Source organism: Lemur catta, chromosome 12 (genome assembly GCF_020740605.2).
Source record: "Lemur catta isolate mLemCat1 chromosome 12, mLemCat1.pri, whole genome shotgun sequence".
Classification (NCBI taxonomy): Eukaryota; Metazoa; Chordata; class Mammalia; order Primates; family Lemuridae; genus Lemur; species Lemur catta.
Window position 1 is genome coordinate 98,625,767 of NC_059139.1, and position 68,508 is coordinate 98,694,274.

Genomic DNA, 68,508 nt, shown 5'->3' on the forward strand with positions numbered 1-68,508 from the left:
GTTAGCATCAACACTAGGATAGTGTTAGGGTTAGGGTTAGGGTTAGCATCAGCCCTAGGATAGTGTTAGGTTTAGGGTTAGCCTCAGCCCTAGGATAGTGTTAGGATTAGGGTTAGGGTTAGCATCAGCCCTAGGATAGTGTTAGGGTTAGGGTTAACATAAACCCTAGGATAGTGTTAGGGTTAGGGTTAGGGTTATCATCAGGCCTAGGATAGCGTTAGGGTTAGGGTTAGGGTTAGCATCAGTTCAAGGATAGTGTTAGGGTTAGCGTTAGGGTTAGCATCAGCCCTAGGATAGTGTTAGGGTTAGGGTTAGCATCAGCCCTAGGATAGTGTTAGGGTTAGGGTTAGGGTTATCATCAGGCCTAGGATAATGTTAGGGTTAGGGTTAGCATCAGCTCTAGGATAGTGTTAGGGATAGGGTTAGGGTTAGCATCAGCCGTAGGATAGTGTTAAGGTTAGGGTTAGGGTTATCATCAGGCCTAGGATAGTGTGAGGGCTAGGGTTAGCATCAGACTTAGGATAGTGTTAGGGTTAGGGTTAGGGTTAGCATCAGCCCTAGGATAGTGTTAGGGTTAGGGTTAGCATCAGCCCTAGGAGAGTGTTAGCGTTACGGATAGGTTTAGCATCAGGCCTAGGATAGTGTTAGGGTTAGGGTTAGCATCAGCCCTAGGATAGTGTTAGTGTTAGGGTTAGCATCAGGCCTAGGTTAGTGTTAGGGTTAGGGTTAGCATCAGCCCTAGGAGAGTGTTAGGGTTAGGGTTAGGGTTAGCATCAGCCCTAGGATAGTGTTAGGGTTAGGGTTAACATCAGCCCTAGGATAGTGTTAGGGTTAGGGTTAGGGTTAGCATCAGCCCTAGGATAGTGTTAGGTTTAGGGTTAGCATCAGACCTAGGATAGTGTTAGGGTTAGGGTTAGGGTTAGCATCAGCCCTAGGATAGTGTAAGTGTTAGAGTTAGGGTTAGCATCAGGCCTAGGATAGTGTTAGGGTTAGGGTTAGCATCAGCCCTAGGATAGTGTTAGGGTTAGGGTTAGGGTTAGCATCAGCCCTAGGATAGTATTAGGGCTAGGGTTAGCATCAGCCCTAGGATAGTGTTAGGGTTAGGGTAAGCACCAGGCCCAGGATAGTGTTAGTGTTAGGGTTAGCATCAGCCTTAGGATAGTGTTAGGGTTAGGGTTAGGGTTAGCATCAGCCGTAGGATAGTATTTGGGTTAGGGTTAGCCTCAGCCCTAAGATAGTGTTAGAGTTAGGGTTAGGGTTAGCATCAGCCCTAGGATAGTGTTAGTGTTAGGGTTAGCATAAGCACTAGGATAGTGTTAGGGTTAGGGTTAGGGTTAGCATCCGCCCTAGGATAATGTTAGGGTTAGGGATAGGATTAGCATCAGCCCTAGGATAGTGTTAGGGTTAGGGTTAACATAAACCCTAGGATAGTGTTAGGGTTAGGGTTAGGGTTATCATCAGGCCTAGGATAGTGTTAGGGTTAGGGTTAGGGTTAGCATAAGTTCAAGGATATTGTTAGGCTTAGCGTTAGGGTTAGCATCAGCCCTAGGATAGTGTTAGGGTTAGGGTTAGGGTTAGCATCAGCCCTAGGATAGTGTTAGGTTTAGGGTTAGCATCAGCCCTAGGATAGTGTTAGGGTTAGTTGTAGGGTTATCATCAGGCTGAGGATAGTGTTATGGTTAGGGTTAGCATCAGCTCTAGGATAGTGTTAGGGTTAGAGTTAGGGTTAGCATCAGCCCTAGGATAGTGTTAAGGTTAGCGTTGGGGTTATCATCAGGCCTAGGATAGTGTGAGGGCTAGGGTTAGCATCAGACTTAGGATAGTGTTAGGGTTAGGGTTAGGTTAGCATCAACCCTAGGATAGTGTTAGTGTTAGGTTTAGCATCAGCCCTAGAATAGTGTTAGGGTTAGGGTTATGGTTAGCATCAGCCCTAGGATAGTGTTAGTGTTAGGGTTAGCATCAGCCCTAGGATAGTGTTAGTGTTAGGGTTAGCATCAGCCCTAGGATAGTGTTAGGGTTAGGGTTAGGGTTAGCATCAGCCCTAGGATAGTGTTAGGGTTAGGGTTAGCATCAACCCTAGGATAGTGTTAGGGTTAGTGTTAGGGTTAGTATCAGCCCTAGGATAGTGTTAGGGTTAGCGTTAGGGTTAGCATCAGCCCTAGGATAGTGTTAAGGTTAGGGTTAGGGTTATCATCAGGCCCAGGATTGTGTGAGGGCTAGGGTTAGCATCAGCCCTACGATAGTGTTAGGGTTAGCGTTAGGGTTAGCACCAGGCCCAGGATAGTGTTAGTGTTAGGGTTAGCATCAGCCTTAGGATAGTGTTAGGGTTAGGGTTAGGGTTAGCATTAGCCGTAGGATAGTGTTTTGGTTAGCGTTAGTCTCAGCCCTAAGATAGTGTTAGAGTTAGGGTTAGGGTTAGCATCAGCCCTAGAATAGTGTTAGGGTTAGGGTTAGGGTTATCATCAGCCCTAGGATAGTGTTAGTGTTAGAGTTAGCATCAGCCCTAGGATAGTGTTAGGGTTAGGGTTAGGGTTAGCATCCGCCCTAGAATAGTGTTAGGGTTAGGGTTAACATAAAACCTAGGATAGTGTTAGGGTTAGGGTTAGGGTTATCATCAGGCGTAGGATATTGTTAGGGTTAGGGTTAGGGTTAGCATCAGTTCAAGGATAGTGTTAGGCTTAGCGTTAGGGTTAGCATCAGCCCTAGGATAGTGTTAGGGTTAGGGTTATGGTTAGCATCAGCCCTAGGATAGTGTTAGGGTTAGGGTTAGCATCAGCCCTAGGATAGTGTTAGGGTTAGGGTTAGGGTTATCATCAGGCCTAGGATAGTGTTAGGGTTAGGGTTAGCATCAGCTCTAGGATAGTGTTAGATTCAGGGTTAGGGTTAGCATCAGCCCTAGGATAGTGTTAAGGTTAGGGTTAGGGTTATCATCAGGCCTAGGATAGTGTGAGGGCTAGGGTTAGCATCAGACTTAGGATAGTGTTAGGGTTAGGGTTAGGGTTAGCATCAGCCCTAGGATAGTGTTAGGGTTAGGGTTAGCATCAGCCCTAGGATAGTGTTAGGGTTAGGGTTAGGGTTAGCATCAGCCCTAGGATAGTGTTAGGGTTAGGGTTAACATCAGCCCTAGGATAGTGTTAGGGTTAGGGTTAGGGTTAGCATCAGCCCTAGGATAGTGTTAGGGTTAGGGTTAGCATCAACCCTAGGATAGTGTTAGTGTTAGGGTTAGGGTTAGCATCAGCCCTAGGATAGTGTTAGGGTTAGGGTTAGCCTCAGCCCTAGGAGAGTGTTAGGGTTAGGGATAGGGTTAGCATCAGGCCTAGGATAGTGTTAGGGTTAGGGTTAGGGTTAGCATCAGGCCTAGGATAGTGTTAGTGTTAGGGTTAGCATCAGCCCTAGGAGAGTGTTAGGGTTAGGGATAGGGTTAGCATCAGGCCTAGGATAGTGTTAGTGTTAGGGTTAGGGTTAGCATCAGCCCTAGGATAGTGTTAGGGTTAGGGTTAGCCTCAGCCCTAGGAGAGTGTTAGGGTTAGGGATAGGGTTAGCATCAGGCCTAGGATAGTGTTAGGGTTAGGGTTAGGGTTAGCATCACCCCTAGGATAGTATTAGGTTTAGGGTTAGCATCAGCCCTAGGATAGTGTTAGGGTTAGGGTTAGGGTTAGCATCAGCCCTAGAATAGTGTTAGTGTTAGGGTTAGCATCAGCCTTAGGATAGTGTTAGGGTTAGGGTTAGGCTTAGCATCAGCCGTAGGATAGTGTTTGGGTTAGGGTTAGCCTCAGCCCAAAGATAGTGTTAGAGTTAGGGTTAGGGTTAGCATCAGCCCTAGGATAGTGTTAGTGTTAGGGTTAGGGTTAGCATCAGCCCTAGGATAGTGTTAGTGTTAGGGTTAGCATCAGCCCTAGGATAGTGTTAGGGTTAGGGTTAGGGTTAGCATCAGCCCTAGGATAGTGTTAGTGTTAGGGTTAACATAAACCCTAGGATAGTGTTAGGGTTAGGGTTAGGGTTATCATCAGGCCTAGGATAGCGTTAGGGTTAGGGTTATGGTTAGCATCAGTTCAAGGATAGTGTTAGGGTTAGCGTTAGGGTTAGCATCAGCCCTAGGGTAGTGTTAGGGTTAGGGTTAGCATCAGCCCTAGGATAGTGTTAGGGTTAGGGTTAGGGTTATCATCAGGCCTAGGTTAGTGTGAGGGCTAGGGTTAGCATCAGACTTAGGATAGTGTTAGGGTTAGGGTTAGGGTTAGCATCAGCCCTAGGATAGTGTTAGGGTTAGGGTTAGCATCAGCCCTAGGAGAGTGTTAGGGTTAGGGATAGGTTTAGCATCAGGCCTAGGATAGTGTTAGGGTTAGGGTTAGCATCAGCCCTAGGATAGTGTTAGGGTTCGGGTTAGCATCAGGTCTAGGTTAGTGTTAGGGTTAGGGTTAGCATCAGCCCTAGGAGAGTGTTAGGGTTAGGGTTAGGGTTAGCATCAGCCCTAGGATAGTGTTAGGGTTAGGGTTAACATCAGCCCTAGGATAGTGTTAGGGTTAGGTTTAGGGTTAGCATCAGCCCTAGGATAGTGTTAGGTTTAGGGTTAGCATCAGACCTAGGATAGTGTTAGGGTTAGGGTTAGGGTTAGCATCAGCCCTACGATAGTGTAAGTGTTAGGATTAGGGTTAGCATCAGGCCTAGGATAGTGTTAGGGTTAGGGTTAGCATCAGCCCTAGGATAGTGTTAGGGTTAGGGTTAGGGTTAGCATCAGCCCTAGGATAGTGTTAGGGTTAGTGTTAGGGTTAGCATCAGCCCTAGGATAGTATTAGGGTTAGGGTTAGCATCAGCCCTAGGATAGTGTTAGGGTTAGGGTTAGGGTTAGCACCAGGCCCAGGATAGTGTTAGTGTTAGGGTTAGCATCAGCCTTAGGATAGTGTTAGGGTTAGGGTTAGGGTTAGCATCAGCCGTAGGATAGTGTTTGGGTTAGGGTTAGCCTCAGCCCTAAGATAGTGTTAGAGTTAGGGTTAGGGTTAGCATCAGCCCTAGGATAGTGTTAGGTTTAGGGTTAGGGTTAGCATCAGCCCTAGGATAGTGTTAGTGTTAGGGTTAGCATAAGCCCTAGGATAGTGTTAGTGTTAGGGTTAGGGTTAGCATCCGCCCTAGGATAGTGTTAGGGTTAGGGATAGGATTAGCATCAGCCCTAGGATAGTGTTAGGGTTAGGGTAAACAAAAACCCTAGGATAGTGTTAGGGTTAGGGTTAGGGTTATCATCAGGCCTAGGATAGTGTTAGGGTTAGGGTTAGGGTTAGCATCAGTTCAAGGATAGTGTTAGGCTTAGCGTTAGGGTTAGCATCAGCCCAGGGATAGTGTTAGGGTTTGGGTTAGGGTTAGCATCAGCCCTAGGATAGTGTTAGGTTTAGGGTTAGTATCAGCCCTAGGATAGTGTTAGGGTTAGGTTTAGGGTTATCATCAGCCTAGGATAGTGTTAGGGTTAGGGTTAGCATCAGCTCTAGGATAGTGTTAGGGTTAGGGTTAGGGTTAGCATCAGCCCTAGGATAGTGTTAAGGTTAGGGTTAGGGTTATCATCAGGCCTAGGATAGTGTGAGGGCTAGGGTTAGCATCACACTTAGGATAGTGTTAGGGTTAGGGTTAGGTTAGCATCAACCCTAGGATAGTGTTAGTGTTAGGTTTAGCATCAGCCCTAGGATAGTGTTAGGGTTAGGGTTATGGTTAGCATCAGCCCTAGGATAGTGTTAGTGTTAGGGTTAGCATCAGCCCTAGGATAGTGTTAGGGTTAGGGTTAGGGTTAGCATCAGCCCTAGGATAGTGTTAGGGTTAGGGTTAGCATCAACCCTAGGATAGTGTTAGGGTTAGGGTTAGGGTTAGCATCAGCCCTAGGATAGTGTTAGGTTTAGGGTTAGCCTCAGCCCTAGGAGAGTGTTAGGGTTAGGGATAGGGTTAGCATCAGGCCTAGGATAGTGTTAGGGTTAGGGTTAGCATCAGCGCTAGGACAGTGTTAGTGTTAGGGTTAGCATCAGCCCTAGGATAGTGTTAGGGTTAGGGTTAGGGTTAGCATCAGCCCTGGGATAGTGTTAAGGTTAGGGTTAGGGTTATCATCAGGGCCAGGATAGTGTGAGGGCTAGGGTTAGCATCAGCCCTACGATAGTGTTAGGGTTAGCGTTAGGGTTAGCACCAGGCCCAGGATAGTGTTAGTGTTAGGGTTAGCATCAGCCTTAGGATAGTGTTAGGGTTAGGGTTAGGGTTAGCATCAGCCCTAGGATAGTGTTAGGGTTAGTGTTAGGGTTAGCATCAGCCCTAGGATAGTATTAGGGTTAGGGTTAGCATCAGCCCTAGGATAGTGTTAGGGTTAGGGTTAGGGTTAGCACCAGGCCCAGGATAGTGTTAGTGTTAGGGTTAGCATCAGCCTTAGGATAGTGTTAGGGTTAGGGTTAGGGTTAGCATCAGCCGTAGGATAGTGTTTGGGTTAGGGTTAGCCTCAGCCCTAAGATAGTGTTAGAGTTAGGGTTAGGGTTAGCATCAGCCCTAGGATAGTGTTAGGGTTAGGGTTACGGTTAGCATCAGCCCTAGGATAGTGTTAGTGTTAGGGTTAGCATAAGCCCTAGGATAGTGTTAGTGTTAGGGTTATGGTTAGCATCCGCCCTAGGATAGTGTTAGGGTTAGGGATAGGATTAGCATCAGCCCTAGGATAGTGTTAGGGTTAGGGTAAACAAAAACCCTAGGATAGTGTTAGGGTTAGGGTTAGGGTTATCATCAGGCCTAGGATAGTGTTAGGGTTAGGGTTAGGGTTAGCATCAGTTCAAGGATAGTGTTAGGCTTAGCGTTAGGGTTAGCATCAGCCCTAGGATAGTGTTAGGGTTTGGGTTAGGGTTAGCATCAGCCCTAGGATAGTGTTAGGTTTAGGGTTAGTATCAGCCCTAGGATAGTGTTAGGGTTAGGGTTAGGGTTATCATCAGGCCTAGGATAGTGTTAGGGTTAGGGTTAGCATCAGCTCTAGGATAGTGTTAGATTCAGGGTTAGGGTTAGCATCAGCCCTAGGATAGTGTTAAGGTTAGGGTTAGGGTTATCATCAGGCCTAGGATAGTGTGAGGGCTAGGGTTAGCATCAGACTTAGGATAGTGTTAGGGTTAGGGTTAGGGTTAGCATCAGCCCTAGGATAGTGTTAGGGTTAGGGTTAGCATCAGCCCTAGGATAGTGTTAGGGTTAGGGTTAGGGTTAGCATCAGCCCTAGGATAGTGTTAGGGTTAGGGTTAACATCAGCCCTAGGATAGTGTTAGGGTTAGGGTTAGGGTTAGCATCAGCCCTAGGATAGTGTTAGGGTTAGGGTTAGCATCAACCCTAGGATAGTGTTAGTGTTAGGGTTAGGGTTAGCATCAGCCCTAGGATAGTGTTAGGGTTAGGGTTAGCCTCAGCCCTAGGAGAGTGTTAGGGTTAGGGATAGGGTTAGCATCAGGCCTAGGATAGTGTTAGGGTTAGGGTTAGGGTTAGCATCAGGCCTAGGATAGTGTTAGTGTTAGGGTTAGCATCAGCCCTAGGAGAGTGTTAGGGTTAGGGATAGGGTTAGCATCAGGCCTAGGATAGTGTTAGTGTTAGGGTTAGGGTTAGCATCAGCCCTAGGATAGTGTTAGGGTTAGGGTTAGCCTCAGCCCTAGGAGAGTGTTAGGGTTAGGGAAAGGGTTAGCATCAGGCCTAGGATAGTGTTAGGGTTAGGGTTAGGGTTAGCATCACCCCTAGGATAGTATTAGGTTTAGGGTTAGCATCAGCCCTAGGATAGTGTTAGGGTTAGGGTTAGGGTTAGCATCAGCCCTAGAATAGTGTTAGTGTTAGGGTTAGCATCAGCCTTAGGATAGTGTTAGGGTTAGGGTTAGGCTTAGCATCAGCCGTAGGATAGTGTTTGGGTTAGGGTTAGCCTCAGCCCAAAGATAGTGTTAGAGTTAGGGTTAGGGTTAGCATCAGCCCTAGGATAGTGTTAGTGTTAGGGTTAGGGTTAGCATCAGCCCTAGGATAGTGTTAGTGTTAGGGTTAGCATCAGCCCTAGGATAGTGTTAGGGTTAGGGTTAGGGTTAGCATCAGCCCTAGGATAGTGTTAGTGTTAGGGTTAACATAAACCCTAGGATAGTGTTAGGGTTAGGGTTAGGGTTATCATCAGGCCTAGGATAGCGTTAGGGTTAGGGTTATGGTTAGCATCAGTTCAAGGATAGTGTTAGGGTTAGCGTTAGGGTTAGCATCAGCCCTAGGGTAGTGTTAGGGTTAGGGTTAGCATCAGCCCTAGGATAGTGTTAGGGTTAGGGTTAGGGTTATCATCAGGCCTAGGTTAGTGTGAGGGCTAGGGTTAGCATCAGACTTAGGATAGTGTTAGGGTTAGGGTTAGGGTTAGCATCAGCCCTAGGATAGTGTTAGGGTTAGGGTTAGCATCAGCCCTAGGAGAGTGTTAGGGTTAGGGATAGGTTTAGCATCAGGCCTAGGATAGTGTTAGGGTTAGGGTTAGCATCAGCCCTAGGATAGTGTTAGGGTTCGGGTTAGCATCAGGTCTAGGTTAGTGTTAGGGTTAGGGTTAGCATCAGCCCTAGGAGAGTGTTAGGGTTAGGGTTAGGGTTAGCATCAGCCCTAGGATAGTGTTAGGGTTAGGGTTAACATCAGCCCTAGGATAGTGTTAGGGTTAGGTTTAGGGTTAGCATCAGCCCTAGGATAGTGTTAGGTTTAGGGTTAGCATCAGACCTAGGATAGTGTTAGGGTTAGGGTTAGGGTTAGCATCAGCCCTACGATAGTGTAAGTGTTAGGATTAGGGTTAGCATCAGGCCTAGGATAGTGTTAGGGTTAGGGTTAGCATCAGCCCTAGGATAGTGTTAGGGTTAGGGTTAGGGTTAGCATCAGCCCTAGGATAGTGTTAGGGTTAGTGTTAGGGTTAGCATCAGCCCTAGGATAGTATTAGGGTTAGAGTTAGCATCAGCCCTAGGATAGTGTTAGGGTTAGGGTTAGGGTTAGCACCAGGCCCAGGATAGTGTTAGTGTTAGGGTTAGCATCAGCCTTAGGATAGTGTTAGGGTTAGGGTTAGGGTTAGCATCAGCCGTAGGATAGTGTTTGGGTTAGGGTTAGCCTCAGCCCTAAGATAGTGTTAGAGTTAGGGTTAGGGTTAGCATCAGCCCTAGGATAGTGTTAGGGTTAGGGTTAGGGTTAGCATCAGCCCTAGGATAGTGTTAGTGTTAGGGTTAGCATAAGCCCTAGGATAGTGTTAGTGTTAGGGTTAGGGTTAGCATCCGCCCTAGGATAGTGTTAGGGTTAGGGATAGGATTAGCATCAGCCCTAGGATAGTGTTAGGGTTAGGGTAAACAAAAACCCTAGGATAGTGTTAGGGTTAGGGTTAGGGTTATCATCAGGCCTAGGATAGTGTTAGGGTTAGGGTTAGGGTTAGCATCAGTTCAAGGATAGTGTTAGGCTTAGCGTTAGGGTTAGCATCAGCCCAGGGATAGTGTTAGGGTTTGGGTTAGGGTTAGCATCAGCCCTAGGATAGTGTTAGGTTTAGGGTTAGTATCAGCCCTAGGATAGTGTTAGGGTTAGGTTTAGGGTTATCATCAGCCTAGGATAGTGTTAGGGTTAGGGTTAGCATCAGCTCTAGGATAGTGTTAGGGTTAGGGTTAGGGTTAGCATCAGCCCTAGGATAGTGTTAAGGTTAGGGTTAGGGTTATCATCAGGCCTAGGATAGTGTGAGGGCTAGGGTTAGCATCACACTTAGGATAGTGTTAGGGTTAGGGTTAGGTTAGCATCAACCCTAGGATAGTGTTAGTGTTAGGTTTAGCATCAGCCCTAGGATAGTGTTAGGGTTAGGGTTATGGTTAGCATCAGCCCTAGGATAGTGTTAGTGTTAGGGTTAGCATCAGCCCTAGGATAGTGTTAGGGTTAGGGTTAGGGTTAGCATCAGCCCTAGGATAGTGTTAGGGTTAGGGTTAGCATCAACCCTAGGATAGTGTTAGGGTTAGGGTTAGGGTTAGCATCAGCCCTAGGATAGTGTTAGGTTTAGGGTTAGCCTCAGCCCTAGGAGAGTGTTAGGGTTAGGGATAGGGTTAGCATCAGGCCTAGGATAGTGTTAGGGTTAGGGTTAGCATCAGCGCTAGGACAGTGTTAGTGTTAGGGTTAGCATCAGCCCTAGGATAGTGTTAGGGTTAGGGTTAGGGTTAGCATCAGCCCTGGGATAGTGTTAAGGTTAGGGTTAGGGTTATCATCAGGGCCAGGATAGTGTGAGGGCTAGGGTTAGCATCAGCCCTACGATAGTGTTAGGGTTAGCGTTAGGGTTAGCACCAGGCCCAGGATAGTGTTAGTGTTAGGGTTAGCATCAGCCTTAGGATAGTGTTAGGGTTAGGGTTAGGGTTAGCATCAGCCCTAGGATAGTGTTAGGGTTAGTGTTAGGGTTAGCATCAGCCCTAGGATAGTATTAGGGTTAGGGTTAGCATCAGCCCTAGGATAGTGTTAGGGTTAGGGTTAGGGTTAGCACCAGGCCCAGGATAGTGTTAGTGTTAGGGTTAGCATCAGCCTTAGGATAGTGTTAGGGTTAGGGTTAGGGTTAGCATCAGCCGTAGGATAGTGTTTGGGTTAGGGTTAGCCTCAGCCCTAAGATAGTGTTAGAGTTAGGGTTAGGGTTAGCATCAGCCCTAGGATAGTGTTAGGGTTAGGGTTACGGTTAGCATCAGCCCTAGGATAGTGTTAGTGTTAGGGTTAGCATAAGCCCTAGGATAGTGTTAGTGTTAGGGTTATGGTTAGCATCCGCCCTAGGATAGTGTTAGGGTTAGGGATAGGATTAGCATCAGCCCTAGGATAGTGTTAGGGTTAGGGTAAACAAAAACCCTAGGATAGTGTTAGGGTTAGGGTTAGGGTTATCATCAGGCCTAGGATAGTGTTAGGGTTAGGGTTAGGGTTAGCATCAGTTCAAGGATAGTGTTAGGCTTAGCGTTAGGGTTAGCATCAGCCCTAGGATAGTGTTAGGGTTTGGGTTAGGGTTAGCATCAGCCCTAGGATAGTGTTAGGTTTAGGGTTAGTATCAGCCCTAGGATAGTGTTAGGGTTAGGTTTAGGGTTATCATCAGGCCTAGGATAGTGTTAGGGTTAGGGTTAGCATCAGCTCTAGGATAGTGTTAGGGTTAGGGTTAGGGTTAGCATCAGCCCTAGGATAGTGTTAAGGTTAGGGTTAGGGTTATCCTCAGGCCTAGGATAGTGTGAGGGCTAGGGTTAGCATCAGACTTAGGATAGTGTTAGGGTTAGGGTTAGGTTAGCATCAACCCTAGGATAGTGTTAGTGTTAGGTTTAGCATCAGCCCTAGGATAGTGTTAGGGTTAGGGTTATGGTTAGCATCAGCCCTAGGATAGTGTTAGTGTTAGGGTTAGCATCAGCCCTAGGATAGTGTTAGGGTTAGGGTTAGGGTTAGCATCAGCCCTAGGATAGTGTTAGGGTTAGGGTTAGCATCAACCCTAGGATAGTGTTAGGGTTAGGGTTAGGGTTAGCATCAGCCCTAGGATAGTGTTAGGTTTAGGGTTAGCCTCAGCCCTAGGAGAGTGTTAGGGTTAGGGATAGGGTTAGCATCAGGCCTAGGATAGTGTTAGGGTTAGGGTTAGCATCAGCCCTAGGAGAGTGTTAGTGTTAGGGTTAGCATCAGCCATAGGATAGTGTTAGGGTTAGGGTTAGGGTTAGCATCAGCCCTATGATAGTGTTAAGGTTAGGGTTAGCGTTATCATCAGGGCCAGGATAGTGTGAGGGATAGGGTTAGCATCAGCCCTACGATAGTGTTAGGGTTAGCGTTAGGGTTAGCAGCAGGCCCAGGATAGTGTTAGTGTTAGGGTTAGCATCAGCCTTAGGATAGTGTTAGGGTTAGGGTTAGGGTTAGCATCAACCGTAGGATAGTGTTTTGGTTAGCGTTAGCCTCAGCCCTAAGATAGTGTTAGAGTTAGGGTTAGGGTTAGCATCAGCCATAGGATAGTGTTAGTGTTAGGGTTAGCATCAGCCCTAGGATAGTGTTAGGGTTAGGGTTAGGGTTAGCATCCGCCCTAGGATAGTGTTAGGGTTAGGGTTAGGGTTAGCATCAGCCCTAGGAGAGTGTTAGGGTTAGGGTTAGGGTTAGCATCAGCCCTAGAATAGTGTTAGGGTTAGGGTTAACATCAGCCCTAGGATAGTGTTAGGGTTAGGGTTAGGGTTAGCATCAGCCCTAGGATAGTGTTAGGTTTAGGGTTAGCATCAGACCTAGGATAGTGTTAGGGTTAGGGTTAGGGTTAGCATCAGCCCTAGGATAGTGTAAGTGTTAGGGTTAAGGTTAGCATCAGGCCTAGGATAGTGTTAGGGTTAGGGTTATCATCAGCCCTAGGATAGTGTTAGGGTTAGGGTTAGGGTTAGCATCAGCCCTAGGATAGTGTTAGGGTTAGGGTTAGGGTTAGCATCAGCCCTAGGATAGTATTAGGGTTAGGGTTAGCATCAGCCCTAGGATAGTGTTAGGGTTAGGGTTAGGGTTAGCACCAGGCCCAGGATAGTGTTAATGTTAGGGTTAGCATCAGCCTTAGGATAGTGTTAGGGTTAGGGTTAGGGTTAGCATCCGCCCTAGGATAGTGTTAGGGTTAGGGATAGGATTAGCATCAGCCCTAGGATAGTGTTAGGGTTAGGGTTAACATAAACCCTAGGATAGTGTTAGGGTTAGGGTTAGGGTTATCATCAGGCGTAGGATAGTGTTAGGGTTAGGGTTAGGGTTAGCATCAGTTCAAGGATAGTGTTAGGCTTAGCGTTAGGGTTAGCATCAGCCCTAGGAAAGTGTTAGGGTTAGGGTTAGGGTTAGCATCAGCCCTAGGATAGTGTTAGGTTTAGGGTTAGCATCAGCCCTAGGATAGTGTTAAGGTTAGGGTTAGGGTTATCATCAGGCCTAGGATAGTGTGAGGGCTAGGGTTAGCATCAGACTTAGGATAGTGTTAGGGTTAGGGTTAGGTTAGCATCAACCCTAGGATAGTGTTAGTGTTAGGTTTAGCATCAGCCCTAGATTAGTGTTAGGGTTAGGGTTATGGTTAGCATCAGCCCTAGGATAGTGTTAGTGTTAGGGTTAGCATCAGCCCTAGGATAGTGTTAGGGTTAGGGTTAGGGTTAGCATCAGCCCTAGGATAGTGTTAGGGTTAGGGTTAGCATCAACCCTAGGATAGTTTTAGGGTTAGGGTTAGGGTTAGCATCAGCCCTAGGATAGTGTTAGGGTTAGGGTTAGCCTCAGCCCTAGGAGAGTGTTAGGGTTAGGGATAGGGTTAGCATCAGGCCTAGGATAGTGTTAGGGTTAGGGTTAGGGTTAGCATCAGCCCTATAATAGTGTTAGGGTTAGGGTTAGCATCAGGCCTAGGATAGTGTTAGGGTTAGGTTTAGGGTTAGCATCAGCCCTAGGAGAGTGTTAGGGTTAGGGTTAGGGTTACCATCAGGCCTAGGATAGTGTTAGGGTTAGGGTTAGCATCAGCTCTAGGATAGTGTTAGATATAGGGTTAGGGTTAGCATCAGCCCTAGGATAGTGTTAAGGTTAGGGTTAGGGTTATCATCAGGCCTAGGATAGTGTGAGGGCTAGGGTTAGCATCAGACTTAGGATAGTGTTAGGGTTAGGGTTAGGGTTAGCATCAGCCCTAGGATAGTGTTAGGGTTAGGGTTAGCATCAGCCCTAGGATAGTGTTAGGGTTAGGGTTAGGGTTAGCATCAGCCCTAGGATAGTGTTAGGGTTAGGGTTAACATCAGCCCTAGGATAGTGTTAGGGTTAGGGTTAGGGTTAGCATCACCCCTAGGATAGTGTTAGGGTTAGGGTTAGGGTTAGCATCACCCCAAGGATAGTGTTAGGGTTAGGGTTAGCCTCAGCCCTAGGAGAGTGTTAGGGTTAGGGATAGGGTTAGCATCAGGCCTAGGATAGTGTTAGGGTTAGGGTTAGGGTTAGCATCAGGCCTAGGATAGTGTTAGGGTTAGGGTTAGCATCAGCCCTAGGATAGTGTTAGGGTTAGGTTTAGGGTTAGCATCAGCCCTAGGAGAGTGTTAGGGTTAGGGTTAGGGTTAGCATCAGCCCTAGGATAGTATTAGGGTTAGGGTTATCATCAGCCCTAGGATAGTGTTAGGGTTAGGGTTAGGGTTAGCATCAGGCCTAGGATAGTGTTAGGGTTAGGGTTAGCATCAGCCTTAGGATAGTGTTAGGGTTAGGGATAGGGTTAGCATCAGCCCTAGGATAGTGTTAGGGTTAGGGTTAGGGTTAGCATCACCCCTAGGATAGTGTTAGGGTTAGGGTTAGCATCAGCCCTAGGATAGTGTTAGGGTTATGGTTAGGGTTAGCATCAGCCCTAGGATAGTGTTAGTGTTAGGGTTAGCATCAGCCTTAGGATAGTGTTAGGGTTATGGTTAGGCTTAGCATCAGCCGTAGGATAGTGTTTGGGTTAGGGTTAGCCTCAGCCCAAAGATAGTGTTAGAGTTAGGGTTAGGGTTAGCATCAGCCCTAGGATAGTGTTAGTGTTAGGGTTAGGGTTAGCATCAGCCCTAGGATAGTGTTAATGTTAGGGTTAGCATCAGCCCTAGGATAGTGTTATGGTTAGGGTTAGGGTTAGCATCAGCCCTAGGATAGTGTTAGTGTTAGGGTTAACATAAACCCTAGGATAGTGTTAGGGTTAGGGTTAGGGTTATCATCAGGCCTAGGATAGCGTTAGGGTTAGGGTTATGGTTAGCATCAGTTCAAGGATAGTGTTAGGGTTAGCGTTAGGGTTAGCATCAGCCCTAGGGTAGTGTTAGGGTTAGGGTTAGCATCAGCCCTAGGACAGTGTTAGGGTTAGGGTTAGGGTTATCATCAGGCCTAGGATAGTGTTAGGGTTAGGGTTAGCATCAGCTCTAGGATAGTGTTAGGAATAGGGTTAGGGTTAGCATCAGCCGTAGGATAGTGTTAAGGTTAGGGTTAGGGTTATCATCAGGCCTAGGATAGTGTGAGGGCTAGGGTTAGCATCAGACTTAGGATAGTGTTAGGGTTAGGGTTAGGGTTAGCATCAGCCCTAGGATAGTGTTAGGGTTAGGGTTAGCATCAGCCCTAGGAGAGTGTTAGGGTTAGGGATAGGTTTAGCATCAGGCCTAGGATAGTGTTAGGGTTAGGGTTAGCATCAGCCCTAGGATAGTGTTAGGGTTAGGGTTAGCATCAGGTCTAGGTTAGTGTTAGGGTTAGGGTTAGCATCAGCCCTAGGAGAGTGTTAGGGTTAGGGTTAGGGTTAGCATCAGCCCTAGGATAGTGTTAGGGTTAGGGTTAACATCAGCCCTAGGATAGTGTTAGGGTTAGGTTTAGGGTTAGCATCAGCCCTAGGATAGTGTTAGGTTTAGGGTTAGCATCAGACCTAGGATAGTGTTAGGGTTAGGGTTAGGGTTAGCATCAGCCCTAGGATAGTGTTAGGGTTAGGGTTAGGGTTAGCATCAGCCCTAGGATAGTGTTAGGGTTAGGGTTAGGGTTAGCATCAGCCCTAGGATAGTATTAGGGTTAGGGTTAGCATCAGCCCTAGGATAGTATTAGGGTTAGGGTTAGCATCAGCCCTAGGATAGTGTTAGGGTTAGGGTTAGGGTTAGCACCAGGCCCAGGATAGTGTTAGTGTTAGGGTTAGCATCAGCCTTAGGATAGTGTTAGGGTTAGGGTTAGGGTTAGCATCAGCCGTAGGATAGTGTTTGGGTTAGGGTTAGCCTCAGCCCTAAGATAGTGTTAGAGTTAGGGTTAGGGTTAGCATCAGCCCTAGGATAGTGTTAGGGTTAGGGTTAGGGTTAGCATCAGCCCTAGGATAGTGTTAGTGTTAGGGTTAGCATAAGACCTAGGATAGTGTTAGGGTTAGGGTTAGGGTTAGCATCCGCCCTAGGATAGTGTTAGGGTTAGGGATAGGATTAGCATCAGCCCTAGGATAGTGTTAGGGTTAGGGTAAACAAAAACCCTAGGATAGTGTTAGGGTTAGGGTTAGGGTTATCATCAGGCCTAGGATAGTGTTAGGGTTAGGGTTAGGGTTAGCATCAGTACAAGGATAGTGTTAGGCTTAGCGTTAGGGTTAGCATCAGCCCTAGGATAGTGTTAGGGTTTGGGTTAGGGTTAGCATCAGCCCTAGGATAGTGTTAGGTTTAGGGTTAGTATCAGCCCTAGGATAGTGTTAGGGTTAGGTTTAGGGTTATCATCAGGCCTAGGATAGTGTTAGGGTTAGGGTTAGCATCAGCTCTAGGATAGTGTTAGGGTTAGGGTTAGGGTTAGCATCAGCCCTAGGATAGTGTTAAGGTTAGGGTTAGGGTTATCATCAGGCCTAGGATAGTGTGAGGGCTAGGGTTAGCATCAGACTTAGGATAGTGTTAGGGTTAGGGTTAGGTTAGCATCAACCCTAGGATAGTGTTAGTGTTAGGTTTAGCATTAGCCCTAGGATAGTGTTAGGGTTAGGGTTAGGGTTAGCATCAGCCCTAGGATAGTGTTAGGGTTAGGGTTAGCATCAACCCTAGGATAGTGTTAGGGTTAGGGTTAGGGTTAGCATCAGCCCTAGGATAGTGTTAGGTTTAGGGTTAGCCTCAGCCCTAGGAGAGTGTTAGGGTTAGGGATCGGGTTAGCATCAGGCCTAGGATAGTGTTAGGGTTAGGGTTAGCATCAGCCCTAGGAGAGTGTTAGTGTTAGGGTTAGCATCAGCCCTAGGATAGTGTTAGGGTTAGGGTTAGGGTTAGCATCAGGCCTAGGATAGTGTTAAGGTTAGGGTTAGGGTTATCATCAGGGCCAGGATAGTGTGAGGGCTAGGGTTAGCATCAGCCCTACGATAGTGTTAGGGTTAGCGTTAGGGTTAGCACCAGGCCCAGGATAGTGTTAGTGTTAGGGTTAGCATCAGCCTTAGGATAGTGTTAGGGTTAGGGTTAGGGTTAGCATCAGCCGTAGGATAGTGTTTTGGTTAGCGTTAGCCTCAGCCCTAAGATAGTGTTAGAGTTAGGGTTAGGGTTAGCATCAGCCCTAGGATAGTGTTAGGGTTAGGGTTAGGGTTAGCATCAGCCCTAGGATAGTGTTAGTGTTAGGGTTAGCATCAGCCCTAGGATAGTGTTAGGGTTAGGGTTAGGGTTAGCATCCGCCCTAGGATAGTGTTAGGGTTAGGGTTAGGGTTAGCATCAGCCCTAGGAGAGTGTTAGGGTTAGGGTTAGGGTTAGCATCAGCCCTAGGATAGTGTTAGGGTTAGGGTTAGGGTTAGCATCAGCCCTAGGATAGTGTAAGTGTTAGGGTTAGGGTTAGCATCAGGCCTAGGATAGTGTTAGGGTTAGGGTTAGCATCAGCCCTAGGATAGTGTTAGGGTTAGGGTTAGGGTTAGCATCAGCCCTAGGATAGTGTTAGGGTTAGGGTTAGGGTTAGCATCAGCCCTAGGATAGTATTAGGGTTAGGGTTAGCATCAGCCCTAGGATAGTGTTAGGGTTAGGGTTAGGGTTAGCACCAGGCCCAGGATAGTGTTAGTGTTAGGGTTAGCATCAGCCTTAGGATAGTGTTAGGGTTAGGGTTAGGGTTAGCATCAGCCGTAGGATAGTGTTAGGGTTAGGTTTAGGGTTAGCATCAGCCCTAGGAGAGTGTTAGGGTTAGGGTTAGGGTTAGCATCAGCCCTAGGATAGTATTAGGGTTAGGGTTATCATCAGCCCTAGGATAGTGTTAGGGTTAGGGTTAGGGTTAGCATCAGGCCTAGGATAGTGTTAGGGTTAGGGTTAGCATCAGCCTTAGGATAGTGTTAGGGTTAGGGATAGGGTTAGCATCAGCCCTAGGATAGTGTTAGGGTTAGGGTTAGGGTTAGCATCACCCCTAGGATAGTGTTAGGGTTAGGGTTAGCATCAGCCCTAGGATAGTGTTAGGGTTATGGTTAGGCTTAGCATCAGCCGTAGGATAGTGTTTGGGTTAGGGTTAGCCTCAGCCCAAAGATAGTGTTAGAGTTAGGGTTAGGGTTAGCATCAGCCCTAGGATAGTGTTAGTGTTAGGGTTAGGGTTAGCATCAGCCCTAGGATAGTGTTAATGTTAGGGTTAGCATCAGCCCTAGGATAGTGTTATGGTTAGGGTTAGGGTTAGCATCAGCCCTAGGATAGTGTTAGTGTTAGGGTTAACATAAACCCTAGGATAGTGTTAGGGTTAGGGTTAGGGTTATCATCAGGCCTAGGATAGCGTTAGGGTTAGGGTTATGGTTAGCATCAGTTCAAGGATAGTGTTAGGGTTAGCGTTAGGGTTAGCATCAGCCCTAGGGTAGTGTTAGGGTTAGGGTTAGCATCAGCCCTAGGACAGTGTTAGGGTTAGGGTTAGGGTTATCATCAGGCCTAGGATAGTGTTAGGGTTAGGGTTAGCATCAGCTCTAGGATAGTGTTAGGAATAGGGTTAGGGTTAGCATCAGCCGTAGGATAGTGTTAAGGTTAGGGTTAGGGTTATCATCAGGCCTAGGATAGTGTGAGGGCTAGGGTTAGCATCAGACTTAGGATAGTGTTAGGGTTAGGGTTAGGGTTAGCATCAGCCCTAGGATAGTGTTAGGGTTAGGGTTAGCATCAGCCCTAGGAGAGTGTTAGGGTTAGGGATAGGTTTAGCATCAGGCCTAGGATAGTGTTAGGGTTAGGGTTAGCATCAGCCCTAGGATAGTGTTAGGGTTAGGGTTAGCATCAGGTCTAGGTTAGTGTTAGGGTTAGGGTTAGCATCAGCCCTAGGAGAGTGTTAGGGTTAGGGTTAGGGTTAGCATCAGCCCTAGGATAGTGTTAGGGTTAGGGTTAACATCAGCCCTAGGATAGTGTTAGGGTTAGGTTTAGGGTTAGCATCAGCCCTAGGATAGTGTTAGGTTTAGGGTTAGCATCAGACCTAGGATAGTGTTAGGGTTAGGGTTAGGGTTAGCATCAGCCCTAGGATAGTGTTAGGGTTAGGGTTAGGGTTAGCATCAGCCCTAGGATAGTGTTAGGGTTAGGGTTAGGGTTAGCATCAGCCCTAGGATAGTATTAGGGTTAGGGTTAGCATCAGCCCTAGGATAGTATTAGGGTTAGGGTTAGCATCAGCCCTAGGATAGTGTTAGGGTTAGGGTTAGGGTTAGCACCAGGCCCAGGATAGTGTTAGTGTTAGGGTTAGCATCAGCCTTAGGATAGTGTTAGGGTTAGGGTTAGGGTTAGCATCAGCCGTAGGATAGTGTTTGGGTTAGGGTTAGCCTCAGCCCTAAGATAGTGTTAGAGTTAGGGTTAGGGTTAGCATCAGCCCTAGGATAGTGTTAGGGTTAGGGTTAGGGTTAGCATCAGCCCTAGGATAGTGTTAGTGTTAGGGTTAGCATAAGACCTAGGATAGTGTTAGGGTTAGGGTTAGGGTTAGCATCCGCCCTAGGATAGTGTTAGGGTTAGGGATAGGATTAGCATCAGCCCTAGGATAGTGTTAGGGTTAGGGTAAACAAAAACCCTAGGATAGTGTTAGGGTTAGGGTTAGGGTTATCATCAGGCCTAGGATAGTGTTAGGGTTAGGGTTAGGGTTAGCATCAGTACAAGGATAGTGTTAGGCTTAGCGTTAGGGTTAGCATCAGCCCTAGGATAGTGTTAGGGTTTGGGTTAGGGTTAGCATCAGCCCTAGGATAGTGTTAGGTTTAGGGTTAGTATCAGCCCTAGGATAGTGTTAGGGTTAGGTTTAGGGTTATCATCAGGCCTAGGATAGTGTTAGGGTTAGGGTTAGCATCAGCTCTAGGATAGTGTTAGGGTTAGGGTTAGGGTTAGCATCAGCCCTAGGATAGTGTTAAGGTTAGGGTTAGGGTTATCATCAGGCCTAGGATAGTGTGAGGGCTAGGGTTAGCATCAGACTTAGGATAGTGTTAGGGTTAGGGTTAGGTTAGCATCAACCCTAGGATAGTGTTAGTGTTAGGTTTAGCATTAGCCCTAGGATAGTGTTAGGGTTAGGGTTAGGGTTAGCATCAGCCCTAGGATAGTGTTAGGGTTAGGGTTAGCATCAACCCTAGGATAGTGTTAGGGTTAGGGTTAGGGTTAGCATCAGCCCTAGGATAGTGTTAGGTTTAGGGTTAGCCTCAGCCCTAGGAGAGTGTTAGGGTTAGGGATCGGGTTAGCATCAGGCCTAGGATAGTGTTAGGGTTAGGGTTAGCATCAGCCCTAGGAGAGTGTTAGTGTTAGGGTTAGCATCAGCCCTACGATAGTGTTAGGGTTAGGGTTAGGGTTAGCATCAGGCCTAGGATAGTGTTAAGGTTAGGGTTAGGGTTATCATCAGGGCCAGGATAGTGTGAGGGCTAGGGTTAGCATCAGCCCTACGATAGTGTTAGGGTTAGCGTTAGGGTTAGCACCAGGCCCAGGATAGTGTTAGTGTTAGGGTTAGCATCAGCCTTAGGATAGTGTTAGGGTTAGGGTTAGGGTTAGCATCAGCCGTAGGATAGTGTTTTGGTTAGCGTTAGCCTCAGCCCTAAGATAGTGTTAGAGTTAGGGTTAGGGTTAGCATCAGCCCTAGGATAGTGTTAGGGTTAGGGTTAGGGTTAGCATCAGCCCTAGGATAGTGTTAGTGTTAGGGTTAGCATCAGCCCTAGGATAGTGTTAGGGTTAGGGTTAGGGTTAGCATCCGCCCTAGGATAGTGTTAGGGTTAGGGTTAGGGTTAGCATCAGCCCTAGGAGAGTGTTAGGGTTAGGGTTAGGGTTAGCATCAGCCCTAGGATAGTGTTAGGGTTAGGGTTAGGGTTAGCATCAGCCCTAGGATAGTGTAAGTGTTAGGGTTAGGGTTAGCATCAGGCCTAGGATAGTGTTAGGGTTAGGGTTAGCATCAGCCCTAGGATAGTGTTAGGGTTAGGGTTAGGGTTAGCATCAGCCCTAGGATAGTGTTAGGGTTAGGGTTAGGGTTAGCATCAGCCCTAGGATAGTATTAGGGTTAGGGTTAGCATCAGCCCTAGGATAGTGTTAGGGTTAGGGTTAGGGTTAGCACCAGGCCCAGGATAGTGTTAGTGTTAGGGTTAGCATCAGCCTTAGGATAGTGTTAGGGTTAGGGTTAGGGTTAGCATCAGCCGTAGGATAGTGTTTGGGTTAGGGTTAGCCTCAGCCCTAAGATAGTGTTAGAGTTAGGGTTAGGGTTAGCATCAGCCCTAGGATAGTGTTAGGGTTAGGGTTAGGGTTAGCATCAGCCCTAGGATAGTGTTAGTGTTAGGGTTAGCATAAGCCCTAGGATAGTGTTAGGGTTAGGGTTAGGGTTAGCATCCGCCCTAGGATAGTGTTAGGGTTAGGGTTAGGGTTAGGGTTAGCATCAGCCCTAGGAGAGTGTTAGGGTTAGGGTTAGGGTTAGCATCAGCCCTAGGATAGTGTTAGGGTTAGGGTTAACATCAGCCCTAGGATAGTGTTAGGGTTAGGGTTAGGGTTAGCATCAGCCCTAGGATAGTGTTAGGTTTAGGGTTAGCATCAGACCTAGGATAGTGTTAGGGTTAGGGTTAGGGTTAGCATCAGCCCTAGGATAGTGTAAGTGTTAGGGTTAGGGTTAGCATCAGGCCTAGGATAGTGTTAGGGTTAGCGTTAGCATCAGCCCTAGGATAGTGTTAGGGTTAGGGTTAGGGTTATCATCAGGCGTAGGATAGTGTTAGGGTTAGGGTTAGGGTTAGCATCAGTTCAAGGATAGTGTTAGGCTTAGCGTTAGGGTTAGCATCAGCCCTAGGAAAGTGTTAGGGTTAGGGTTAGGGTTAGCATCAGCCCTAGGATAGTGTTAGGGTTAGGGTTAGCATCAGCCCTAGGAGAGTGTTAGTGTTAGGGTTAGCATCAGCCCTAGGATAGTGTTAGGGTTAAGGTTAGGGTTAGCATCAGCCCTAGGATAGTGTTAAGGTTAGGGTTAGGGTTATCATCAGGGCCAGGATAGTGTGAGGGCTAGGGTTAGCATCAGCCCTACGATAGTGTTAGGGTTAGCGTTAGGGTTAGCACCAGGCCCAGGATAGTGTTAGTGGTAGGGTTAGCATCAGCCTTAGGATAGTGTTAGGGTTAGGGTTAGGGTTAGCAACAGCCGTAGGATAGTGTTTTGGTTAGCGTTAGCCTCAGCCCTAAGATAGTGTTAGAGTTAGGGTTAGGGTTAGCATCAGCCCTAGGATAGTGTTAGGGTTAGGGTTAGGGTTAGCATCAGCCCTAGGATAGTGTTAGTGTTAGGGTTAGCATCAGCCCTAGGATAGTGTTAGGGTTAGGGTTAGGGTTAGCATCCGCCCTAGGATAGTGTTAGGGTTAGGGTTAGGGTTAGCATCAGCCCTAGGAGAGTGTTAGGGTTAGGGTTAGGGTTAGCATCAGCCCTAGCATAGTGTTAGGGTTAGGGTTAACATCAGCCCTAGGATAGTGTTAGGGTTAGGGTTAGGGTTAGCATCAGCCCTAGGATAGTGTTAGGTTTAGAGTTAGCATCAGACCTAGAATAGTGTTAGGGTTAGGGTTAGGGTTAGCATCAGCCCTAGGATAGTGTAAGTGTTAGGGTTAGGGTTAGCATCAGGCCTAGGATAGTGTTAGGGTTAGGGTTAGCATCAGCCCTAGGATAGTGTTAGGGTTAGGGTTAGGGTTAGCATCAGCCCTAGGATAGTGTTAGGGTTAGGGTTAGGGTTAGCATCAGCCCTAGGATAGTATTAGGGTTAGGGTTAGCATCAGCCCTAGGATAGTGTTAGGGTTAGGGTGAGGGTTAGCACCAGGCCCAGGATAGTGTTAGTGTTAGGGTTAGCATCAGCCTTAGGATAGTGTTAGGGTTAGGGTTAGGGTTAGCATCAGCCGTAGGATAGTGTTTGGGTTAGGGTTAGCCTCAGCCCTAAGATAGTGTTAGAGTTAGGGTTAGGGTTAGCATCAGCCCTAGGATAGTGTTAGGGTTAGGGTTAGGGTTAGCATCAGCCCTAGGATAGTGTTAGTGTTAGGGTTAGCATAAGCCCTAGGATAGTGTTAGGGTTAGGGTTAGGGTTAGCATACGCCCTAGGATAGTGTTAGGGTTAGGGATAGGATTAGCATCAGCCCTAGGATAGTGTTAGGGTTAGGGTTAACATAAACCCTAGGATAGTGTTAGGGTTAGGGTTAGGGTTATCATGAGGCGTAGGATAGTGTTAGGGTTAGGGTTAGGGTTAGCATCAGTTCAAGGATAGTGTTAGGCTTAGCGTTAGGGTCAGCATCAGCCCTAGGAAAGTGTTAGGGTTAGGGTTAGGGTTAGCATCAGCCCTAGGATAGTGTTAGGTTTAGGGTTAGCGTCAGCCCTAGGATAGTGTTAAGCTTAGGGTTAGGGTTATCATCAGGCCTAGGATAGTGTGAGGGCTAGGGTTAGCATCAGACTTTGGATAGTGTTAGGGTTAGGGTTAGGTTAGCATCAACCCTAGGATAGTGTTAGTGTTAGGTTTAGCATCAGCCCTAGGATAGTGTTAGGGTTAGGGTTATGGTTAGCATCAGCCCTAGCATAGTGTTAGTGTTAGGGTTAGCATCAGCCCTAGGATAGTGTTAGGGTTAGGGTTAGGGTTAGCATCAGCCCTAGGATAGTGTTAGGGTTAGGGTTAGCATCAACCCTAGGATAGTGTTAGGGTTAGGGTTAGGGTTAGCATCAGCCCTAGGATAGTGTTAGGTTTAGGGTTAGCCTCAGCCCTAGGATAGTGTTAGGGTTAGGGTTAGGGTTAGCATCAGCCCTAGGATAGTGTTAGGTTTAGGGTTATCATCAGACATAGGATAGTGTTAAGGTTAGGGTTAGGGTTATCATCAGGCCTAGGATAGTGTGAGGGCTAGGGTTAGCATCAGACTTAGGATAGTGATAGGGTTAGTGTTAGGGTAAGCATCAGCCCTAGGATAGTGTTAGGGTTAGGGTTAGCATCAGCCCTAGGAGAGTGTTAGGGTTACGGATAGGTTTAGCATCAGGCCAGGGATAGTGTTAGGGTTAGGGTTAGCATCAGCCCTAGGATAGTGTTAGGGTTAGGGTTAGCATCAGGCCTAGGTTAGTGTTAGGGTTAGGGTTAGCATCAGCCCTAGGAGAGTGTTAGGCTTAGGGTTAGGGTTAGCATCAGCCCTAGGATAGTGTTAGGGTTAGGGTTAACATCAGCCCTAGGATAGTGTTAGGGTTAGGGTTAGGGTTAGCATCAGCCCTAGGATAGTGTTAGGTTTAGGGTTAGCATCAGACCTAGGATAGTGTTAGGGTTAGGGTTAGGGTTAGCATCAGCCCTAGGATAGTGTAAGTGTTAGGGTTAGGGTTAGCATCAGGCCTAGGATAGTGTTAGGGTTACGGTTAGCATCAGCCCTAGGATAGTGTTAGGGTTAGGGTTAGGGTTAGCATCAGCCCTAGGATAGTGTTAGGGTTAGGGTTAGGGTTAGCATCAGCCCTAGGATAGTATTAGGGTTAGGGTTAGCATCAGCCCTAGGATAGTGTTAGGGTTAGGGTTAGCACCAGGCCCAGGATAGTGTTAGTGTTAGGGTTAGCATCAGCCTTAGGATAGTGTTAGGGTTAGTGTTAGGGTTAGCATCAGCCGTAGGATAGTGTTTGGGTTAGGGTTAGCCTCAGCCCTAAGATAGTGTTAGAGTTAGGGTTAGGGTTAGCATCAGCCCTAGGATAGTGTTAGGGTTAGGGTTAGGGTTAGCATCAGCCCTAGGATAGTGTTAGTGTTAGGGTTAGCATAAGCCCTAGGATAGTGTTAGGGTTAGGGTTAGGGTTAGCATCCGCCCTAGGATAGTGTTAGGGTTAGGGATAGGATTAGCATCAGCCCTAGGATAGTGTTAGGGTTAGGGTTAACATAAACCATAGGATAGTGTTAGGGTTAGGGTTAGGGTTATCATCAGGCCTAGGATAGTGTTAGGGTTAGGGTTAGGGTTAGCATCAGTTCAAGGATAGTGTTAGGCTTAGCGTTAGGGTTAGCATCAGCCCTAGGATAGTGTTAGGGTTAGGGTTAGGGTTAGCATCAGCCCTAGGATAGTGTTAGGTTTAGGGTTAGCATCAGCCCTAGGATAGTGTTAGGGTTAGGTTTAGGGTTATCATCAGGCCTAGGATAGTGTTAGGGTTAGGGTTAGCATCAGCTCTAGGATAGTGTTAGGGTTAGGGTTAGGGTTAGCATCAGCCCTAGGATAGTGTTAAGGTTAGGGTTAGGGTTATCATCAGGCCTAGGATAGTGTGAGGGCTAGGGTTAGCATCAGACTTAGGATAGTGTTAGGGTTAGGGTTAGGTTAGCATCAAACCTAGGATAGTGTTAGTGTTAGGTTTAGCATCAGCCCTAGGATAGTGTTAGGGTTAGGGTTATGGTTAGCATCAGCCCTAGGATAGTGTTAGTGTTAGGGTTAGCATCAGCCCTAGGATAGTGTTAGGGTTAGGGTTAGGGTTAGCATCAGCCCTAGGATAGTGTTAGGGTTAGGGTTAGCATCAACCCTAGGATAGTGTTAGGGTTAGGGTTAGGGTTAGCATCAGCCCTAGGATAGTGTTAGGTTTAGGGTTAGCCTCAGCCCTAGGAGAGTGTTAGGGTTAGGGATAGGGTTAACATCAGGCCTAGGATAGTGTTAGGGTTAGGATTATGGTTAGCATCAGCTTTAGGATAGTGTTAGGGTTAGGGTTAGCATCAGGCCTAGGATAGTGTTAGGGTTAGGGTTAGCATCAGCCCTAGGAGAGTGTTAGTGTTAGGGTTAGCATCAGCCCTAGGATAGTGTTAGGGTTAGGGTTAGGGTTAGCATCAGCCCTAGGATAGTGTTAAGGTTAGGGTTAGGGTTATCATCAGGCCCAGGATAGTGTGAGGGCTAGGGTTAGCATCAGCCCTACGATAGTGTTAGGGTTAGCGTTAGGGTTATCACCAGGCCCAGGATAGTGTTAGTGTTAGGGTTAGCATCAGCCTTAGGATAGTGTTAGGGTTAGGGTTAGGATTAGCATCAGCCGTAGGATAGTGGTTTGGTTAGCGTTAGCCTCAGCCCTAAGATAGTGTTAAAGTTAGGGTTAGGGTTAGCATCAGCCCTAGGATAGTGTTAGGGTTAGGGTTAGGGTTAGCATCAGCCCTAGGATAGTGTTAGTGTTAGGGTTAGCATCAGCCCTAGGATAGTGTTAGGGTTAGGGTTAGGGTTAGCATCCGCCCTAGGATAGTGTTAGGGTTAGGGTTAACATAAACCCTAGGATAGTGTTAGGGTTAGGGTTAGGGTTATCATCAGGCGTAGGATAGTGTTAAGGTTAGGGTTAGGGTTAGCATCAGTTCAAGGATAGTGTTAGGCTTAGCGTTAGGGTTAGCATCAGCCCTAGGATAGTGTTAGGGTTAGGGTTATGGTTAGCATCAGCCCTAGGATAGTGTTAGGGTTAGAGTTAGCATCAGCCCTAGGATAGTGTTAGGGTTAGGGTTAGCATCAGGCCTAGGTTAGTGTTAGGGTTAGGGTTAGCATCAGCCCTAGGAGAGTGTTAGGCTTAGGGTTAGGGTTAGCATCAGCCCTAGGATAGTGTTAGGGTTAGGGTTAACATCAGCCCTAGGATAGTGTTAGGGTTAGGGTTAGGGTTAGCATCAGCCCTAGGATAGTGTTAGGTTTAGGGTTAGCATCAGACCTAGGATAGTGTTAGGGTTAGGGTTAGGGTTAGCATCAGCCCTAGGATAGTGTAAGTGTTAGGGTTAGGGTTAGCATCAGGCCTAGGATAGTGTTAGGGTTACGGTTAGCATCAGCCCTAGGATAGTGTTAGGGTTAGGGTTAGGGTTAGCATCAGCCCTAGGATAGTGTTAGGGTTAGGGTTAGGGTTAGCATCAGCCCTAGGATAGTATTAGGGTTAGGGTTAGCATCAGCCCTAGGATAGTGTTAGGGTTAGGGTTAGCACCAGGCCCAGGATAGTGTTAGTGTTAGGGTTAGCATCAGCCTTAGGATAGTGTTAGGGTTAGTGTTAGGGTTAGCATCAGCCGTAGGATAGTGTTTGGGTTAGGGTTAGCCTCAGCCCTAAGATAGTGTTAGAGTTAGGGTTAGGGTTAGCATCAGCCCTAGGATAGTGTTAGGGTTAGGGTTAGGGTTAGCATCAGCCCTAGGATACTGTTAGTGTTAGGGTTAGCATAAGCCCTAGGATAGTGTTAGGGTTAGGATTAGGGTTAGCATCCGCCCTAGGATAGTGTTAGGGTTAGGGATAGGATTAGCATCAGCCCTAGGATAGTGTTAGGGTTAGGGTTAACATAAACCATAGGATAGTGTTAGGGTTAGGGTTAGGGTTATCATCAGGCCTAGGATAGTGTTAGGGTTAGGGTTAGGGTTAGCATCAGTTCAAGGATAGTGTTAGGCTTAGCGTTAGGGTTAGCATCAGCCCTAGGATAGTGTTAGGGTTAGGGTTAGGGTTAGCATCAGCCCTAGGATAGTGTTAGGTTTAGGGTTAGCATCAGCCCTAGGATAGTGTTAGGGTTAGGTTTAGGATTATCATCAGGCCTAGGATAGTGTTAGGGTTAGGGTTAGCATCAGCTCTAGGATAGTGTTAGGGTTAGGGTTAGGGTTAGCATCAGCCCTAGGATAGTGTTAAGGTTAGGGTTAGGGTTATCATCAGGCCTAGGATAGTGTGAGGGCTAGGGTTAGCATCAGACTTAGGATAGTGTTAGGGTTAGGGTTAGGTTAGCATCAAACCTAGGATAGTGTTAGTGTTAGGTTTAGCATCAGCCCTAGGATAGTGTTAGGGTTAGGGTTATGGTTAGCATCAGCCCTAGGATAGTGTTAGTGTTAGGGTTAGCATCAGCCCTAGGATAGTGTTAGGGTTAGGGTTAGGGTTAGCATCAGCCCTAGGATAGTGTTAGGGTTAGGGTTAGCATCAACCCTAGGATAGTGTTAGGGTTAGGGTTAGGGTTAGCATCAGCCCTAGGATAGTGTTAGGTTTAGGGTTAGCCTCAGCCCTAGGAGAGTGTTAGGGTTAGGGATAGGGTTAACATCAGGCCTAGGATAGTGTTAGGGTTAGGATTATGGTTAGCATCAGCTTTAGGATAGTGTTAGGGTTAGGGTTAGCATCAGGCCTAGGATAGTGTTAGGGTTAGGGTTAGCATCAGCCCTAGGAGAGTGTTAGTGTTAGGGTTAGCATCAGCCCTAGGATAGTGTTAGGGTTAGGGTTAGGGTTAGCATCAGCCCTAGGATAGTGTTAAGGTTAGGGTTAGGGTTATCATCAGGCCCAGGATAGTGTGAGGGCTAGGGTTAGCATCAGCCCTACGATAGTGTTAGGGTTAGCGTTAGGGTTATCACCAGGCCCAGGATAGTGTTAGTGTTAGGGTTAGCATCAGCCTTAGGATAGTGTTAGGGTTAGGGTTAGGGTTAGCATCAGCCGTAGGATAGTGGTTTGGTTAGCGTTAGCCTCAGCCCTAAGATAGTGTTAAAGTTAGGGTTAGGGTTAGCATCAGCCCTAGGATAGTGTTAGGGTTAGGGTTAGGGTTAGCATCAGCCCTAGGATAGTGTTAGTGTTAGGGTTAGCATCAGCCCTAGGATAGTGTTAGGGTTAGGGTTAGGGTTAGCATCCGCCCTAGGATAGTGTTAGGGTTAGGGTTAACATAAACCCTAGGATAGTGTTAGGGTTAGGGTTAGGGTTATCATCAGGCGTAGGATATTGTTAAGGTTAGGGTAGGGTTAGCATCAGTTCAAGGATAGTGTTAGGCTTAGCGTTAGGGTTAGCATCAGCCCTAGGATAGTGTTAGGGTTAGGGTTATGGTTAGCATCAGCTCTAGGATAGTGTTAGATTTAGGGTTAGGGTTAGCATCAGCCCTACGATAGTGTTAAGGTTAGGGTTAGGGTTACCATCAGGCCTAGGATAGTGTGAGGGCTAGGGTTAGCATCAGACTTAGGATAGTGTTAGGGTTAGGGTTAGGGTTAGCATCAGCCCTAGGATAGTGTTAGGGTTAGGGTTAGCATCAGCCCTAGGATAGTGTTAGGGTTAGGGTTAGGGTTAGCATCAGCCCTAGGATAGTGTTAGGGTTAGGGTTAGCATCAGCCCTAGGATAGTGTTAGGGTTAGGGTTAGGGTTAGCATCAGCCCTAGGATAGTGTTAGGGTTAGGGTTAGCATCAACCCTAGGATAGTGTTAGTGTTAGGGTTAGGGTTAGCATCAGCCCTAGGATAGTGTTAGGGTTAGGGTTAGCCTCAGCCCTGGGAGAGTGTTAGGGTTAGGGATAGGGTTACCATCAGGCCTAGGATAGTGTTAGGGTTAGGGTTAGGGTTAGCATCAGGCCTAGGATAGTGTTAGGGTTAGGGTTAGGGTTAGCATCCGCCCTAGGATAGTGTTAGGGTTAGGGATAGGATTAGCATCAGCCCTAGGATAGTGTTAGGGTTAGGGTTAACATAAACCATAGGATAGTGTTAGGGTTAGGGTTAGGGTTATCATCAGGCCTAGGATAGTGTTAGGGTTAGGGTTAGGGTTAGCATCAGTTCAAGGATAGTGTTAGGCTTAGCGTTAGGGTTAGCATCAGCCCTAGGATAGTGTTAGGGTTAGGGTTAGGGTTAGCATCAGCCCTAGGATAGTGTTAGGTTTAGGGTTAGCATCAGCCCTAGGATAGTGTTAGGGTTAGGTTTAGGGTTATCATCAGGCCTAGGATAGTGTTAGGGTTAGGGTTAGCATCAGCTCTAGGATAGTGTTAGGGTTAGGGTTAGGGTTAGCATCAGCCCTAGGATAGTGTTAAGGTTAGGGTTAGGGTTATCATCAGGCCTAGGATAGTGTGAGGGCTAGGGTTAGCATCAGACTTAGGATAGTGTTAGGGTTAGGGTTAGGTTAGCATCAAACCTAGGATAGTGTTAGTGTTAGGTTTAGCATCAGCCCTAGGATAGTGTTAGGGTTAGGGTTATGGTTAGCATCAGCCCTAGGATAGTGTTAGTGTTAGGGTTAGCATCAGCCCTAGGATAGTGTTAGGGTTAGGGTTAGGGTTAGCATCAGCCCTAGGATAGTGTTAGGGTTAGGGTTAGCATCAACCCTAGGATAGTGTTAGGGTTAGGGTTAGGGTTAGCATCAGCCCTAGGATAGTGTTAGGTTTAGGGTTAGCCGCAGCCCTAGGAGAGTGTTAGGGTTAGGGATAGGGTTAACATCAGGCCTAGGATAGTGTTAGGGTTAGGATTATGGTTAGCATCAGCTTTAGGATAGTGTTAGGGTTAGGGTTAGCATCAGGCCTAGGATAGTGTTAGGGTTAGGGTTAGCATCAGCCCTAGGAGAGTGTTAGTGTTAGGGTTAGCATCAGCCCTAGGATAGTGTTAGGGTTAGGGTTAGGGTTAGCATCAGCCCTAGGATAGTGTTAAGGTTAGAGTTAGGGTTATCATCAGGCCCAGGATAGTGTGAGGGCTAGGGTTAGCATCAGCCCTACGATAGTGTTAGGCTTAGCGTTAGGGTTATCACCAGGCCCAGGATAGTGTTAGTGTTAGGGTTAGCATCAGCCTTAGGATAGTGTTAGGGTTAGGGTTAGGGTTAGCATCAGCCGTAGGATAGTGGTTTGGTTAGCGTTAGCCTCAGCCCTAAGATAGTGTTAGAGTTAGGGTTAGGGTTAGCATCAGCCCTAGGATAGTGTTAGGGTTAGGGTTAGGGTTAGCATCAGCCCTAGGATAGTGTTAGTGTTAGGGTTAGCATCAGCCCTAGGATAGTGTTAGGGTTAGGGTTAGGGTTAGCATCCGACCTAGGATAGTGTTAGGGTTAGGGTTAACATAAACCCTAGGATAGTGTTAGGGTTAGGGTTAGGGTTATCATCAGGCGTAGGATAGTGTTAAGGTTAGGGTTAGGGTTAGCATCAGTTCAAGGATAGTGTTAGGCTTAGCGTTAGGGTTAGCATCAGCCCTAGGATAGTGTTAGGGTTAGGGTTATGGTTAGCATCAGCCCTAGGATAGTGTTAGGGTTAGGGTTAGCATCAGCCCTAGGATAGTGTTAGGGTTAGGGTTAGGGTTACCATCAGGCCTAGGATAGTGTTAGGGTTGGGGTTAGCATCAGCTCTAGGATAGTGTTAGATTTAGGGTTAGGGTTAGCATCAGCCCTAGGATAGTGTTAAGGTTAGGGTTAGGGTTAGCATCAGGCCTAGGATAGTGTGAGGGCTAGGGTTAGCATCAGACTTAGGATAGTGTTAGGGTTAAGGTTAGGGTTAGCATCAGCCCTAGGATAGTGTTAGGGTTAGGGTTAGCATCAGCCCTAGGATAGTGTTAGGGTTAGGGTTAGGGTTAGCATCAGCCCTAGGATAGTGTTAGGGTTAGGGTTAGCATCAGCCCTAGGATAGTGTTAGGGTTAGGGTTAGGGTTAGCATCAGCCCTAGGATAGTGTTAGGGTTAGGGTTAGCATCAACCCTAGGATAGTGTTAGTGTTAGGGTTAGGGTTAGCATCAGCCCTAGGATAGTGTTAGGGTTAGGGTTAGCCTCAGCCCTAGGAGAGTGTTAGGGTTAGGGATAGGGTTACCATCAGGCCTAGGATAGTGTTAGGGTTAGGGTTAGGGTTAGCATCAGGCCTAGGATAGTGTTAGGGTTAGGGTTAGCATCAGCCCTAGGATAGTGTTAGGGTTAGGGTTAGGGTTAGCATCAGTCCTAGGAGAGTGTTAGGGTTAGGGTTAGGGTTAGCATCAGCCCTAGGATAGTGTTAGGGTTAGGGTTAGGGTTAGCATCAGGCCTAGGATAGTGTTAGGGTTAGGGTTAGCATCAGCCTTAGGATAGTGTTAGGGTTAGGGATAGGGTTAGCATCAGCCCTAGGATAGTATTAGGTTTAGGGTTAGCATCAGCCCTAGGATAGTTTTAGGGTTAGGGTTAGGGTTAGCATCACCCCTAGGATAGTATTAGGTTTAGGGTTAGCATCAGCCCTAGGATAGTGTTAAGGTTAGTGTTAGGGTTAGCACCAGGCCTAGGATAGTGTTAGTGTTAGGGTTAGCATCAGCCTTAGGATAGTGTTAGGGTTAGGGTTAGGCTTAGCATCAGCCGTAGGATAGTGTTTGGGTTAGGGTTAGCCTCAGCCCAAAGATAGTGTTAGAGTTAGGGTTAGGGTTAGCATCAGCACTAGGATAGTGTTAGTGTTAGGGTTAGGGTTAGCATCAGCCCTACGATAGTGTTAGTGTTAGGGTTAGCATCAGCCCTAGGATAGTGTTAGGGTTAGGGTTAGGTTTAGCATCAGCCCTAGGATAGTGTTAGGGTTAGGGTTAACATAAACCCTAGGATAGTGTTAGGGTTAGGGTTAGGGTTATCATTAGGCCTAGGATAGCGTTAGGGTTAGGGGTAGGGTTAGCATCAGTTCAAGGATAGTGTTAGGGTTAGCGTTAGGGTTAGCATCAGCCCTAGGATAGTGTTAGGGTTAGGGTTAGCATCAGCCCTAGGATAGTGTTAGGGTTAGGGTTAGGGTTATCATCAGGCCTAGCATAGTGTTAGGGTTAGGGTTAGCATCAGCTCTAGGATAGTGTTAGGAATAGGGTTAGGGTTAGCATCAGCCGTAGGATAGTGTTAAGGTTAGGGTTAGGGTTATCATCAGGCCTAGGATAGTGTGAGGGCTAGGGTTAGCATCAGACTTAGGATAGTGTTAGGGTTAGGGTTAGGGTTAGCATCAGCCCTAGGATAGTGTTAGGGTTAGGGTTAGCATCAGCCCTAGGGGAGTGTTAGGGTTAGGGATAGGTTTAGCATCAGGCCTAGGATAGTGTTAGGGTTAGGGTTAGCATCAGCCCTAGGATAGTGTTAGGGTTAGGGTTAGCATCAGGCCTAGGTTAGTGTTAGGGTTAGGGTTAGCATCAGCCCTAGGAGAGTGTTAGGGTTAGGGTTAGGGTTAGCATCAGCCCTAGGATAGTGTTAGGGTTTGGGTTAACATCAGCCCTAGGATAGTGTTAGGGTTAGGGTTAGGGTTAGCATCAGCCCTAGGATAGTGTTAGGTTTAGGGTTAGCATCAGACCTAGGATAGTGTTAGGGTTAGGGTTAGGGTTAGCATCAGCCCTAGGATAGTGTAAGTGTTAGGGTTAGGGTTAGCATCAGGCCTAGGACAGTGTTAGGGTTAGGGTTAGCATCAGCCCTAGGATAGTGTTAGGGTTAGGGTTAGGGTTAGCATCAGCCCTAGGATAGTGTTAGGGTTAGGGTTAGGGTTAGCATCAGCCCTAGGATAGTATTAGGGTTAGGGTTAGCATCAGCCCTAGGATAGTGTTAGGGTTATGGTTAGGGTTAGCACCAGGCCCAGGATAGTGTTAGTGTTAGGGTTAGCATCAGCCTTAGGATAGTGTTAGGGTTAGGGTTAGGGTTAGCATCAGCCGTAGGATAGTGTTTGGGTTAGGGTTAGCCTCAGCCCTAAGATAGTGTTAGAGTTAGGGTTAGGGTTAGCATCAGCCCTAGGATAGTGTTAGGGTTAGGGTTAGGGTTAGCATCAGCCCTAGGATAGTGTTAGTGTTAGGGTTAGCATAAGCCCTAGGATAGTGTTAGGGTTTGGGTTAGGGTTAGCGTCCGCCCTAGGATAGTGTTAGGGTTAGGGATAGGATTAGCATCAGCCCTAGGATAGTGTTAGGGTTAGGGTTAACATAAACCCTAGGATAGTGTTAGGGTTAGGGTTAGGGTTATCATCAGGCGTAGGATAGTGTTAGGGTTAGGGTTAGGGTTAGCATCAGTTCAAGGATAGTGTTAGGCTTAGCGTTAGGGTTAGCATCAGCTCTAGGATAGTGTTAGGGTTAGGGTTAGGGTTAGCATCAGCCCTAGGATAGTGTTAGGTTTAGGGTTAGCATCAGCCCTAGGATAGTGTTAGGGTTAGGTTTAGGGTTATCATCAGGCCTAGGATAGTGTTAGGGTTAGGGTTAGCATCAGCTCTAGGATAGTGTTAGGGTTAGGGTTAGGGTTAGCATCAGCCCTAGGATAGTGTTAAGGTTAGGGTTAGGGATATCATCAGGCCTAGGATAGTGTGAGGGCTAGGGTTAGCATCAGACTTAGGATAGTGTTAGGGTTAGGGTTAGGTTAGCATCAACCCTAGGATAGTGTTAGTGTTAGGTTTAGCATCAGCCCTAGGATAGTGTTAGCGTTAGGGTTATGGTTAGCATCAGCCCTAGGATAGTGTTAGTGTTAGGGTTAGCATCAGCCCTAGGATAGTGTTAGGGTTAGGGTTAGGGTTATCATCAGGCCTAGGATAGTGTGAGGGCTAGGGTTAGCATCACACTTAGGATAGTGTTAGGGTTAGGGTTAGGGTTAGCATCAGCCCTAGGATAGTGTTAGGGTTAGGGTTAGCATCAGCCCTAGGATAGTGTTAGGGTTAGGGTTAGGGTTAGCATCAGCCCTAGGATAGTGTTAGTGTTAGGGTTAGCATCAGCCCTAGGATAGTGTTAAGGTTAGGGTTAGGGTTAGCATCAGCCCTAGGATAGTGTTAGGGTTAGGGTTAGGGTTAGCATCAGCCCTAGGATAGTGTTAGTGTTAGGGTTAGCATAAGCCCTAGGATAGTGTTAGGGTTAGGGTTAGGGTTAGCATCCGCCCTAGGATAGTGTTAGGGTTAGGGATAGGATTAGCATCAGCCCTAGGATAGTGTTAGGGTTAGGGTTAACATAAACCCTAGGATAGTGTTAGGGTTAGGGTTAGGGTTATCATCAGGCCTAGGATAGTGTTAGGTTTAGGGTTAGGGTTAGCATCAGTTCAAGGATAGTGTTAGGCTTAGCGTTAGGGTTAGCATCAGCCCTAGGATAGTGTTAGGGTTAGGGTTAGGGTTAGCATCAGCCCTAGGATAGTGTTAGGTTTAGGGTTAGCATCAGCCCTAGGATAGTGTTAGGGTTAGGTTTAGGGTTATCATCAGGCCTAGGATAGTGTTAGGGTTAGGGTTAGCATGAGCTCTAGGATAGTGTTAGGGTTAGGGTTAGGGTTAGCATCAGGCCTAGGATAGTGTGAGGGCTAGGGTTAGCATCAGACTTAGGATAGTGTTAGGGTTAGGGTTAGGTTAGCATCAACCCTAGGATAGTGTTAGTGTTAGGTTTAGCATCAACCCTAGGATAGTGTTAGGGTTAGGGTTATGGTTAGCATCAGCCCTAGGATAGTGTTAGTGTTAGGGTTAGCATCAGCCCTAGGATAGTGTTAGGGTTAGGGTTATTGTTAGCATCAGCCCTAGGATAGTGTTAGTGTTAGGGTTAGCATCAACCCTAGGATAGTGTTAGGGTTAGGGTTAGGGTTAGCATCAGCCCTAGGATAGTGTTAGGGTTAGGGTTAGCATCAACCCTAGGATAGTGTTAGGGTTAGGGTTAGGGTTAGCATCAGCCCTAGGATAGTGTTAGGTTTAGGGTTAGCCTCAGCCCTAGGAGAGTGTTAGGGTTAGGGATAGGGTTAGCATCAGGCCTAGGATAGTGTTAGGGTTAGGGTTAGCATCAGCCCTGGGAGAGTGTTAGTGTTAGGGTTAGCATCAGCCCTAGGATAGTGTTAGGGTTAGGGTTAGGTTTAGCATCAGCCCTAGGATAGTGTTAAGGTTAGGGTTAGGGTTATCATCAGGGCCAGGATAGTGTGAGGGCTAGGGTTAGCATCAGCCCTACGATAGTGTTAGGGTTAGCGTTAGGGTTAGCACCAGGCCCAGGATAGTGTTAGTGTTAGGGTTAGCATCAGCCTTAGGATAGTGTTAGGGTTAGGGTTAGGGTTAGCATCAGCCGTAGGATAGTGTTTTGGTTAGCGTTAGCCTCAGCCCTAAGATAGTGTTAGAGTTAGGGTTAGGGTTAGCATCAGCCCTAGGATAGTGTTAGGGTTAGGGTTAGGGTTAGCATCAGACCTAGGATAGTGTTAGTGTTAGGGTTAGCATCAGCCCTAGGATAGTGTTAGGGTTAGGGTTAGGGTTAGCATCCGCCCTAGGATAGTGTTAGGGTTAGGGTTAGGGTTAGCATCAGCCCTAGGAGAGTGTTAGGGTTAGGGTTAGGGTTAGCATCAGCCCTAGGATAGTGTTAGGGTTAGGGTTAACATCAGCCCTAGGATAGTGTTAGGGTTAGGGTTAGGGTTAGCATCAGCCCTAGGATAGTGTAAGTGTTAGGGTTAGGGTTAGCATCAGGCCTAGGATAGTGTTAGGGTTAGGGTTAGCATCAGCCCTAGGATAGTGTTAGGGTTAGGGTTAGGGTTAGCATCAGCCCTAGGATAGTGTTAGGGTTAGGGTTAGGGTTAGCATCAGCCCTAGGATAGTATTAGTGTTAGGGTTAGCATCAGCCCTAGGATAGTGTTAGGGTTAGGGATAGGGTTAGCACCAGGCCCAGGATAGTGTTAGTGTTAGGGTTAGCATCAGCCTTAGGATAGTGTTAGGGTTAGGGTTAGGGTTAGCATCAGCCGTAGGATAGTGTTTGGGTTAGGGTTAGCCTCAGCCCTAAGATAGTGTTAGAGTTAGGGTTAGGGTTAGCATCAGCCCTAGGATAGTGTTAGGGTTAGGGTTAGGGTTAGCATCAGCCCTAGGATAGTGTTAGTGTTAGGGTTAGCATAAGCCCTAGGATAGTGTTAGGGTTAGGGTTAAGGTTAGCATCCGCCCTAGGATAGTGTTAGGGTTAGGGATAGGATTAGCATCAGCCCTAGGATAGTGTTAGGGTTAGGGTTAACATAAACCCTAGGATAGTGTTAGGGTTAGGGTTAGGGTTATCATCAGGCGTAGGATAGTGTTAGGGTTAGGGTTTGGGTTAGCATCAGTTCAAGGATAGTGTTAGGCTTAGCGTTAGGGTTAGCATCAGCCCTAGGAAAGTGTTAGGGTTAGGGTTAGGGTTAGCATCAGCCCTAGGATAGTGTTAGGTTTAGGGTTAGCATCAGCCCTAGGATAGTGTTAAGGTTAGGGTTAGGGTTATCATCAGGCCTAGGATAGTGTGAGGGCTAGGGTTAGCATCAGACTTAGGATAGTGTTAGGCTTAGGGTTAGGTTAGCATCAACCCTAGGATAGTGTTAGTGTTAGGTTTAGCATCAGCCCTAGGATAGTGTTAGGGTTAGGGTTATGGTTAGCATCAGCCCTAGCATAGTGTTAATGTTAGGGTTAGCATCAGCCCTAGGATAGTGTTAGGGTTAGGGTTAGGGTTAGCATCAGCCCTAGGATAGTGTTAGGGTTAGGGTTAGCATCAACCCTAGGATAGTGTTAGGGTTAGGGTTAGGGTTAGCATCAGCCCTAGGATAGTGTTAGGTTTAGGGTTAGCCTCAGCCCTAGGATAGTGATAGGGTAAGGGTTAGGGTTAGCATCAGCCCTAGGATAGTGTTAGGGTTAGGGTTAACATAAACCCTAGGATAGTGTTAGGGTTAGGGTTAGGGTTATCATCAGGCCTAGGATAGCGTTAGGGTTAGGGTTAGGGTTAGCATCAGTTCAAGGATAGTGTTAGGGTTAGCGTTAGGGTTAGCATCAGCCCTAGGATATTGTTAGGGTTAGGGTTAGCATCAGCCCTAGGATAGTGTTAGGGTTAGGGTTAGGGTTATCATCAGGCCTAGGATAGTGTTAGGGTTAGGGTTAGCATCAGCTCTAGGATAGTGTTAGGGATAGGGTTAGGGTTAGCATCAGCCGTAGGATAGTGTTAAGGTTAGGGTTAGGGTTATCATCAGGCCTAGGATAGTGTCAGGGCTAGGGTTAGCATCAGACTTAGGATAGTGATAGGGTTAGGGTTAGGGTTAGCATCAGCCCTAGGATAGTGTTAGGGTTAGGGTTAGCATCAGCCCTAGGAGAGTGTTAGGGTTACGGATAGGTTTAGCATCAGGCCTAGGATAGTGTTAGGGTTAGGGTTAGTATCAGCCCTAGGATAGTGTTAGGGTTAGGGTTAGCATCAGGCCTAGGTTAGTGTTAGGGTTAGGGTTAGCATCAGCCCTAGGAGAGGTTAGGGTTAGGGTTAGGGTTAGCATCAGCCCTAGGATAGTGTTAGGGTTAGGGTTAACATCAGCCCTAGGATAGTGTTAGGGTTAGGGTTAGGGTTAGCATCAGCCCTAGGATAGTGTTAAGTTTAGGGTTAGCATCAGACCTAGGATAGTGTTAGGGTTAGGGTTAGGGTTAGCACCAGCCCTAGGATAGTGTAAGTGTTAGGGTTAGGGTTAGCATCAGGCCTAGGATAGTGTTAGGGTTACGGTTAGCATCAGCCCTAGGATAGTGTTAGGGTTAGGGTTAGGGTTAGCATCAGCCCTAGGATAGTGTTAGGGTTAGGGTTAGGGTTAGCATCAGCCCTAGGATAGTATTAGGGTTAGGGTTAGCATCAGCCCTAGGATAGTGTTAGGGTTAGGGTTAGCACCAGGCCCAGGATAGTGTTAGTGTTAGGGTTAGCATCAGCCTTAGGATAGTGTTAGGGTTAGTGTTATGGTTAGCATCAGCCGTAGGATAGTGTTTGGGTTAGGGTTAGCCTCAGCCCTAAGATAGTGTTAGAGTTAGGGTTAGGGTTAGCATCAGCCCTAGGATAGTGTTAGGGTTAGGGTTAGGGTTAGCATCAGCCCTAGGATAGTGTTAGTGTTAGGGTTAGCATAAGCCCTAGGATAGTGTTAGGGTTAGGGTTAGGGTTAGCATCCGCCCTAGGATAGTGTTAGGGTTAGGGATAGGATTAGCATCAGCCCTAGGATAGTGTTAGGGTTAGGGTTAACATAAACCATAGGATAGTGTTAGGGTTAGGGTTAGGGTTATCATCAGGCCTAGGATAGTGTTAGGGTTAGGGTTAGGGTTAGCATCAGTTCAAGGATAGTGTTAGGCTTAGCGTTAGGGTTAGCATCAACCCTAGGATAGTGTTAGGGTTAGGGTTAGGGTTAGCATCAGCCCTAGGATAGTGTTAGGTTTAGGGTTAGCATCAGCCCTAGGATAGTGTTAGGGTTAGGTTCAGGGTTATCATCAGGCCTAGGATAGTGTTAGGGTTAGGGTTAGCATCAGCTCTAGGATAGTGTTAGGGTTAGGGTTAGGGTTAGCATCAGCCCTAGGATAGTGTTAAGGTTAGGGTTAGGGTTATCATCAGGCCTAGGATAGTGTGAGGGCTAGGGTTAGCATCAGACTTAGGATAGTGTTAGGGTTAGGGTTAGGTTAGCATCAACCCTAGGATAGTGTTAGTGTTAGGTTTAGCATCAGCCCTAGGATAGTGTTAGGGTTAGGGTTATGGTTAGCATCAGCCCTAGGATAGTGTTAGTGTTAGGGTTAGCATCAGCCCTAGGATAGTGTTAGGGTTAGGGTTAGGGTTAGCATCAGCCCTAGGATAGTGTTAGGGTTAGGGTTAGCATCAACCCTAGGATAGTGTTAGGGTTAGGGTTAGGGTTAGCATCAGCCCTAGGATAGTGTTAGGTTTAGGGTTAGCCTCAGCCCTAGGAGAGTGTTAGGGTTAGGGATAGGGTTAGCATCAGGCCTAGGATAGTGTTAGGGTTAGGATTATGGTTAGCATCAGCTTTAGGATAGTGTTAGGGTTAGGGTTAGCATCAGGCCTAGGATAGTGTTAGGGTTAGGGTTAGCATCAGCCCTAGGAGAGTGTTAGTGTTAGGGTTAGCATCAGCCCTAGGATAGTGTTAGGGTTAGGGTTAGGGTTAGCATCAGCCCTAGGATAGTGTTAAGGTTAGGGTTAGGGTTATCATCAGGCCCAGGATAGTGTGAGGGCTAGGGTTAGCATCAGCCCTACGATAATGTTAGGGTTAGCGTTAGGGTTATCACCAGGCCCAGGATAGTGTTAGTGTTAGGGTTAGCATCAGCCTTAGGATAGTGTTAGGGTTAGGGTTAGGGTTAGCATCAGCCGTAGGATAGTGGTTTGGTTAGCGTTAGCCTCAGCCCTAAGATAGTGTTAGAGTTAGGGTTAGGGTTAGCATCAGCCCTAGGATAGTGTTAGGGTTAGGGTTAGGGTTAGCATCAGCCCTAGGATAGTGTTAGTGTTAGGGTTAGCATCAGCCCTAGGATAGTGTTAGGGTTAGGGTTATGGTTAGCATCCGCCCTAGGATAGTGTTAGGGTTAGGGTTAACATAAACCCTAGGATAGTGTTAGGGTTAGGGTTAGGGTTATCATCAGGCGTAGGATAGTGTTAGGGTTAGGGTTAGGGTTAGCATCAGTTCAAGGATAGTGTTAGGGTTAGGGTTAGGGTTAGCATCAGCCCTAGGATAGTGTTAGGGTTAGGGTTAGCATCAGCCCTAGGATAGTGTTAGGGTTAGGGTTAGGGTTACCATCAGGCCTAGGATAGTGTTAGGGTTAGGGTTAGGATCAGCTCTAGGATAGTGTTAGATTTAGGGTTAGGGTTAGCATCAGCCCTAGGATAGTGTTAAGGTTAGGGTTAGGGTTACCATCAGGCCTAGGATAGTGTGAGGGCTAGGGTTAGCATCAGACTTAGGATAGTGTTAGGGTTAGGGTTAGGGTTAGCATCAGCCCTAGGATAGTGTTAGGGTTAGGGTTAGCATCAGCCCTAGGATAGTGTTAGGGTTAGGGTTAGGGTTAGCATCAGCCCTAGGATAGTGTTAGGGTTAGGGTTAGCATCATCCCTAGGATAGTGTTAGGGTTAGGGTTAGGGTTAGCATCAGCCCTAGGATAGTGTTAGGGTTAGGGTTAGCATCAACCCTAGGATAGTGTTAGTGTTAGGGTTAGGGTTAGCATCAGCCCTAGGATAGTGTTAGGGTTAGGGTTAGCCTCAGCCCTAGGAGAGTGTTAGGGTTAGGCATAGGGTTACCATCAGGCCTAGGATAGTGTTAGGGTTAGGGTTAGGGTTAGCATCAGGCCTAGGATAGTATTAGGGTTATGGTTAGCATCAGCCCTAGGATAGTGTTAGGGTTAGGGTTAGGGTTAGCATCAGCCCTAGGATAGTGTTAGGGTTAGGGTTAGCATCAGCCCTAGGATACTGTTAGGGTTAGGGTTAGGGTTAGCATCAGCCCTAGGAGAGTGTTAGGGTTAGGGTTAGGGTTAGCATCAGCCCTAGGATAGTATTAGGGTTATGGTTAGCATCAGCCCTAGGATAGTGTTAGGGTTAGGGTTAGGGTTAGCATCAGGCCTAGGATAGTGTTAGGGTTAGGGTTAGCATCAGCCTTAGGATAGTGTTAGGGTTAGGGATAGGGTTATCATCAGCCCTAGGATAGTGTTAGGGTTAGGGTTAACATAAACCCTAGGATAGTGTTAGGGTTAGGGTTAGGGATATCATTAGGCCTAGGATAGCGTTAGGGTTGGGGTAGGGTTAGCATCAGTTCAAGGATAGTGTTAGGGTTAGCGTTAGGGTTAGCATCAGCCCTAGGATAGTGTTAGGGTTAGGGTTAGCATCAGCCCTAGGATAGTGTTAGGGTTAGGGTTAGGGTTATCATCAGGCCTAGGATAGTGTTAGGGTTAGGGTTAGCATCAGCTCTAGGATAGTGTTAGGAATAGGGTTAGGGTTAGCATCAGCCGTAGATTAGTGTTAAGGTTAGGGTTAGGGTTATCATCAGGCCTAGGATAGTGTGAGGGCTAGGGTTAGCATCAGACTTAGGATAGTGTTAGGGTTAGGGTTAGGGTTAGCATCAGCCCTAGGATAGTGTTAGGGTTAGGGTTAGCATCAGCCCTAGGAGAGTGTTAGGGTTAGGGATAGGTTTAGCATCAGGCCTAGGATAGTGTTAGGGTTAGGGTTAGCATCAGCCCTAGGATAGTGTTAGGGTTAGGGTTAGCATCAGGCCTAGGTTAGTGTTAGGGTTAGGGTTAGCATCAGCCCTAGGAGAGTGTTAGGGTTAGGGTTAGGTTTAGCATCAGCCCTAGGATAGTGTTAGGGTTTGGGTTAACATCAGCCCTAGGATAGTGTTAGGGTTAGGGTTAGGGTTAGCATCAGCCCTAGGATAGTGTTAGGTTTAGGGTTAGCATCAGACCTAGGATAGTGTTAGGGTTAGGGTTAGGGTTAGCATCAGCCCTAGGATAGTGTAAGTGTTAGGGTTAGGGTTAGCATCAGGCCTAGGACAGTGTTAGGGTTAGGGTTAGCATCAGCCCTAGGATAGTGTTAGGGTTAGGGTTAGGGTTAGCATCAGCCCTAGGATAGTGTTAGGGTTAGGGTTAGGGTTAGCATCAGCCCTAGGATAGTATTAGGGTTAGGGTTAGCATCAGCCCTAGGATAGTGTTAGGGTTATGGTTAGGGTTAGCACCAGGCCCAGGATAGTGTTAGTGTTAGGGTTAGCATCAGCCTTAGGATAGTGTTAGGGTTAGGGTTAGGGTTAGCATCAGCCGTAGGATAGTGTTTGGGTTAGGGTTAGCCTCAGCCCTAAGATAGTGTTAGAGTTAGGGTTAGGGTTAGCATCAGCCCTAGGATAGTGTTAGGGTTAGGGTTAGGGTTAGCATCAGCCCTAGGATAGTGTTAGTGTTAGGGTTAGCATAAGCCCTAGGATAGTGTTAGGGTTTGGGTTAGGGTTAGCATCCGCCCTAGGATAGTGTTAGGGTTAGGGATAGGATTAGCATCAGCCCTAGGATAGTGTTAGGGTTAGGGTTAACATAAACCCTAGGATAGTGTTAGGGTTAGGGTTAGGGTTATCATCAGGCGTAGGATAGTGTTAGGGTTAGGGTTAGGGTTAGCATCAGTTCAAGGATAGTGTTAGGCTTAGCGTTAGGGTTAGCATCAGCTCTAGGATAGTGTTAGGGTTAGGGTTAGGGTTAGCATCAGCCCTAGGATAGTGTTAGGTTTAGGGTTAGCATCAGCCCTAGGATAGTGTTAGGGTTAGGTTTAGGGTTATCATCCGGCCTAGGATAGTGTTAGGGTTAGGGTTAGCATCAGCTCTAGGATAGTGTTAGGGTTAGGGTTAGGGTTAGCATCAGCCCTAGGATAGTGTTAAGGTTAGGGTTAGGGATATCATCAGGCCTAGGATAGTGTGAGGGCTAGGGTTAGCATCAGACTTAGGATAGTGTTAGGGTTAGGGTTAGGTTAGCATCAACCCTAGGATAGTGTTAGTGTTAGGTTTAGCATCAGCCCTAGGATAGTGTTAGGGTTAGGGTGATGGTTAGCATCAGCCCTAGGATAGTGTTAGTGTTAGGGTTAGCATCAGCCCTAGGATAGTGTTAGGGTTAGGGTTAGGGTTATCATCAGGTCTAGGATAGTGTGAGGGCTAGGGTTAGCATCACACTTAGGATAGTGTTAGGGTTAGGGTTAGGGTTAGCCTCAGCCCTAGGATAGTGTTAGGGTTAGGGTTAGCATCAGCCCTAGGATAGTGTTATGGTTAGGGTTAGGGTTAGCATCAGCCCTAGGATAGTGTTAGGGTTAGGGTTAGCATCAGCCCTAGGATAGTGTTAAGGTTAGGGTTAGGGTTAGCATCAGCCCTAGGATAGTGTTAGGGTTAGGGTTAGCATCAACCCTAGGATAGTGTTAGTGTTAGGGTGAGGGTTAGCATCAGCCCTAGGATAGTGTTAGGGTTAGGGTTAGCCTCAGCCCTAGGAGAGTGTTAGGGTTAGGGATAGGGTTACCATCAGGCCTAGGATAGTGTTAGGGTTAGGGTTAGGGTTAGCATCAGGCCTAGGATAGTGTTAGGGTTAAGGTTAGCATCAGCCCTAGGATAGTGTTAGGGTTAGGGTTAGGGTTAGCATCAGCCCTAGGAGAGTGTTAGGGTTAGGGTTAGGGTTAGCATCAGCCCTAGGATAGTATTAGGGTTAGGGTTAGCATCAGCCCTAGGATAGTGTTAGGGTTAGTGTTAGGGTTTGCATCAGGCCTAGGATAGTGTTAGTGTTAGGGTTAGCATCAGCCTTAGGATAGTGTTAGGGTTAGGGATAGGGTTAGAATCAGCCCTAGGATAGTGTTAGGGTTAGGGTTAGGGTTAGCATCACCCCTAGGATAGTATTAGGTTTAGGGTTAGCATCAGCCCTAGGATAGTGTTAGGGTTAGGGTTAGGGTTAGCACCAGGCCTAGGATAGTGTTGCTGTTATGGTTAGCATCAGCCTTAGGATAGTGTTAGGGTTAGGGTTAGGCTTAGCATCAGCCGTAGGATAGTGTTTGTGTTAGGGTTAGCCTCAGCCCAAAGATAGTGTTAGAGTTAGGGTTAGGGTTAGCATCAGCCCTAGGATAGTGTTAGTGTTAGGGTTAGGGTTAGCATCAGCCCTAGGATAGTGTTAGTGTTAGGGTTAGCATCAGCCCTAGGATAGTGTTAGGGTTAGGGTTAGGATTAGCATCAGCCCTAGGATAGTGTTAGGGTTAGGGTTAACATAAACCCTAGGATAGTGTTAGGGTTAGGGTTAGGGTTATCATTAGGCCTAGGATTGCGTTAGGGTTAGGGTCAGGGTTAGCATCAGTTCAAGGTTAGTGTTAGGGTTAGCGTTAGGGTTAGCATCAGCCCTAGGATAGTGTTAGGGTTAGGGTTAGCATCAGCCCTAGGATAGTGTTAGGGTTAGGGTTAGGGTTATCATCAGGCCTAGGATAGTGTTAGGGTTAGGGTTAGCATCAGCTCTAGGATAGTGTTAGGAATAGGGTTAGGGTTATCATCAGGCCTAGGATAGTGTTAGGGTTAGGGTTAGCATCAGCTCTAGGATAGTGTTAGGAATAGGGTTAGGGTTAGCATCAGCCGTAGGATAGTGTTAAGGTTAGGGTTAGGGTTATCATCAGGCCTAGGATAGTGTGAGGGCTAGGGTTAGCATCAGACTTAGGATAGTGTTAGGGTTAGGGTTAGCATCAGCCCTAGGATAGTGTTAGGGTTAGGGTTAGCATCAGCCCTAGGAGAGTGTTAGGGTTAGGGATAGGTTTAGCATCAGGCCTAGGATAGTGTTAGGGTTAGGGTTAGCATCAGCCCTAGGATAGTGTTAGGGTTAGGGTTAGCATCAGGCCAAGGTTAGTGTTAGGGTTAGGGTTAGAATCAGCCCTAGGAGAGTGTTAGGGTTAGGGTTAGGGTTAGCATCAGCCCTAGGATAGTGTTAGGGTTAGGGTTAACATCAGCCCTATGATAGTGTTAGGGTTAGGGTTAGGGTTAGCATCAGCCCTAGGATAGTATTAGGGTTAGGGTTAGCATCAGCCCTAGGATAGTGTTAGGGTTAGGGTTAGGGTTAGCACCAGGCCCAGGATAGTGTTAGTGTTAGGGTTAGCATCAGCCTTAGGATAGTGTTAGGGTTAGGGTTAGGGTTAGCATCAGCCGTAGGATAGTGTTTGGGTTAGGGTTAGCCTCAGCCCTAAGATATTGTTAGAGTTAGGGTTAGGGTTAGCATCAGCCCTAGGATAGTGTTAGGGTTAGGGTTAGGGTTAGCATCAGCCCTAGGATAGTGTTAGTGTTAGGGTTAGCATAAGCCCTAGGATAGTGTTAGGGTCAGGGTTAGGGTTAGCATCCGCCCTAGGATAGTGTTAGGGTTAGGGATAGGATTAGCATCAGCCCTAGGATAGTGTTAGGGTTAGGGTTAACATAAACCCTAGGATAGTGTTAGGGTTAGGGTTAGGGTTATCATCAGGCCTAGGATAGTGTTAGGGTTAGGGTTAGGGTTAGCATCAGTTCAAGGATAGTGTTAGGCTTAGCGTTAGGGTTAGCATCAGCCCTAGGATAGTGTTAGGGTTAGGGTTAGGGTTAGCATCAGCCCTAGGATAGTGTTAGGTTTAGGGTTAGCATCAGCCCTAGGATAGTGTTAGGGTTAGGTTTAGGGTTATCATCAGGCCTAGGATAGTGTTAGGGTTAGGGTTAGCATCAGCTCTAGGATAGTGTTAGGGTTAGGGTTAGGGTTAGCATCAGGCCTAGGATAGTGTGAGGGCTAGGGTTAGCATCAGACTTAGGATAGTGTTAGGGTTAGGGTTAGGTTAGCATCAACCCTAGGATAGTGTTAGTGTTAGGTTTAGCATCAGCCCTAGGATAGTGTTAGGGTTAGGGTTATGGTTAGCATCAGCCCTAGGATAGTGTTAGTGTTAGGGTTAGCATCAGCCCTAGGATAGTGTTAGGGTTAGGGTTAGGGTTAGCATCAGCCCTAGGATAGTGTTAGGGTTAGGGTTAGCATCAACCCTAGGATAGTGTTAGGGTTAGGGTTAGGGTTACCATCAGCCCTAGGATAGTGTTAGGTTTAGGGTTAGCCTCAGCCGTAGGAGAGTGTTAGGGTTAGGGATAGGGTTAGCATCAGGCCTAGCATAGTGTTAGGGTTAGGGTTAGCATCAGCCCTAGGAGAGTGTTAGTGTTAGGGTTAGCATCAGCCCTAGGATAGTGTTAGGGTTAGGGTTAGGGTTAGCATCAGCCCTAGGATAGTGTTAAGGTTAGGGTTAGGGTTATCATCAGGCCCAGGATAGTGTGAGGGCTAGGGTTAGCATCAGCCCTACGGTAGTGTTAGGAGTAGCGTTAGTGTTAGCACCAGGCCCAGGATAGTGTTAGTGTTAGGGTTAGCATCAGCCTTAGGATAGTGTTAGGGTTAGGGTTAGGGTTAGCATCAGCCGTAGGATAGTGTTTTGCTTAGCGTTAGCCTCAGCCCTAAGATAGTTTTAGAGTTAGGGTTAGGGTTAGCATCAGCCCTAGGATAGTGTTAGGGTTAGGGTTAGGGTTAGCATCAGCCCTAGGATAGTGTTAGTGTTAGGGTTAGCATCAGCCCTAGGATAGTGTTTTAGGGTTAGGGTTAGCATCCGCCCTAGGATAGTGTTAGGGTTAGGGTTAGGGTTAGCATCAGCCCTAGGACAGTGTTAGGGTTAGGGTTAACATAAACCCTAGGATAGTGTTAGGGTTAGGGTTAGGGTTAGCATCAGCCCTAGGATAGTGTTAGGTTTAGGGTTAGCATCAGCCCTAGGATAGTGTTAGGGTTAGGTTTAGGGTTATCATCAGGCCTAGGATAGTGTTAGGGTTAGGGTTAGCATCAGCTCTAGGATAGTGTTAGGGTTAGGGTTAGGGTTAGCATCAGGCCTAGGATAGTGTGAGGGCTAGGGTTAACATCAGACTTAGTATAGTGTTAGGGTTAGGGTTAGGTTACCATCAACCCTAGGATAGTGTTAGTGTTAGGTTTAGCATCAGCCCTAGGATAGTGTTAGGGTTAGGGTTATGGTTAGCATCAGCCCTAGGATAGTGTTAATGTTAGGGTTAGCATCAGCCCTAGGATAGTGTTAGGGTTAGGGTTAGGGTTAGCATCAGCCCTAGGATAGTGTTAGGGTTAGGGTTAGCATCAACCCTAGGATAGTGTTAGGGGTAGGGTTAGGGTTAGCATCAGCCCTAGGATAGTGTTAGGTTTAGGGTTAGCCTCAGCCGTAGGAGAGTGTTAGGGTTAGGGATAGGGTTAGCATCAGGCCTAGGATAGTGTTAGGGTTAGGGTTAGCATCAGCCCTAGGAGAGTGTTAGTGTTAGGGTTAGCATCAGCCCTAGGATAGTGTTAGGGTTAGGGTTAGTGTTAGCATCAGCCCGAGGATAGTGTTAAGGTTAGGGTTAGGGTTATCATCAGGCCCAGGATAGTGTGAGGGCTAGGGTTAGCATCAGCCCTACGATAGTGTTAGGGTTAGCGTTAAGGTTAGCACCAGGCCCAGGATAGTGTTAGTGTTAGGGTTAGCATCAGCCTTAGGATAGTGTTAGGGTTAGGGTTAGGGTTAGCATCAGCCGTAGGATAGTGTTTTGCTTAGCGTTAGCCTCAGCCCTAAGATAGTGTTAGAGTTAGGGTTAGGGTTAGCATCAGCCCTAGGATAGTGTTAGGGTTAGGGTTAGGGTTAGCATCAGCCCTAGGACCGTGTTAGGGTTAGGGTTAACATAAACCCTAGGATAGTGTTAGGGTTAGGGTTAGGGTTATCATCAGGCGTAGGATAGTGTTAGGGTTAGGGTTAGTGTTAGCATCAGTTCAAGGATAGTGTTAGGCTTAGCGTTAGGGTTAGCATCAGCCCTAGGATAGTGTTAGGGTTAGGGTTATGGTTAGCATCAGCCCAAGGATAGTGTTAGGGTTAGGGTTAGCATCAGCTCTAGGATAGTGTTAGGGTTAGGGTTAGGGTTAGCATCAGCCCTAGGATACTGTTAAGGTTAGGGTTAGGGTTATCATCAGGCCTAGGATAGTGTGAGGGCTAGGGTTAGCATCAGACTTAGGATAGTGTTAGGGTTAGGGTTAGGTTAGCATCAACCCTAGGATAGTGTTAGTGTTAGGTTTAGCATCAGCCCTAGGATAGTGTTAGGGTTAGGGTTATGGTTAGCATCAGCCCTAGCATAGTGTTAGGGTTAGGGTTAGCATCAACCCTAGGATAGTGTTAGGGTTAGGGTTAGGGTTAGCATCAGCCCTAGGATAGTGTTAGGTTTAGGGTTAGCCTCAGCCGTAGGAGAGTGTTAGGGTTAGGGATAGGGTTAGCATCAGGCCTAGGATAGTGTTAGGGTTAGGGTTAGCATCAGCCCTAGGAGAGTGTTAGTGTTAGGGTTAGCATCAGCCCTAGGATAGTGTTAGGGTTAGGGTTAGGGTTAGCATCAGCCCTAGGATAGTGTTAAGGTTAGGGTTAGGGTTATCATCAGGCCCAGGATAGTGTGAGGGCTAGGGTTAGCATCAGCCCTACGATAGTGTTAGGATTAGCGTTAGGGTTAGCACCAGGCCCAGGATAGTGTTAGTGTTAGGGTTAGCATCAGCCTTAGGATAGTGTTAGGGTTAGGGTTAGGGTTAGCATCAGCCGTAGGATAGTGTTTTGCTTAGCGTTAGCCTCAGCCCTAAGATAGTTTTAGAGTTAGGGTTAGGGTTAGCATCAGCCCTAGGATAGTGTTAGGGTTAGGGTTAGGGTTAGCATCAGCCCTAGGATAGTGTTAGTGTTAGGGTTAGCATCAGCCCTAGGATAGTGTTAGGGTTAGGGTTAGGGTTAGCATCCGCCCTAGGATAGTGTTAGGGTTAGGGTTAGGGTTAGCATCAGCCCTAGGACAGTGTTAGGGTTAGGGTTAACATAAACCCTAGGATAGTGTTAGGGTTAGGGTTAGGGTTAGCATCAGCCCTAGGATAGTGTTAGGTTTAGGGTTAGCATCAGCCCTAGGATAGTGTTAGGGTTATGTTTAGGGTTATCATCAGGCCTAGGATAGTGTTAGGGTTAGGGTTAGCATCAGCTCTAGGATAGTGTTAGGGTTAGGGTTAGGGTTAGCATCAGGCCTAGGATAGTGTGAGGGCTAGGGTTAGCATCAGACTTAGGATAGTGTTAGGGTTAGGGTTAGGTTAGCATCAACCCTAGGATAGTGTTAGTGTTAGGTTTAGCATCAGCCCTAGGATAGTGTTAGGGTTAGGGTTATGGTTAGCATCAGCCCTAGGATAGTGTTAGTGTTAGGGTTAGCATCAGCCCTAGGATAGTGTTAGGGTTAGGGTTAGGGTTAGCATCAGCCCTAGGATAGTGTTAGGGTTAGGGATAGCATCAACCCTAGGATAGTGTTAGGGTTAGGGTTAGGGTTAGCATCAGCCCTAGGATAGTGTTAGGTTTAGGGTTAGCCTCAGCCGTAGGAGAGTGTTAGGGTTAGGGATAGGGTTAGCATCAGGCCTAGGATAGTGTTAGGGTTAGGGTTAGCATCAGCCCTAGGAGAGTGTTAGTGTTAGGGTTAGCATCAGCCCTAGGATAGTGTTAGGGTTAGGGTTAGGGTTAGCATCAGCCCGAGGATAGTGTTAGTGTTAGGGTTAGCATCAGCCTTAGGATAGTGTTAGGGTTAGGGTTAGGGTTAGCATCAGCCGTAGGATAGTGTTTTGCTTAGCGTTAGCCTCAGCCCTAAGATAGTGTTAGAGTTAGGGTTAGGGTTAGCATCAGCCCTAGGATAGTGTTAGGGTTAGGGTTAGGGTTAGCATCAGCCCTAGGATAGTGTTAGTGTTAGGGTTAGCATCAGCCCTAGGATAGTGTTAGGGTTAGGGTTAGGGTTAGCATGCGCCCTAGGATAGTGTTAGGGTTAGGGTTAGGGTTAGCATCAGCCCTAGGACAGTGTTAGGGTTAGGGTTAACATAAACCCTAGGATAGTGTTAGGGTTAGGGTTAGGGTTATCATCAGGCGTAGGATAGTGTTAGGGTTAGGGTTAGTGTTAGCATCAGTTCAAGGATAGTGTTAGGCTTAGCGTTAGGGTTAGCATCAGCCCTAGGATAGTGTTAGGGTTAGGGTTATGGTTAGCATCAGCCCTAGGATAGTGTTAGGGTTAGGGTTAGCATCAGCTCTAGGATAGTGTTAGGGTTAGGGTTAGGGTTAGCATCAGCCCTAGGATAGTGTTAAGGTTAGGGTTAGGGTTATCATCAGGCCTAGGATAGTGTGAGGGCTAGGGTTAGCATCAGACTTAGGATAGTGTTAGGGTTAGGGTTAGGTTAGCATCAACCCTAGGATAGTGTTAGTGTTAGGTTTAGCATCAGCCCTAGGATAGTGTTAGGGTTAGGGTTATGGTTAGCATCAGCCCTAGGATAGTGTTAGTGTTAGGGTTAGCATCAGCCCTAGGATAGTGTTAGGGTTAGGGTTAGGGTTAGCATCAGCCCTAGGATAGTGTTAGGTTTAGGGTTAGCCTCAGCCCTAGGAGAGTGTTAGGGTTAGGGATAGGGTTAGCATCAGGCCTAGGATAGTGTTAGGGTTAGGATTATGGTTAGCATCAGCTTTAGGATAGTGTTAGGGTTAGGGTTAGCATCAGGCCTAGGATAGTGTTAGGGTTAGGGTTAGCATCAGCCCTAGGAGAGTGTTAGTGTTAGGGTGAGCATCAGCCCTAGGATAGTGTTAGGGTTAGGGTTAGGGTTAGCATCAGCCCTAGGATAGTGTTAAGGTTAGGGTTAGGGTTATCATCAGGCACAGGATACTGTGAGGGCTAGGGTTAGCATCAGCCCTACGATAGTGTTAGGGTTAGCGTTAGGGTTGGCACCAGGCCCAGGATAGTGTTAGTGTTAGGGTTAGCATCAGCCTTAGGATAGTGTTAGGGTTAGGGTTAGGGTTAGCATCAGCCGTAGGATAGTGTTTTGCTTAGCGTTAGCCTCAGCCCTAAGATAGTGTTAGAGTTAGGGTTAGGGTTAGCATCAGCTCTAGGATAGTGTTAGGGTTAGGGTTAGGGTTAGCATCAGCCCTAGGATAGTGTTAGTGTTAGGGTTAGCATCAGCCCTAGGATAGTGTTAGGGTTAGGGTTAGGGTTAGCATCAGCTTTAGGATAGTGTTAGGGTTAGGGTTAGCATCAGGCCTAGGATAGTGTTAGGGTTAGGGTTAGCATCAGCCCTAGGAGAGTGTTAGTGTTAGGGTGAGCATCAGCCCTAGGATAGTGTTAGGGTTAGGGCTAGGGTTAGCATCAGCCCTACGATAGTGTTAGGGTTAGCGTTAGGGTTGGCACCAGGCCCAGGATAGTGTTAGTGTTGGGGTTAGCATCAGCCTTAGGATAGTGTTAGGGTTAGGGTTAGGGTTAGCATCAGCCGTAGGATAGTGTTTTGGTTAGCGTTAGCCTCAGCCCTAAGATAGTGTTAGAGTTAGGGTTAGGGTTAGCATCAGCCCTAGGATAGTGTTAGGGTTAGGGTTATGGTTAGCATCAGCCCTAGGATAGTGTTAGGGTTAGGGTTAGCATCAGCCCTAGGATAGTGTTAGGGTTAGGGTTAGGGTTACCATCAGGCCTAGGATAGTGTTAGGGTTAGGGTTAGCATCAGCTCTAGGATAGTGTTAGATTTATGGTTAGGGTTAGCATCAGCCCTAGGATAGTGTTAAGGTTAGGGTTAGGGTTATCATCAGGCCTAGGATAGTGTGAGGGCTAGGGTTAGCATCAGACTTAGGATAGTGTTAGGGTTAGGGTTAGGGTTAGAATCAGCCCTAGGATAGTGTTAGGGTTAGGGTTAGCATCAGCCCTAGGATAGTGTTAGGGTTAGGGTTAGGGTTAGCATCAGCCCTAGGATAGTGTTAGGGTTAGGGTTAGCATCAGCCCTAGGATAGTGTTAGGGTTAGGGTTAGGGTTAGCATCAGCCCTAGGATAGTGTTAGGGTTACGGTTAGCATCAACCCTAGGATAGTGTTAGTGTTAGGGTTAGGGTTAGCATCAGCCCTAGGATAGTGTTAGGGTTAGGGTTAGCCTCAGCCCTAGGAGAGTGTTAGGGTTAGTGATAGGGTTAGCATCAGGCCTAGGATAGTGTTAGGGTTAGGGTTAGGGTTAGCATCAGGCCTAGGATAGTGTTAGGGTTAGGGTAAGCATCAGCCCTAGGATAGTGTTAGGGTTAGGGTTAGGGTTAGCATCAGCCCTAGGAGAGTGTTAGGGTTAGGGTTAGGGTTAGCATCAGCCCTAGGATAGTATTAGGGTTAGGGTTAGCATCAGCCCTAGGATAGTGTTAGGGTTAGGGTTAGGGTTAGCATCAGGCCTAGGATAGTGTTAGGGTTAGGGTTAGCATCAGCCTTAGGATAGTGTTAGGGTTAGGGATAGGGTTAGCATCAGCCCTAGGATAGTGTTAGGGTTAGGGTTAGGGTTAGCATCACCCCTAGGATAGTATTAGGTTTAGGGTTAGCATCAGCCCTAGGATAGTGTTAGGGTTAGGGTTAGGGTTAGCACCAGGCCTAGGATAGTGTTAGTGTTAGGGTTAGCATCAGCCTTAGGATAGTGTTAGGGTTAGGGTTAGGCTTAGCATCAGCCGTAGGATAGTGTTTGGGTTAGGGTTAGCCTCAGCCCAAAGATAGTGTTAGAGTTAGGGTTAGGGTTAGCATCAGCCGTAGGATAGTGTTAGTGTTAGGGTTAGGGTTAGCATCAGCCCTAGGATAGTGTTAGTGTTAGGGTTAGCATCAGCCCTAAGATAGTGTTAGGGATAGGGTTAGGGTTAGCATCAGCCCTAGGATAGTGTTAGGGTTAGGGTTAGGGTTATCATCAGGCCTAGGATAGTGTTAGGGTTAGGGTTAGCATCAGCTCTAGGATAGTGTTAGGGATAGGGTTAGGGTTAGCATCAGCCGTAGGATAGTGTTAAGGTTAGGGTTAGGGTTATCATCAGGCCTAGGATAGTGTGAGGGCTAGGGTTAGCATCAGACTTAGGATAGTGTTAGGGTTAGGGTTAGGGTTAGCATCAGCACTAGGATAGTGTTAGGGTTAGAGTTAGCATCAGCCCTAGGAGAGTGTTAGGGTTAGGGATAGGTTTAGCATCAGGCCTCGGATAGTGTTAGGGTTAGGGTTAGCATCAGCCCTAGGATAGTGTTAGGGTTAGGGTTAGCATCAGGCCTAGGTTAGTGTTAGGGTTAGGGTTAGCATCAGCCCTAGGAGAGTGTTAGGGTTAGGGTTAGGGTTAGCATCAGCCCTAGGATAGTGTTAGGGTTAGGGTTAACATCAGCCCTAGGATAGTGTTAGGGTTAGGGTTAGGGTTAGCATCAGCCCTAGGATAGTGTTAGGTTTAGGGTTAGCATCAGACCTAGAATAGTGTTAGGGTTAGGGTTAGGGTTAGCATCAGCCCTAGGATAGTGTAAGTGTTAGGGTTAGGGTTAGCATCAGGCCTAGGATAGTGTTAGGGTTAGGGTTAGCATCAGCCCTAGGATAGTGTTAGGGTTAGGGATAGGGTTAGCTTCAGCCCTAGGATAGTGTTAGGGTTAGGGTTAGGGTTAGCATCAGCCCTAGGATAGTATTAGGGTTAGGGTTAGCATCAGCCCTAGGATAGTGTTAGGGTTAGGGTTAGGGTTAGCACCAGACCCAGGATAGTGTTAGTGTTAGGGTTAGCATCAGCCTTAGGATAGTGTTAGGGTTAGGGTTAGGGTTAGCATCAGCCGTAGGATAGTGTTTGGGTTAGGGTTAGCCTCAGCCCTTAGATAGTGTTAGAGTTAGGGTTAGGGTTAGCATCAGCCCTAGGATAGTGTTATTGTTAGGGTTAGGGTTAGCATCAGCCCTAGGATAGTGTTAGTGTTAGGGTTAGCATAAGCCCTAGGATAGTGTTAGGGTTAGGGTTAGGGATAGCATCCGCCCTAGGATAGTGTTAGGGTTAGGGATAGGATTAGCATCAGCCCTAGGATAGTGTTAGGGTTAGGGTTAACATAAACCCTAGGATAGTGTTAGGGTTAGGGTTAGGGTTATCATCAGGCGTAGGATAGTGTTAGGGTTAGGGTTAGGGTTAGCATCAGTTCAAGGATAGTGTTAGGCTTAGCGTTAGGGTTAGCATCAGCCCTAGGATAGTGTTAGGGTTAGGGTTAGGGTTAGCATCAGCCCTAGGATAGTGTTAGGTTTAGGGTTAGCATCATCCCTAGGATAGTGTTAGGGTTAGGTTTAGGGTTATCATCAGGCCTAGGATAGTGTTAGGGTTAGGGTTAGCATCAGCTCTAGGATAGTGTTAGGGTTAGGGTTAGGGTTAGCATCAGCCCTAGGATAGTGTTAAGGTTAGGGTTAGGGTTATCATCAGGCCTAGAATAGTGTGAGGACTAGGGTTAGCATCAGACTTAGGATAGTGTTAGGGTTAGGGTTAGGTTAGCATCAACCCTAGGATAGTGTTAGTGTTAGGTTTAGCATCACCCTAGGATAGTGTTAGGGTTAGGGTTATGGTTAGCATCAGCCCTAGGATAGTGTTAGTGTTAGGGTTAGCATCAGCCCTAGGATAGTGTTAGAGTTAGGGTTAGGGTTAGCATCAGCCCTAGGATAGTGTTAGGGTTAGGGTTAGCATCAACCCTAGGATAGTGTTAGGGTTAGGGTTAGGGTTAGCATCAGCCCTAGGATAGTGTTAGGTTTAGGGTTAGCCTCAGCCCTAGGAGAGTGTTAGGGTTAGGGATAGGGTTAGCATCAGGCCTAGGATAGTGTTAGGGTTAGGGTTAGCATCAGCCCTAGGAGAGTGTTAGTGTTAGGGTTAGCATCAGCCCTAGGATAGTGTTAGGGTTAGGGTTAGGGTTAGCATCAGCCCTAGGATAGTGTTAAGGTTAGGGTTAGGGTTATCATCAGGCCCAGGATAGTGTGAGGGCTAGGGTTAGCATCAGCCCTACGATAGTGTTAGGGTTAGCGTTAGGGTTAGCACCAGGCCCAGGATAGTGTTAGTGTTAGGGTTAGCATCAGCCTGAGGATAGTGTTAGGGTTAGGGTTAGGGTTAGCATCAGCCGTAGGATAGTGTTTTGGTTAGCGTTAGCCTCAGCCCTAAGATAGTGTTAGAGTTAGGGTTAGGGTTAGCATCAGCCCTAGGATAGTGTTAGGGTTAGGGTTAGGGTTAGCATCAGCCCTAGGATAGTGTTATTGTTAGGGTTAGCATCAGCCCTAGGATAGTGTTAGGGTTAGGGTTAGGGTTAGCATCCCCCCTAGGATAGTGTTAGGGTTAGGGTTAGCATCAGCCCTAGGATAGTGTTAGGGTTAGGGTTAACATAAACCCTAGGATAGTGTTAGGGTTAGGGTTAGGGTTATCATCAGGCGTAGGATAGTGTTAGGGTTAGGGTTAGGGTTAGCATCAGTTCAAGGATAGTGTTAGGCTTAGCCTTAGGGTTAGCATCAGCCCTAGGATAGTGTTAGGGTTAGGGTTATGGTTAGCATCAGCCCTAGGATAGTGTTAGGGTTAGGGTTAGCATCAGCCCAAGGATAGTGTTAGGGTTAAGGTTAGGGTTACCATCAGGCCTAGGATAGTGTTAGGGTTAGGGTTAGCATCAGCTCTAGGATAGTGTTAGAATTAGGGTTAGGGTTAGCATCAGCCCTAGGATAGTGTTAAGGTTAGGGTTAGGGTTATCATCAGGCCTAGGATAGTGTGAGGGCTAGGGTTAGCATCAGACTTAGGATAGTGTTAGGGTTAGGGTTAGGGTTAGCATCAGCCCTAGGATAGTGTTAGGGTTAGGGTTAGCATCAGCCCTAGGATAGTGTTAGGGTTAGGGTTAGGGTTAGCATCAGCCCTAGGATAGTGTTAGGGTTAGGGTTAGCATCAGCCCTAGGATAGTGTTAGGGTTAGGGTTAGGGTTAGCATCAGCCCTAGGATAGTGTTAGGGTTACGGTTAGCATCAACCCTAGGATAGTGTTAGTGTTAGGGTTAGGGTTAGCATCAGCCCTAGGATAGTGTTAGGGTTAGGGTTAGCCTCAGCCCTAGGAGAGTGTTAGGGTTAGGGATAGGGTTAGCATCAGGCCTAGGACAGTGTTAGGGTTAGGGTTAGGGTTAGCATCAGGCCTAGGATAGTGTTAGGGTTAGGGGAAGCATCAGCCCTAGGATAGTGTTAGGGTTAGGGTTAGGGTTAGCATCAGCCCTAGGAGAGTGTTAGGGTTAGGGTTAGGGTTAGCATCAGCCCTAGGATAGTATTAGGGTTAGGGTTAGCATCAGCCCTAGGATAGTGTTAGGGTTCGGGTTAGGGTTAGCATCAGGCCTAGGATAGTGTTAGGGTTAGGGTTAGCATCAGCCTTAGGATAGTGTTAGGGTTAGGGATAGGGTTAGCATCAGCCCTAGGATAGTGTTAGGGTTAGGGTTAGGGTTAGCATCACCCCTAGGATAGTATTAGGTTTAGGGTTAGCATCAGCCCTAGGATAGTGTTAGGGTTAGGGTTAGGGTTAGCACCAGGCCTAGGATAGTGTTAGTGTTAGGGTTAGCATCAGCCTTAGGATAGTGTTAGGGTTAGGGTTAGGCTTAGCATCAGCCGTAGGATAGTGTTTGGGTTAGGGTTAGCCTCAGCCCAAAGATAGTGTTAGAGTTAGGGTTAGGGTTAGCATCAGCCCTAGGATAGTGTTAGTGTTAGGGTTAGGGTTAGCATCAGCCCTAGGATAGTGTTAGTGTTAGGGTTAGCATCAGCCCTAAGATAGTGTTAGGGATAGGGTTAGGGTTAGCATCAGCCCTAGGATAGTGTTAGGGTTAGGGTTAACATAAACCCTAGGATAGTGTTAGGGTTAGGGTTAGGGTTATCATCAGGCCTAGGATAGCGTTAGGGTTAGGGTTAGGGTTAGCATCAGTTCAAGGATAGTGTTAGGGTTAGCGTTAGGGTTAGCATCAGCCCTAGGATAGTGTTAGGGTTATGGTTAGCATCAGCCCTAGGATAGTGTTAGGGTTAGGGTTAGGGTTATCATCAGGCCTAGGATAGTGTTAGGGTTAGGGTTAGCATCAGCTCTAGGATAGTGTTAGGGATAGGGTTAGGGTTAGCATCAGCCGTAGGATAGTGTTAAGGTTAGGGTTAGGGTTATCATCAGGCCTAGGATAGTGTGAGGGCTAGGGTTAGCATCAGACTTAGGATAGTGTTAGGGTTAGGGTTAGGGTTAGCATCAGCACTAGGATAGTGTTAGGGTTAGGGTTAGCATCAGCCCTAGGAGAGTGTTAGGTTTAGGGATAGGTTTAGCATCAGGCCTCGGATAGTGTTAGGGTTAGGGTTAGCATCACCCCTAGGATAGTGTTAGGGTTAGGGTTAGCATCAGGCCTAGGTTAGTGTTAGGGTTAGGGTTAGCATCAGCCCTAGGAGAGTGTTAGGGTTAGGGTTAGGGTTAGCATCAGCCCTAGGATAGTGTTAGGGTTAGGGTTAACATCAGCCCTAGGATAGTGTTAGGGTTAGGGATAGGGTTAGCATCAGCCCTAGGATAGTGTTAGGTTTAGGGTTAGCATCAGACCTAGAATAGTGTTAGGGTTAGGGTTAGGGTTAGCATCAGCCCTAGGATAGTGTAAGTGTTAGGGTTAGGGTTAGCATCAGGCCTAGGATAGTGTTAGGGTTAGGGTTAGCATCAGCCCTAGGATAGTGTTAGGGTTAGGGTTAGGGTTAGCTTCAGCCCTAGGATAGTGTTAGGGTTAGGGTTAGGGTTAGCATCAGCCCTAGGATAGTATTAGGGTTAGGGTTAGCATCAGCCCTAGGATAGTGTTAGGGTTAGGGTTAGGGTTAGCACCAGACCCAGGATAGTGTTAGTGTTAGGGTTAGCATCAGCCTTAGGATAGTGTTAGGGTTAGGGTTAGGGTTAGCATCAGCCCTAGGATAGTGTTAGGGTTAGGGTTAGGGTTAGCATCAGCCCTAGGATAGTGTTAGGGTTAGGGTTAGGGTTAGCATCAGCCCTAGGATAGTATTAGGGTTAGGGTTAGCATCAGCCCTAAGATAGTGTTAGGGTTATGGTTAGGGTTAGCACCAGGCCCAGGATAGTGTTAGTGTTAGGGTTAGCATCAGCCTTAGGATAGTGTTAGGGTTAGGGTTAGGGTTAGCATCAGCCGTAGGATAGTGTTTGGGTTAGGGTTAGCCTCAGCCCTAAGATAGTGTTAGAGTTAGGGTTAGGGTTAGCATCAGCCCTAGGATAGTGTTAGGGTTAGGGTTAGGGTTAGCATCAGCCCTAGGATAGTGTTAGTGTTAGGGTTAGCATAAGCCCTAGGATAGTGTTAGGGTTTGGGTTAGGGTTAGTATCCGCCCTAGGATAGTGTTAGGGTTAGGGATAGGATTAGCATCAGCCCTAGGATAGTGTTAGTGTTAGGGTTAACATAAACCCTAGGATAGTGTTAGGGTTAGGGTTAGGGTTATCATCAGGCGTAGGATAGTGTTAGGGTTAGGGTTAGGGTTAGCATCAGCCCAAGGATAGTGTTAGTGTTAGGGTTAGGGTTAGCATCAGCCCTAGGATAGTGTTAGTGTTAGGGTTAGCATCAGCCCTAAGATAGTGTTAGGGATAGGGTTAGGGTTAGCATCAGCCCTAGGATAGTGTTAGGGTTAGGGTTAACATAAACCCTAGGATAGTGTTAGGGTTAGGGTTAGGGTTATCATCAGGCCTAGGATAGCGTTAGGGTTAGGGTTAGGGTTAGCATCAGTTCAAGGATAGTGTTAGGGTTAGCGTTAGGGTTAGCATCAGCCCTAGGATAGTGTTAGGGTTAGGGTTAGCATCAGCCCTAGGATAGTGTTAGGGTTAGGGTTAGGGTTATCATCAGGCCTAGGATAGTGTTAGGGTTAGGGTTAGCATCAGCTCTAGGATAGTGTTAGGGATAGGGTTAGGGTTAGCATCAGCCGTAGGATAGTGTTAAGGTTAGGGTTAGGGTTATCATCAGGCCTAGGATAGTGTGAGGGCTAGGGTTAGCATCAGACTTAGGATAGTGTTAGGGTTAGGGTTAGGGTTAGCATCAGCACTAGGATAGTGTTAGGGTTAGGGTTAGCATCAGCCCTAGGAGAGTGTTAGGTTTAGGGATAGGTTTAGCATCAGGCCTCGGATAGTGTTAGGGTTAGGGTTAGCATCAGCCCTAGGATAGTGTTAGGGTTAGGGTTAGCATCAGGCCTAGGTTAGTGTTAGGGTTAGGGTTAGCATCAGCCCTAGGAGAGTGTTAGGGTTAGGGTTAGGGTTAGCATCAGCCCTAGGATAGTGTTAGGGTTAGGGTTAACATCAGCCCTAGGATAGTGTTAGGGTTAGGGTTAGGGTTAGCATCAGCCCTAGGATAGTGTTAGGTTTAGGGTTAGCATCAGACCTAGAATAGTGTTAGGGTTAGGGTTAGGGTTAGCATCAGCCCTAGGATAGTGTAAGTGTTAGGGTTAGGGTTAGCATCAGGCCTAGGATAGTGTTAGGGTTAGGGTTAGCATCAGCCCTAGGATAGTGTTAGGGTTAGGGTTAGGGTTAGCTTCAGCCCTAGGATAGTGTTAGGGTTAGGGTTAGGGTTAGCATCAGCCCTAGGATAGTATTAGGGTTAGGGTTAGCATCAGCCCTAGGATAGTGTTAGGGTTAGGGTTAGGGTTAGCACCAGACCCAGGATAGTGTTAGTGTTAGGGTTAGCATCAGCCTTAGGATAGTGTTAGGGTTAGGGTTAGGGTTAGCATCAGCCCTAGGATAGTGTTAGGGTTAGGGTTAGGGTTAGCATCAGCCCTAGGATAGTGTTAGGGTTAGGGTTAGGGTTAGCATCAGCCCTAGGATAGTATTAGGGTTAGGGTTAGCATCAGCCCTAGGATAGTGTTAGGGTTATGGTTAGGGTTAGCACCAGGCCCAGGATAGTGTTAGTGTTAGGGTTAGCATCAGCCTTAGGATAGTGTTAGGGTTAGGGTTAGGGTTAGCATCAGCCGTAGGATAGTGTTTGGGTTAGGGTTAGCCTCAGCCCTAAGATAGTGTTAGAGTTAGGGTTAGGGTTAGCATCAGCCCTAGGATAGTGTTAGGGTTAGGGTTAGGGTTAGCATCAGCCCTAGGATAGTGTTAGTGTTAGGGTTAGCATAAGCCCTAGGATAGTGTTAGGGTTTGGGTTAGGGTTAGCATCCGCCCTAGGATAGTGTTAGGGTTAGGGATAGGATTAGCATCAGCCCTAGGATAGTGTTAGTGTTAGGGTTAACATAAACCCTAGGATAGTGTTAGGGTTAGGGTTAGGGTTATCATCAGGCGTAGGATAGTGTTAGGGTTAGGGTTAGGGTTAGCATCAGTTCAAGGATAGTGTTAGGCTTAGCGTTAGGGTTAGCATCAGCTCTAGGATAGTGTTAGGGTTAGGGTTAGGGTTAGCATCAGCCCTAGGATAGTGTTAGGTTTAGGGTTAGCATCAGCCCTAGGATAGTGTTAGGGTTAGGTTTAGGGTTATCATCAGGCCTAGGATAGTGTTAGGGTTAGGGTTAGCATCAGCTCTAGGATAGTGTTAGGGTTAGGCTTAGGGTTAGCATCAGCCCTAGGATAGTGTTAAGGTTAGGGTTAGGGATATCATCAGGCCTAGGATAGTGTGAGGGCTAGGGTTAGCATCAGACTTAGGATAGTGTTAGGGTTAGGGTTAGGTTAGCATCAACCCTAGGATAGTGTTAGTGTTAGGTTTAGCATCAGCCCTAGGATAGTGTTAGGGTTAGGGTGATGGTTAGCATCAGCCCTAGGATAGTGTTAGTGTTAGGGTTAGCATCAGCCCTAGGATAGTGTTAGGGTTAGGGTTAGGGTTATCATCAGGTCTAGGATAGTGTGAGGGCTAGGGTTAGCATCACACTTAGGATAGTGTTAGGGTTAGGGTTAGGGTTAGCCTCAGCCCTAGGATAGTGTTAGGGTTAGGGTTAGCATCAGCCCTAGGATAGTGTTATGGTTAGGGTTAGGGTTAGCATCAGCCCTAGGATAGTGTTAGGGTTAGGGTTAGCATCAGCCCTAGGATAGTGTTAAGGTTAGGGTTAGGGTTAGCATCAGCCCTAGGATAGTGTTAGGGTTAGGGTTAGCATCAACCCTAGGATAGTGTTAGTGTTAGGGTGAGGGTTAGCATCAGCCCTAGGATAGTGTTAGGGTTAGGGTTAGCCTCAGCCCTAGGAGAGTGTTAGGGTTAGGGATAGGGTTACCATCAGGCCTAGGATAGTGTTAGGGTTAGGGTTAGGGTTAGCATCAGGCCTAGGATAGTGTTAGGGTTAAGGTTAGCATCAGCCCTAGGATAGTGTTAGGGTTAGGGTTAGGGTTAGCATCAGCCCTAGGAGAGTGTTAGGGTTAGGGTTAGGGTTAGCATCAGCCCTAGGATAGTATTAGGGTTAGGGTTAGCATCAGCCCTAGGATAGTGTTAGGGTTAGGGTTAGGGTTAGCATCAGGCCTAGGATAGTGTTAGTGTTAGGGTTAGCATCAGCCTTAGGATAGTGTTAGGGTTAGGGATAGGGTTAGCATCAGCCCTAGGATAGTGTTAGGGTTAGGGTTAGGGTTAGCATCACCCCTAGGATAGTATTAGGTTTAGGGTTAGCATCAGCCCTAGGATAGTGTTAGGGTTAGGGTTAGGGTTAGCACCAGGCCTAGGATAGTGTTAGTGTTAGGGTTAGCATCAGCCTTAGGATAGTGTTAGGGTTAGGGTTAGGCTTAGCATCAGCCGTAGGATAGTGTTTGGGTTAGGGTTAGCCTCAGCCCAAAGATAGTGTTAGAGTTAGGGTTAGGGTTAGCATCAGCCCTAGGATAGTGTTAGTGTTAGGGTTAGGGTTAGCATCAGCCCTAGGATAGTGTTAGTGTTAGGGTTAGCATCAGCCCTAGGATAGTGTTAGGGTTAGGGTTAGGATTAGCATCAGCCCTAGGATAGTGTTAGGGTTAGGGTTAACATAAACCCTAGGATAGTGTTAGGGTTAGGGTTAGGGTTATCATTAGGCCTAGGATTGCGTTAGGGTTAGGGTTAGGGTTAGCATCAGTTCAAGGATAGTGTTAGGGTTAGCGTTAGGGTTAGCATCAGCCCTAGGATAGTGTTAGGGTTAGGGTTAGCATCAGCCCTAGGATAGTGTTAGGGTTAGGGTTAGGGTTATCATCAGGCCTAGGATAGTGTTAGGGTTAGGGTTAGCATCAGCTCTAGGATAGTGTTAGGAATAGGGTTAGGGTTAGCATCAGCCGTAGGATAGTGTTAAGGTTAGGGTTAGGGTTATCATCAGGCCTAGGATAGTGTGAGGGCTAGGGTTAGCATCAGACTTAGGATAGTGTTAGGGTTAGGGTTAGCATCAGCCCTAGGATAGTGTTAGGGTTAGGGTTAGCATCAGCCCTAGGAGAGTGTTAGGGTTAGGGATAGGTTTAGCATCAGGCCTAGGATAGTGTTAGGGTTAGGGTTAGCATCAGCCCTAGGATAGTGTTAGGGTTAGGGTTAGCATCAGGCCAAGATTAGTGTTAGGGTTAGGGTTAGAATCAGCCCTAGGAGAGTGTTAGGGTTAGGGTTAGGGTTAGCATCAGCCCTAGGATAGTGTTAGGGTTAGGGTTAACATCAGCCCTATGATAGTGTTAGGGTTAGGGTTAGGGTTAGCATCAGCCCTAGGATAGTATTAGGGTTAGGGTTAGCATCAGCCCTAGGATAGTGTTAGGGTTAGGGTTAGGGTTAGCACCAGGCCCAGGATAGTGTTAGTGTTAGGGTTAGCATCAGCCTTAGGATAGTGTTAGGGTTAGGGTTAGGGTTAGCATCAGCCGTAGGATAGTGTTTGGGTTAGGGTTAGCCTCAGCCCTAAGATAGTGTTAGAGTTAGGGTTAGGGTTAGCATCATCCCTAGGATAGTGTTAGGGTTAGGGTTAGGGTTAGCATCAGCCCTAGGATAGTGTTAGTGTTAGGGTTAGCATAAGCCCTAGGATAGTGTTAGGGTTAGGGTTAGGGTTAGCATCCGCCCTAGGATAGTGTTAGGGTTAGGGATAGGATTAGCATCAGCCCTAGGATAGTGTTAGGGTTAGGGTTAACATAAACCCTAGTATAGTGTTAGGGTTAGGGTTAGGGTTATCATCAGGCCTAGGATAGTGTTAGGGTTAGGGTTAGGGTTAGCATCAGTTCAAGGATAGTGTTAGGCTTAGCGTTAGGGTTAGCATCAGCCCTAGGATAGTGTTAGGGTTAGGGTTAGGGTTAGCATCAGCCCTAGGATAGTGTTAGGTTTAGGGTTAGCATCAGCCCTAGGATAGTGTTAGGGTTAGGTTTAGGGTTATCATCAGGCCTAGGATAGTGTTAGGGTTAGGGTTAGCATCAGCTCTAGGATAGTGTTAGGGTTAGGGTTAGGGTTAGCATCAGGCCTAGGATAGTGTGAGGGCTAGGGTTAGCATCAGACTTAGGATAGTGTTAGGGTTAGGGTTAGGTTAGCATCAACCCTAGGATAGTGTTAGTGTTAGGTTTAGCATCAGCCCTAGGATAGTGTTAGGGTTAGGGTTATGGTTAGCATCAGCCCTAGGATAGTGTTAGTGTTAGGGTTAGCATCAGCCCTAGGATAGTGTTAGGGTTAGGGTTAGGGTTACCATCAGCCCTAGGATAGTGTTAGGGTTAGGGTTAGCATCAACCCTAGGATAGTGTTAGGGTTAGGGTTAGGGTTAGCATCAGCCCTAGGATAGTGTTAGGTTTAGGGTTAGCCTCAGCCGTAGGAGAGTGTTAGGGTTAGGGATAGGGTTAGCATCAGGCCTAGCATAGTGTTAGGGTTAGGGTTAGCATCAGCCCTAGGAGAGTGTTAGTGTTAGGGTTAGCATCAGCCCTAGGATAGTGTTAGGGTTAGGGTTAGGGTTAACATCAGCCCTAGGATAGTGTTAAGGTTAGGGTTAGGGTTATCATCAGGCCCAGGATAGTGTGAGGGCTAGGGTTAGCATCAGCCCTACGGTAGTGTTAGGAGTAGCGTTAGGGTTAGCACCAGGCCCAGGATAGTGTTAGTGTTAGGGTTAGCATCAGCCTTAGGATAGTGTTAGGGTTAGGGTTAGGGTTAGCATCAGCCGTAGGATAGTGTTTTGCTTAGCGTTAGCCTCAGCCCTAAGATAGTTTTAGAGTTAGGGTTAGGGTTAGCATCAGCCCTAGGATAGTGTTAGGGTTAGGGTTAGGGTTAGCATCAGCCCTAGGATAGTGTTAGTGTTAGGGTTAGCATCAGCCCTAGGATAGTGTTTTAGGGTTAGGGTTAGCATCCGCCCTAGGATAGTGTTAGGGTTAGGGTTAGGGTTAGCATCAGCCCTAGGACAGTGTTAGGGTTAGGGTTAACATAAACCCTAGGATAGTGTTAGGGTTAGGGTTAGGGTTAGCATCAGCCCTAGGATAGTGTTAGGTTTAGGGTTAGCATCAGCCCTAGGATAGTGTTAGGGTTAGGTTTAGGGTTATCATCAGGCCTAGGATAGTGTTAGGGTTAGGGTTAGCATCAGCTCTAGGATAGTGTTAGGGTTAGGGTTAGGGTTAGCATCAGGCCTAGGATATTGTGAGGGCTAGGGTTAGCATCAGACTTAGTATAGTGTTAGGGTTAGGGTTAGGTTAGCATCAACCCTAGGATAGTGTTAGTGTTAGGTTTAGCATCAGCCCTAGGATAGTGTTAGGGTTAGGGTTATGGTTAGCATCAGCCCTAGGATAGTGTTAGTGTTAGGGTTAGCATCAGCCCTAGGATAGTGTTAGGGTTAGGGTTAGGGTTAGCATCAGCCCTAGGATAGTGTTAGGGTTAGGGTTAGCATCAACCCTAGGATAGTGTTAGGGGTAGGGTTAGGGTTAGCATCAGCCCTAGGATAGTGTTAGGTTTAGGGTTAGCCTCAGCCGTAGGAGAGTGTTAGGGTTAGGGATAGGGTTAGCATCAGGCCTAGGATAGTGTTAGGGTTAGGGTTAGCATCAGCCCTAGGAGAGTGTTAGTGTTAGGGTTAGCATCAGCCCTAGGATAGTGTTAGGGTTAGGGTTAGGGTTAGCATCAGCCCGAGGATAGTGTTAAGGTTAGGGTTAGGGTTATCATCAGGCCCAGGATAGTGTGAGGGCTAGGGTTAGCATCAGCCCTACGATAGTGTTAGGGTTAGCGTTAGGGTTAGCACCAGGCCCAGGATAGTGTTAGTGTTAGGGTTAGCATCAGCCTTAGGATAGTGTTAGGGTTAGGGTTAGGGTTAGCATCAGCCGTAGGATAGTGTTTTGCTTAGCGTTAGCCTCAGCCCTAAGATAGTGTTAGAGTTAGGGTTAGGGTTAGCATCAGCCCTAGGATAGTGTTAGGGTTAGGGTTAGGGTTAGCATCAGCCCTAGGATAGTGTTAGTGTTAGGGTTAGCATCAGCCCTAGGATAGTGTTAGGGTTACGGTTAGGGTTAGCATCCGCCCTAGGATAGTGTTAGGGTTAGGGTTAGGGTTAGCATCAGCCCTAGGACAGTGTTAGGGTTAGGGTTAACATAAACCCTAGGATAGTGTTAGGGTTAGGGTTAGGGTTATCATCAGGCGTAGGATAGTGTTAGGGTTAGGGTTAGTGTTAGCATCAGTTCAAGGATAGTGTTAGGCTTAGCGTTAGGGTTAACATCAGCCCTAGGATAGTGTTAGGGTTAGGGTTATGGTTAGCATCAGCCCAAGGATAGTGTTAGGGTTAGGGTTAGCATCAGCTCTAGGATAGTGTTAGGGTTAGGGTTAGGGTTAGCATCAGCCCTAGGATAGTGTTAAGGTTAGGGTTAGGGTTATCATCAGGCCTAGGATAGTGTGAGGGCTAGGGTTAGCATCAGACTTAGGATAGTGTTAGGGTTAGGGTTAGGTTAGCATCAACCCTAGGATAGTGTTAGTGTTAGGTTTAGCATCAGCCCTAGGATAGTGTTAGGGTTAGGGTTATGGTTAGCATCAGCCCTAGCATAGTGTTAGGGTTAGGGTTAGCATCAACCCTAGGATAGTGTTAGGGTTAGGGTTAGGGTTAGCATCAGCCCTAGGATAGTGTTAGGTTTAGGGTTAGCCTCAGCCGTAGGAGAGTGTTAGGGTTAGGGATAGGGTTAGCATCAGGCCTAGGATAGTGTTAGGGTTAGGGTTAGCATCAGCCCTAGGAGAGTGTTAGTGTTAGGGTTAGCATCAGCCCTAGGATAGTGTTATGGTTAGGGTTAGGGTTAGCATCAGCCCTAGGATAGTGTTAAGGTTAGGGTTAGGGTTATCATCAGGCCCAGGATAGTGTGAGGGCTAGGGTTAGCATCAGCCCTACGATAGTGTTAGGATTAGCGTTAGGGTTAGCACCAGGCCCAGGATAGTGTTAGTGTTAGGGTTAGCATCAGCCTTAGGATAGTGTTAGGGTTAGGGTTAGGGTTAGCATCAGCCGTAGGATAGTGTTTTGCTTAGCGTTAGCCTCAGCCCTAAGATAGTTTTAGAGTTAGGGTTAGGGTTAGCATCAGCCCTAGGATAGTGTTAGGGTTAGGGTTAGGGTGAGCATCAGCCCTAGGATAGTGTTAGTGTTAGGGTTAGCATCAGCCCTAGGATAGTGTTAGGGTTAGGGTTAGGGTTAGCATCCGCCCTAGGATAGTGTTAGGGTTAGGGTTAGGGTTAGCATCAGCCCTAGGACAGTGTTAGGGTTAGGGTTAACATAAACCCTAGGATAGTGTTAGGGTTAGGGTTAGGGTTAGCATCAGCCCTAGGATAGTGTTAGGTTTAGGGTTAGCATCAGCCCTAGGATAGTGTTAGGGTTAGGTTTAGGGTTATCATCAGGCCTAGGATAGTGTTAGGGTTAGGGTTAGCATCAGCTCTAGGATAGTGTTAGGGTTCGGGTTAGGGTTAGCATCAGGCCTAGGATAGTGTGAGGGCTAGGGTTAGCATCAGACTTAGGATATTGTTAGGGTTAGGGTTAGGTTAGCATCAACCCTAGGATAGTGTTAGTGTTAGGTTTAGCATCAGCCCTAGGATAGTGTTAGGGTTAGGGTTATGGTTAGCATCAGCCCTAGGATAGTGTTAGTGTTAGGGTTAGCATCAGCCCTAGGATAGTGTTAGGGTTAGGGTTAGGGTTAGCATCAGCCCTAGGATAGTGTTAGGGTTAGGGTTAGCATCAACCCTAGGATAGTGTTAGGGTTAGGGTTAGGGTTAGCATCAGCCCTAGGATAGTGTTAGGTTTAGGGTTAGCCTCAGCCGTAGGAGAGTGTTAGGGTTAGGGATAGGGTTAGCATCAGGCCTAGGATAGTGTTAGGGTTAGGGTTAGCATCAGCCCTAGGAGAGTGTTAGTGTTAGGGTTAGCATCAGCCCTAGGATAGTGTTAGGGTTAGGGTTAGGGTTAGCATCAGCCCGAGGATAGTGTTAAGGTTAGGGTTAGGGTTATCATCAGGCCCAGGATAGTGTGAGGGCTAGGGTTAGCATCAGCCCTACGATAGTGTTAGGGTTAGCGTTAGGGTTAGCACCAGGCCCAGGATAGTGTTAGTGTTAGGGTTAGCATCAGCCTTAGGATAGTGTTAGGGTTAGGGTTAGGGTTAGCATCAGCCGTAGGATAGTGTTTTGCTTAGCGTTAGCCTCAGCCCTAAGATAGTGTTAGAGTTAGGGTTAGGGTTAGCATCAGCCCTAGGATAGTGTTAGTGTTAGGGTTAGCATCAGCCCTAGGATAGTGTTAGGGTTAGGGTTAGGGTTAGCATGCGCCCTAGGATAGTGTTAGGGTTAGGGTTAGGGTTAGCATCAGCCCTAGGACAGTGTTAGGGTTAGGGTTAACATAAACCCTAGGATAGTGTTAGGGTTAGGGTTAGGGTTATCATCAGGCGTAGGATAGTGTTAGGGTTAGGGTTAGTGTTAGCATCAGTTCAAGGATAGTGTTAGGCTTAGCGTTAGGGTTAGCATCAGCCCTAGGATAGTGTTAGGGTTAGGGTTATGGTTAGCATCAGCCCTAGGATAGTGTTAGGGTTAGGGTTAGCATCAGCTCTAGGATAGTGTTAGGGTTAGGGTTAGGGTTAGCATCAGCCCTAGGATAGTGTTAAGGTTAGGGTTAGGGTTATCATCAGGCCTAGGATAGTGTGAGGGCTAGGGTTAGCATCAGACTTAGGATAGTGTTAGGGTTAGGGTTAGGTTAGCATCAACCCTAGGATAGTGTTAGTGTTAGGTTTAGCATCAGCCCTAGGATAGTGTTAGGGTTAGGGTTATGGTTAGCATCAGCCCTAGGATAGTGTTAGTGTTAGGGTTAGCATCAGCCCTAGGATAGTGTTAGGGTTAGGGTTAGGGTTAGCATCAGCCCTAGGATAGTGTTAGTGTTAGGGTTAGCATCAACCCTAGGATAGTGTTAGGGTTAGGGTTAGGGTTAGCATCAGCCCTAGGATAGTGTTAGGTTTAGGGTTAGCCTCAGCCCTAGGAGAGTGTTAGGGTTAGGGATAGGGTTAGCATCAGGCCTAGGATAGTGTTAGGGTTAGGATTGTGGTTAGCATCAGCTTTAGGATAGTGTTAGGGTTAGGGTTAGCATCAGGCCTAGGATAGTGTTAGGGTTAGGGTTAGCATCAGCCCTAGGAGAGTGTTAGTGTTAGGGTGAGCATCAGCCCTAGGATAGTGTTAGGGTTAGGGTTAGGGTTAGCATCAGCCCTAGGATAGTGTTAAGGTTAGGGTTAGGGTTATCATCAGGCACAGGATACTGTGAGGGCTAGGGTTAGCATCAGCCCTACGATAGTGTTAGGGTTAGCGTTAGGGTTAGCACCAGGCCCAGGATAGTGTTAGTGTTAGGGTTAGCATCAGCCTTAGGATAGTGTTAGGGTTAGGGTTAGGGTTAGCATCAGCCGTAGGATAGTGTTTTGGTTAGCGTTAGCCTCAGCCCTAAGATAGTGTTAGAGTTAGGGTTAGGGTTAGCATCAGCCCTAGGATAGTGTTAGGGTTAGGGTTAGGGTTAGCATCAGCCCTAGGATAGTGTAAGTGTTAGGGTTAGGGTTAGCATCAGGCCTAGGATAGTGTTAGGGTTAGGGTTAGGGTTAGCATCAGTTCAAGGATAGTGTTAGGCTTAGCGTTAGGGTTAGCATCAGCCCTAGGATAGTGTTAGGGTTAGGGTTAGGGTTAGCATCAGCCCTAGGATAGTGTTAGGTTTAGTGTTAGCATCAGCCCTAGGATAGTGTTAGGGTTAGGTTTAGGGTTAT